At 35.0% G+C, this 72,089-nt stretch overlaps 1 protein-coding gene and 1 long non-coding RNA gene across 2 annotated transcripts; one reads left to right on the top strand and one right to left on the bottom strand.

Moving 5' to 3' along the window:
- Positions 1 to 19,347: 19,347 nt before the first annotated feature.
- Positions 19,348 to 21,152, bottom strand: LOC123239221. The gene is made up of 2 exons (XR_006505722.1): positions 21,020 to 21,152; positions 19,348 to 20,106 (listed from the first exon to the last, which is right to left on the bottom strand). It is a non-coding gene; the product is annotated as an uncharacterized LOC123239221 (long non-coding RNA).
- Positions 21,153 to 23,471: 2,319 nt separating this feature from the next.
- DNAJC10 (DnaJ heat shock protein family (Hsp40) member C10) lies at positions 23,472 to 57,944 on the top strand. The gene is made up of 22 exons (XM_044669731.1): positions 23,472 to 23,678; positions 24,611 to 24,776; positions 26,086 to 26,136; positions 29,399 to 29,481; positions 29,762 to 29,893; positions 30,771 to 30,864; positions 31,822 to 31,899; positions 32,969 to 33,012; positions 33,495 to 33,632; positions 35,489 to 35,578; positions 36,143 to 36,256; positions 36,981 to 37,095; positions 40,264 to 40,391; positions 41,036 to 41,152; positions 43,753 to 43,854; positions 45,183 to 45,338; positions 46,631 to 46,764; positions 48,128 to 48,181; positions 48,550 to 48,697; positions 49,482 to 49,601; positions 56,382 to 56,498; positions 57,817 to 57,944. The coding sequence occupies exons 1-22, from the start codon at positions 23,472 to 23,474 to the stop codon at positions 57,826 to 57,828; spliced, it is 2,400 nt and encodes a 799-aa protein (XP_044525666.1). The 3' UTR covers positions 57,829 to 57,944.
- Positions 57,945 to 72,089: the final 14,145 nt, after the last annotated feature.

Here is a 72,089-nt window from a genome sequence, read left to right as displayed (position 1 = left end):
TTTGGTTAGAATGGTCATTTTTATTATGTTAGCTCATCCTACCCATGAGCAATCAATATTTTCCCAATTGTTTAGATCTAATTTTGTTTGGAAAGTGTTTTGTAGATAGATTCCTAAGTATTTTATATTGTCTAGGGTGATTTCAAATGGTGTTTCTCTTTCTACCTCTTGCTGCTGTGATGTGTTGGAAATATATAAAAATGCTGATGATTTATGTGCATTTATTTTGTATCCTGCAACTTTGCTAAAGTTGTTGATTATTTCTACAAGCTTCTTAGTTGATTCTCTCTCCAGTCTCTTGAGGGAGGAGTTGAGAGGGCCCCTCCCTGCCAGTCAAACTGATGGCTGAAGGAAGTCCTTGAGGTAGGTACTTCCTGCCAAGATGGATGCCCCAGTTCTTTCAAGAAATAAAAGAAAAATGATTCCTTCCGCTTGAGCCCTTGTCTTAATTTTCGACACAATAACTCACCACAGGGTTTGAATAGGTAACAAGGATTTATTAATACCAGGATCAGTCAGAAGGGGGAGGGGTTCAGGATTTCTAACTGCTGCTAGGGAGAGGGGTGAGGGTGGGGGATGGGTCACGGAGAGATTTAGACAGAGAGAGTCCGGCTCTCCCAGTCAGGAAGATTTGACTGCCTTTTAAGTAAAGTCTTTATCAAATCATTAAAACTAGGGGTAACTTATTTGAGGATACTCTACTAGCCTAAAGAAACTAAACCCACTATGTTCAATCACCAAGCCCTCCCTTCCACCCAGGACCCAAAGGAAATTCAGGGAAGGGGAGGGATGGAGATGGGAGATCAGGGCGAGGTTCAGACAAATGAGATAGGTCCAAATTTCCCCAAAACAAAATAAGCACAGGCTAAGGCCGAAGCAATTAGGCCAAAGCCAACAGGTTAAGCCAAAGCAAAAGCCTCCAGCCACAGCGAAAGCCAGAAGGCAAAATCACTGTCAATTGGAACTTCACCTCTATTTATAGCTTTAAGTTCTAACTGACTTTCTAAAGATTCTAAGATGTTTAACTGACTTTTTGTGACCGTTAGAAATTACAGAAGCAAAAAGTTTCTGTTAGCCACCTTGTATTACACATCTTACATATGAACTTAAAATATATATATTTAATTACCATATATGTATTTTCTCACCTTCCTTCCTTCCTTCCTTCCTCCACTACTACCCCTCCCATTAAAACAAAAGGAGAAAAAAGCCTTTGTAACAAATATGTATAGGCAATTGAAGCAAATTCCCAAATGGATCAAAATATAGATATTTTAAATATATGTAGCTAACCGAGCTAACCCTTTCAAGAGGTTGCCCTATGAGCTCCTACATTCTGTCCCATCCCTCTCTTGTGAAACACTAATCTATTTTTCCTTCCACTGCCAATATACCATCAAAAATGCAAGAAAGACACTGCCTACTGGCATGCTGCAACTACTAATAGAGAGATAATGATGAGTGACTATTCTACCCTTTTATATGTAAGATATGTCAATCAATCAGTAAGTAAAGATTTGTTAAGTGCCTACTGTGTACCAGGCACTAGGCTATTGTTCTGGGGATACAAAGAAAAGCAAAAGGCCAAAAGCTCATGATCTAATGAAGGAGAAAGCATGTAGCTGATATAATACTTTCTAGATAGTCAAACCCCAGCATTATTTTCCAAAGTATTTTAAAAATTAATACAGTTAGAGGGAGAAGGTACAGGCTATATGAGAGGAGGGGAAAATACAGACCTGTGATTTTCATCAGTATAAGGAGCTCTCAGTGTACAACTCCTTCCACTGATGTAGATTAGAAATGCCTCTGTAATGTTTAGCCTTAAAGAGTTTTCTATGGCATTGAGATTAAAAAACTTGTCCATTGTCAACAGCCAGTATGTGTCAGAGGCAGAACTTGAACCTAGTTCTCCCTGAAATCAAGGAAGACCATAGGTCCATTATATCAGGAGGTCTCAACCTAATTTGATAATGATGTCAAATTAATTTTCCTAGATATCTTAGGCTATTGAATTCAGCCAATGCCATGGATCTAGAATTAATAGGAAGGAATATTATTCATAAATAGCCAAAGCATTGAGAGTCCAGTAATCATAACAGAGTCTCTATGCCCACCTTTATTTGTTTAAACAAATACAAGCAGGGTTCCTATTAATCAGGTGGAATGTTGGATGAATCCTTTTCTCCTTTGGACCACAGTAGTCTCTGTACCAGAGAGCATAGCTAGCCAGCAAGAATGGGCCTTTTTGTAACTAAATCTATGGCAGTTATATGTTCCATGTGTCTGTCTTCACAGTGCTAAAATCATTTTATAATTGTTGGTGCTGGAATAGTAAATTCCCTGTAATGTGGTAAGAGGATAGAAATTGCTAGCAGCCTGCTTCAACATCCAGAAATTCTAGCTCTACAGAGTAAAATACAACCTGTTTCTCATGACCCCATTTACCCCCAGAGATCCAAGCAATGTTAGAATTATGGCAAGCTAATCAGTCAATCCCTAAAATGGTCATTGTGGCACCAAATTATATAAAAGGCAAGAAGTTCATAGTATTTTCCCCACAGAGATTGGATCTCATGGATTCCAAGGCAATGGGCTTTTTACTGACAGTTACCACCACTGGTATGATGATATCTAATGTTACACAAGCATCTTTTTATGGCAGGGCTGGGTTCTGATATAAAATCCAAGAAGGAAACTAAGTCATAGGACCATTGAGTAGAGTTGGAAAAGACCTTCAGAATCAACTAATCCAGTACCATCTCTTTACAGATAAGAAGACTAAGGGCCAAAAAGGTGAAGGGGTTTATCTAAAATCACATAGGTGCTAAGAAGCAGAGATAGAATCCAAACCCAGGTCTTCTAGTTCCAAACCCAGAACTTTTTTCCACCGGAAACTAGGAAATAGCTTAGACGCTGTATTTTTCTAGATTACTAAATGAAATTCTAATAGATGAAATAACTGTTCATAGCTGCTTCCCTGGGCAATCATTCCCCTCCTTCAAGATGGCTGCCTGCCTCAGTAAAGATAAATTTTCCACTAAGGTTTGACTTACATTATTTTGGTTCAGGTTTGGAAAAGTCACTTAAATATGTTTGCCTTGTTTTCCTCAAATGTAAAAAGAGGATAAAATCACCTAGTTTACTGAGTTCTTGCAAGGATCAAATGAGATAATATTTGTAAAATGTGCTTAGCACAACCTAGTACATAGTAGATGCCATATAAATGCTTATTCTCTTCCCCTCTTCCTTTTAGGTATTGCAGCTTTGATTTCTAGGAGTGGATTTCTAATCACCTTTGATTCCCAGTAGCTACTGACTCCTCGCTGGTCTGGGGGCTTAAAGCAATGGAGAATGAAGCATTGGTATCTTGTTTCCTCTCCCTGCTGGATAAGAAATTTGGCTGCCTTCCATGACAAGTTTTAATTCAGAATGTGTGAGGGGAAGGACAAAAGCCATGGGTCAAAATAGCCAGATACCAACCAATGTCCCGAGAGTTGACAGAATATTCCATTGGCACAGCAGAGAGTCTTATGATGATGTAACAAATTACTTCAGAGAAGGGCTCAGGTTAAATTTGAGTTTGAGTCTAAACACAAATTGCCAGTTCAAAACACAAGTTTAAAGAGGGCGAGATGAAATGGCAAAGATTATTGAGGTCAGTAGCCTTAAGGCACTATGCTTTATTACATCCTTACTTCTATATACTTTCTTTTTAAGTTGAAGAATATGGCATCAATTATACCTCCTGACGCAACTAGTTCAGGGAATCTCAATTTGGGGTATGCAGAATCATGTCTTTCTACTGAAAAATTATCAAAATAGTAGTGTTATTAAAAAATGGTGGATCAAAGAGATAATGGTGAAGCATCAGAGAAGAGTTATAAAAAGGAGGGATATTATAATGTTTGAAATTTTCAAAAGACATTTGGAGGAATAAATCTTTTTTTACTAAATTAAACCAATAAAGTATATATGTGAAAACTTTTTTCACCTTGAGGTAGAAAGTCATCCATAATGATCCAGTGAACAATGAACTTATTGATTTCTTCTATAATCAAAAACTCTAATTTCCTACCAATTAAGTTATAAAATTATTAGTCATTATTAATAAATATATTTATAAGGGCTTTAATCTTCCATAACAATTTATCTCTGGGAATTGGAATTCACTGTCTTTTCCTCAATTACATCCAAAGCAAGAAACAAACTGAAGACTGAATGTAATATGAGGGTATCTTTTCAAAGACTCTTTTGAAGATAAAGCTTTTGGTTAACAAGAAAACAAGTCAAGGATTTCACTAGTTTAGTTTAATTTAGGTCCTTTAACAGATTTGTGTTCTGATACACATTTAACAATTTTAAGTCACATGTACCAAATGAAGGTTTTTTTTAAAGAAAATTTATCTTATTTTATTTCTTATATGCAGATTTATGGTAAACTCTAGAATTTATATCCTTTTATATTGAGTGGTATACAGGAAATTTTACTGAAAATAATGGAGTTAAGGGAACCAAAAAAGGTTAGGAACCCGTAATCTGATAATAACAGCAACTGACATTTATCTGGGTATTAAGAGCTTTATAAAGAGAGAAACCATGTTATCTTACCTTATATTTCCTCCTTTCCCCCTGCAAACACTGATACACAAAGAAAGCATGTGAGTATAGATCATAGCTATAAGGAGGGACAGAACTATTCAATTCCAAAAATATTTATTAAACACCTACTATGTAATGTGCACTGGGATTATAGGCACAATCAAGAGTCCCTATCTTCAAAGAGATCAGAAGGCTATAGAGGGATGAGAAGAGGACTACATTTCCTATTATATCTTGCACTTCAAACATGTTTGCTTGCATTTCCCAGAACTTAGTCCCACTGAGACTGCTTTGATTCAAGATGATTATATCATGAGATGTGGGTTCTGTTAAGTGTACTTAGACTTCTGGAAAAATGGGAGTAGAAAATAGATTTTTTTCTTCTGATATTCCAGAAAGAGGAAGAGACATAGAGCATCCAGCATTGTGTTGACAAGTGTCCAAGAAACCCAAAATTCTAGCACGTTATTGAGAATCCCTCAAACAGGGAGAAAAAGTACCTAATTACAGAGGAAATGAGATAGTCATCTGGAAATGTCTTTAAACAATGACCTTAAAGACTTCATTAGACCTTCACCCCAACTCCACTAGACTGAAGTCTAAAATCTTTCTACATGTAAACCTGAATTTTGAAAGCAATTATTTGTTCTAGAGATGCTCTAGAGAAAGGGGGAAAATAAGTATATACCATACCTCCAAAATGAGCCTAAACCCTTGAAATCTAAATTTGAATGGCACAAAGAATACCCATACTAAAGAATATAAAGATTCATTTGATCATCTGATCCTTCTGTTGGGCTTGATCATCTCTACTTTATAGATCAGGAACTGAGGTTAAATGACTTGTCCATGTATAGTTAGAAACATCTTGAATCCCTAAAACTACATTACCCAAACTTCCTTTCTTTATTACCTACAATTCTTTTCCCTTTGTCCACATTTGCATGGTCACATTTGTATATAGCTTGCTGTAACTCCTCCCTCTTTCTCTTTTGTTCTCCGGAACTGTTTGGGTTAGTACCTTTTTAGTTAGCTTTTTTATGTTAGTTTATAATTAATAAAAATTCACTAAACGTATTTAGTTCTTGTATATTAATTTTAATCTCCACATCCATCATCACACAGGTATTAAGTATCAAAAGGAGCAAGAAGAAAGAGTAAAAGATGATTTGTGATTTTTAGCTCTGGAAAACTGGGAAAATGAAGGGACCACTTGCAGACAAACGAAACTCAGAAGGGAGAAAAAAAAGTGAAATAACTTGTCCAATATAGCAAATTTAAGATTAGAAGAAAAGGAACAAGCATTTATTAAACACCTACTAGGTGTTAAACACTGGGCTAAATTTTTTACAAATATCAGCTCATTTGATCCTCAGAACAACTTTATGAAGTAGGTGCTATTATTCCCAAATTACAGTTGAAGAAATTGTGCCAGATGTTAAATGACTTGCCCAGGAACACACTTCTAATAAGTGCCTGAGGTCACATTTGAATTTAGGTCTTTCTGACACCAGGACACTCTATCCAACTGTGCCACCTAGCAATCCTTAGTTTCCCTGACTCCTCTATATTGGTTCAGTCAGCTATTCACACTGATGATGTAACCAGGTTCAGTTTAGAAATAAAAGAACTTCTGAATAAAAAGATATATTCCTAGCTTATTATAGATTTGCAAAGTAATGCATTTAAAAGCCTTTTTCTGAATGATTTGTATTTCTGTTGTCATTAGCTGAGTTCATCAAAACTTTCTTTCATATTTTCCTTATGCGTCAGTACAAATACAATATTAGCATAGTTACATTGGCAGGCCCACCCTCCAATGATGTCACTGTGTTAAACTGCAATCTTTTCCTGTTAACAAGGACATAAATAAATAGTTGGCAATTAAACTACAGTCATTCAGATTGATGTGCAATAGTCATTCTGTCTTATTTTTAAAAGCTTAATATTCTGGCTTGATCTTTCAGATAGAAAAATTACCTACACTAAGTAACATCTATAAAGCAGATAGAAATGAGGGTAATTTTTTTTCACTAAACATAAAATCAATTTTCAGGACTTCAAGAAATAATGATGAATCTCTTAGAGAGCAAAATCATCAATGTATAATCATTGTTACTCTAAGTTTCTGTCAAATGGTAATTAAGGAAGCTAATCTAGAGCTATTAAGGGAAATCATAAGATTATTTCTTCCTTTAAAAATGAATTGGTATCCTTAAAATAATTTGTGTAGAAGTGTATTTTACTTAATTTAATGATGGCATAAACCAAAGTTTTATGCAAATGAGATTTAATAAATTCAAGTACACTTTCCTATTTGTTTCCATTATATTTTCTGATATATTTTAGGTTTATTTTACATTGTTATTCATCCCTGTCTCTCTTGATGAGCTGATCTTACTTCTTACCAAGATTAACCTGTGCTTTTTCCAGCAACCCCATTCCATTCTCTTTTCCAACAGTTTGTCCCCCTATTATCCCCACTCTTTTCAATCTCTCCCTTTCTACAGGTTTATGCCCTACTGCCTCCAAACATATCCATGTTTTCTCCATCCTAAAAAAAATCCTCACTTGATCCTTCATACTCTATCAATAATCCTGTATATCTTCTGCCTTTTGTAGTTAAATGAAAACTCCTCTAAAGGACCATTTACAACAGGTGCTGTCACTTTCTCTCTTCCCACTTTCTTCTTAATCCTTTACAATCCAGCTTCTTCCCTCATCATTCCCAAAATTGTTCTCTTCAAAGCTACTAATGATCTCTTAGTTGCAAATTCAATAACCTTTCCTTAATCCTCATTCTTCTTGACTTCTTTTCAACCTGTAAAACTGCTGGTCCCTCTCTCTTCTGTAATACTCTCTTCTCTCTAGGTTTTTGGGACACTACTCTCTCCTACTTCTTTATCTCTTTTGCTGGATTTTCTTCTGGACCATGCCCTCTAACTGTAGGTATCCCTCAGAATTTTCTCTTGGACCCTTTTCTTGTCTCCCTCTATACTTTACTTGATGTCTCATCAACTCACATAGATTTGTTATTAAATCTCTATGTCTCTATTGTAATAAAAGAATAAAGAAAAAGGTAAATAGGGGTTTTGGTCCTTTGGTGGGAAAGGAGAGTGCAATAGTGGATTGAGGTCGTAAGGAGAGATGTAAGGGAATGGCTGAGTTTAGGGAAATAGAGGACAAGGAAGTATAATGAACGGTAAGGGAGATGGTGAGGTAATTAGGGGAGGCAGCTGCAACAGGGAGACCCTCAGACTAGAGCAGAGGTTACTGGGGAAGGAAGGCTGGACTCTTCCAGGGAAAGGGGTATTTCCACAGACACAAAGGTTAGGGCCAGTCAGAAGTGGTTTGAATCTGACTAGAGAGCTTTCTAGTCAGTTTCTCAAGTCCACAAAGAAGGAGTCCCAAGGCTCCTCCCTGTTAGTGAAACTGAAGGGTTTCCAGGAGGAAGTATAGAGACAACAACTTCCTCCCAAGATGGATGTTCCCAGCTTCCCTCAGAAAAATAAAGAGAAGTATTCCTTCCCTCCTTCAACCCTCAACTTATCGTCGAGCCAGTGATTTAGCAAAGGGTTTGATTAGGTGACATGGAGTTTATTAAAGTTTCAGGGTTGATTATAAAGGAGAGAGGAGTTCAGGGTTTCCCTAACAGCCACTAGGGAGAAGCTCAAGGTGAGGGAGGGTCACAGGAATGGCTTGGACTCTCTCTCAGCCAGGGAAGTTTGGCTGCCCTTGAGGTTAGGTAGTACTAAAACAATAAAGCAGGGGATAGTTTGTTTCAAGGGTAAGCCCTACTTGTCTATGGGGAACTAAATCCTCAAAGTCTAATTGCTACAACCCAAAAATCCACCCTTCTCCCAAAGCCCACAGGAAAATCAGGAAGGTATAGGGGAATGATATAGGGAAGATAAGGGAAGGTCCAGAGAAATTAGCTAAGCTCCAAATGTCCAAAGACAAAAGCACAGATTCAAGGCAAGGTTTCAGCCCGAAGGCAGAGCCCAGTTCACCCCTCCACTCTTCACAAGCTTCTGGGACCAACTGACCTTTGTCAGAGTTCTAAAGCTAGCTAACTACCAGAAGTTCTACAGTTAGGTTTTGCAAGGGTAAATGCCTTGATTGCATCTCTGCATTACACTATGTTGATAATTCTCAGATCTATCTATCCTGTCCCAACCTCTCTCCTGATCTCCAATCTCACATCTCCACTTTTCAGACTCTTAAACTGTATGTTCAGTACTCATCTTAAACTCAATATGTCCAAAACAGAACTTGTTATCTTTCCCAAAAGAGCCTCTGCCCTCCTACTTTCCCTAATATTACAGAGAACAACACCATCCTCCCAGTCTCATAGGCTTGGAACCAAGAACCATTCTGGATTCCTCACTATCTTTCACCCTTGCATGTTCAATCTTTTACCAAGGCCCATCTGTTTCACCTTTGCAACATCTCCTACATTTCCCCATCTCTTTTCTGATGCTCTAGTACAGACTTATCACTTCATGCCTGGATTATTGCAATAACCTGCTAGTAGGTCAGCCTGCCTCAAGTCTCTCCCCATTCCAATACAATCTCCATTCAGCCACTAAAGTGATTTTCCTAAAGCACAGGTCCAATCATTTTACCTCCTTATCCCAGTGACTCCCTCTAACCTCTAGGATCAAATCCAAAATACTCTGATATTCAAAGCCCTTCATAACCTAGCCCCCTCCTACCTTTCCAGTCTTCTTACATTTAACTCCTCAGCATGTACACTTCCATCCAGTGACAATGGCCTCCTGGTTATTCTACTGAGATACTGTATCTTTCACCTCCTGGCATTTTCTCTGGCTTCCCCTATATCTTGAATGCACTCTCTCTTCAATTTCAACTACTGACCTCTCTAGCTTCCTTTAAAATCTCTCATTCTTTATGAAGAATTTTCTAACCCCCTCTTAGTTCTAGTTCCTTACCTCTGATAATTAACTTCTATTTATCCTGTATAGAGTTTGCTTTGCATATATTTTTTTTTACTTATTGTCTCTCCCATAATATAAGTTCTTTTGAGGGCAAGGACTGCCTTTTGTCTCTTTTTTGCAATCCCGGCACTTACCAGAGTGCCTAGCACATGGTAGTTGCTTAATATATATTTATTGATTGAAAAGACAGTAACTCCTTTTAAACTTCTTTAACTCATACTAACTTGTAAGTAATATTCTGAAAGTAAATTTGTGAAACAAATTTCAGCTCTTTTTTTTTTAGGGTGGGATGCAATTTTGGAAAATATTCAGAAATGTCTAAAGGCCAGGGATTCAACTGCTGATATATTCTCATTAAAGTATCCATAACTTTGTGTCTTTTTTAACATTGGTAGATATAGCAGTTGATTTTTTTTTAATTTACTGATAGTGTGCTATCAAGATCTTTTTTTGACATGTGTTATGTTGATGTTGTTAGCTGATAAAGATAAGGCCCCAAGGTCCTCTGATGGTAAGAGGACCTGAGCTAAGTGAGAGTAAGAATTCCTAGGTGAACACCAAGTTGTGATAGTGAACCCCAAGACCCCACAGTAATATTTGAAACTAAACTAAACACCCAGCTCCAACACAACTGTGTCCCAGGAAAAAGTGATCAGATAAGAAGCTGCTGGGTTAGATCACCAACTTTTTGATGGCTTATACTGGCTTCAAAGCTGATGGATAATGCTATTGACTGCGATTTAACTTTCCTTTGACCAATCCCTTTCCCTCAGATTCTCAAGGATATAATCAATGATCCTTAGGGTAATGATGACATCCACCTAAGTAAGTTTTAGCATTCAATAATAACAAACTTAGGGAAAAGGAACAGGGTTAAAGGAAAGAGGTGTTAGGAAAGCTTGACTAAAACTACCAATGATCAGGTATTGTCAATTAAAGGTAATCAGATTTGATACTGTCAGCTGGAGAGGTTTGTCCTCTCTGTAGCGACCTGGCTAGGTCAGGCACCTTGGCCTGAACCAGATTGTTTGGGTATTGATGTTATTTCTTCCTTGATGTTCAGTTGATTTAATGTATAGCACAGTTTTATACAGAAGTTGAAGGTGTGGTAGCTATTAGAACAGGATGCAGGTATTCTAAGTTGATTTGTTTTGGCCTACCCAAATCCCAATCAACCTCCCCAAGTCCCTTTTCAGAATTGAGAGAGCTTCTTGTTCAAAATTCTCCTTTTTATAGTCTGCCAGTAACTGCTTCTCCTTGCAGTTCATGGCAATCTAGGTTGATTCCAAATTCCAAACTATTGAGTGTCACTCATCCTGCTTTCCATTTTGCATATCAGAAATGATATTATACACATCAAATGAATTAAGCTAAATAATGACTATTTATAAAACTAAAAATAAACTTCTTCCCCCAACATAGGAAAAAAATTAGAAAAAATCTTAGCAAAACACTATATGCAAAGAATTGTTCATTCCAGAATTACAGCAAATATTAAAATATGAGATAATTAGAAAAATCACACTTTTAGATCCCTCTATAACCTGTTGTATGTGTGTGTGGGGGGGGGTGTTCATATATAAGTACATGTATATACACACAAAGAGAGTAAACCTCTTAAAAGGAAAAACAAAGAGGAAAAGACAACAAAATAATCTGGGAAGACTTATATGAACAGATGCAAAGTGAAGTAGGCAAAACAAGGGAAATGTTTTAACAGTAACATCAATATTATAAAGATAATCAACTGTGAAACTTTGTAACAATGATCTGTTACAATTCCAAAGGACTTCTGATGGAAAATGCTATCCATCTCCAGATAGAGAACGATGAATCCAGAGTATACACTGAAGCAGAAATTTTTTTAGAGCATGGACAATGTAGAAATTTATTTTTCATGACTACATATTTCTTACCTTCTTAATAGGTAGGGGAGGGAAAGAATTTGGAACTAAAAATAAAATTAAAGTTAATAAAAAAATAGAAACACAGCAGGAAAGACAGCTAAAAAAGAGGTAAATAAAGTATAAAGAACATGTGGAAGAAGAGTTAGCTTCATCATTAGCAGGGAGGTTTAGTTGTCTTGGTGATCCTCTGAGCTGTGACATAGCACTATGTATATCAGTTATATCATTTTTAGTGAGGGGCTATCTGTCACCTTCTGTGTTGCCATACTGAATCACTATGAAACTCTAGTTTCTTGGTCATAGTTGCAACAAAAAATCTCGTTAAGAGGGCAGACCAAAGCCACTTCCCTATAACTTGGCCATGTCTAAAGAATTATAGAGATGAGATAGACTTTATAAAATGAAAATGATTTATCATAGTCATAAATGAGATTAAAGGATAACTGCAGGTTGTCCATTCATAGCTGGAATAAGATCTAAAAATTAGTAAAATATCTTTGTCATTGAGTTAGAGGTAGAAAGTGTCCAACTCAACCCTTTGGGTATTTCTAATAATATGTAAAGGTTAAATTATGAAAAAAATGTTGCTATCATTCATCTTTTCTTGAATCTATCAAAAGATATTGAAAGCTGCTTGTTAGTGGAATTGGTTTTCTTTCTTTTGTGACTAGAAAATTGACAATTAAAATCTTTTGGTAGTTTAGTTCTCATAATATATGCTAAACATAAGTTCTTCCTTAAACTTTCTGAAAGAACTCACATTCATAACAAATAAAAGCTACTAAGTTCTTTAAAAAGCAGTGATGCCTGATGGGTTTATACACCAAAGAGATAATAAGGGAAAATACATTTTAAAAATATTTATAACTGCACTCTTTGTAGTGGCAAAAAATTGGAAAATGAGGTGATGTCCATCGATTGGGGAATGGCTGAACAAATTGTGGCATCTGATGGTGATGGAATACTATTGTGCTGAAAGGAATAATGAACTGGAGGAATTCCATGCGAACTGGAAAGACCTTGTTATAAAGTAGGATAAGTTATAGTAAGAGATGATGGTTGTAGAAGATAAAGATTCTGGAATGCTAGAAGGAGGGGTTAGGCTGGAACCGAGGGGGTTGGCTATCTCTCTCTGGATGTACCCAGGGAGAGTGTCTGCCTGTCCTTAGGTTGCTGATCCTATCCTGCTTTCCTATCCTGCCTGTTGCTTTATTGTTATCCATTTATGGTATTTCCCTTGGAGAAGAACCTTGTGATCCAGCTGTCTGCACTGACTGTAAGATGAAGTCTGGATCCAATTGGATCTAGGACCCTCCCTGGGCCCTGCCAAGTTTGTCACAGACCATCAAATAGCCAAGAGAGGGTTTAGTGCAGGTTATCTAGAACATGGACTGGGGTTAAAACTTAGTGAGGAGAGAGTGAAAAGAGTAGACAAATTAAATATTTGAAGACCCTCCGTTAGGAGGTTTAGAACTGAAGTTTTGTAGCTAGCAGTTAATGACAGGAATTCCCCTTATCATTCAACCCTCTCTCTATCTCTGGAAATAAATTACATCTTTCACTAATTATATCCAGCTCTGTGACTTAGAAAATCTGTGTATTGGTCCCATGGCCTGACCAGGCTAACTGCTGGCCTTCAACCCAGAGTGTAATTGTTACTGGCCCAAAGTAATCCATCTCATCCCAGCCCCAAAAGTACCAGATTACAACCTCCAGGACTTGGTACAGAGCAAAAGGAGCAGAACCAGGAAAACATTGTACACAGAGACTGATACATTATGGCACAATTGAATGTAATAGACTTTTCTACTAACAGCAATGTAATGACCCAGGACAATCCAGAGGAATTTATGAGAAAGAACCCTATCCACATCCAGAGAAAGAACAGTGGGAACAGAAATGTAGAAGAAAAACATAAGATCGATCACATGGTTCAATGGGGATATAATTAGAGTTTTAATGTTAAAAGATCACTCTTCTACAAATATGAATAATATGGAAATAGACTTTGAACAATGATACATGTATAACCCAGTGAAATTGCTTGTTAGCTCCAGAAGGGAGGAGGAAGGGGGGGGTGGGGGCGGGGAGGAGGAATCATAAATCATGGAACCTTGGAAAAATACTCTAAAGAAAAAAAAAAGCAGTGATGCATGTGATTTTTTCAAAACATTTAATGAGGTACCTGACATATGAAACTCAGTGCTATCTTTTGTTGGATCCAAATATTAAATCATAAAAGAGGAATGGTAGGGATAAAATAGTTCTAGTAGTCTTCATTACATTTGTTTCTTTTAAATCTGATGGCATTCTTTGTCCTTTAGCTTTGAGTGAGAAAGACTCACTCAACCATTTAATATTGTTGAAAAATCATTGAGGAGCATACCATGGGGAAGAGTTGTTCTTTTTCAAAAGTTAGAACAGATGACCTTTCAGATATAAACTCACTTTTACTTAATGAGTTTTCTGTTATTGACTTCAAAGGAAAAGTAAATGAGGGCAGAATTAATGGTAATATTTGGTTCCAGAAAATTGTTTCATTTTATTGGAAGACAATAAAACCCAAACTTTTCTTTGAAATACGTTTACTAGTTCTAGTGTGGGCTTCAAGAAGATCTAACAAATAATAATCATTTATGGCACTGTTAATGGGAATTTAAGGGATTTCTGAAACTACCCAGACATTTCCAGAGTCAAACCTATTTGGAAGTTTGCATTTGAAAAGCTGTTGGTACTAGTGAGCTTGCCAGGGTGTTTGACTACTTGGCTGTGTAATCATTTGTTCTGACAAAATTGCTGGAGGCTATACATGACCTAGTTGGCAAATCTCTCTCCATGATATGGAAAATGTCCCATTTAAGAAACAAAAAGAGAAAAGGCCAATAGCAGACCACTGATCTTGACTATATGGGATAATAAGGATAAAAGTAATGTCAATTGGCCATTCACCTATAATATACGGATTATAAGCAGTGTAGCTTCATGGAACTTCACACTGAAAGGATCATCTACTTATTGTTAACATCTTGTTGCTAAAGCCACAACTCTTTAATTAAGGACAGAAATTATGCCTTTTCTTTTAAATCTATCTAGTGTCCTATTCAATGTAATAAACAATAAATAATAAAGTGTTGCTTTAATAGCTGAAGTCATCAGATGTTTAGTGGCATAGATAATCATCGGCATTAAATGTGTTGCCAAAAGTAAATGAGAACTCTTTCCATTTTTATTTAGTCTCAAAGAGTGATTTGCCCAAATTCAAAAGTGCTTTAAAATGTTCCAAGGAAAAGAGGCAATCTTTGAAAGAAGCTCTAAAAACTTTTATGAGTTTAATAAGTCTTTTCAGTGAAAATCAGGCATTCTTAAGATGAAATGGTTAGAAATTAGTCTGTGATATAGCAAGAATACTTATGGTGGACTTGTCTTTATTAGAAAACATCATTCACAGGGACTAATGATATGAAAGCACATTTCTGATCTTTCTCTGCTCTTATGTACTGACCATTAAAAAGGAAGCACAGAGTTTGCTAAAGCAAGCTATATAGAGCACATGCACTTCTTTTTCATTCAGTATACCTAATTAGGTAGGTAGAACTAAACTGGCTAATATAGTATGAGAAAAGTCTTGCTATGAAAAGATGCCAAATTTAATACTAGTAACAGCAGAGGATGGTAATACAATGCATAGTCGCATGATTATTAAATGGATGGGACCTCTAAACAAGTCCCAAAGTTCTAAAGTATCACATGTAATAGAAAGTCATTGATTTTCCTTAAAACATTTAAAAAAAAACAATTAAATTATAAAATGTTAGCTAACTAATGTTAGGAAAAAGTCACTAGGTATTTATACTTATTCAAATTTTGTTCTAAATTCTATCTCTTCCTATTTGTTTTGCAAATATTGGTAATGTGAAGAAAGGATTAACTCTCCCTTTGCCTATTTTTAGCTAATCAAATCAAGAACTTAAAGTACCCCTACTTATCATTAAGTATGAGAGTCCACAGGTCACATACTAGAGTAAGTGACAACTCCAAAGGCCACTGTACCCAACCCCACCTCCTGGGCAATGCTATGCAAATTGAAAGTCTGCCATTGGTTTCTGTGAAGGAATGACAGGAAGTGACAGGAAGTGATGTGGAAAGAGACCAATATAAAAAGAGACCAATATGGTTTGGGACACCATTCCCTTCCTGGTGTTTGGAGATATTCCGGGCATTCCTTTCCTGGCTTCTGGAGAGATTGGTTTCAGAAATTCCTGCTTTGGCTTTGGAGGAGGCTGCATTGGTGGAATCCTGGCTGAAGACACCATTGAGGCTTCTGGCTTGGAAAGATTCCTGCCTTGGTGGCTCTTCAAGGAGACTCTCTTTGCTTATTGGCACCTTGGTGGGACACTCCCTTCAGCATAAGTTCTATAGAGAGATTCTTTTCCTTAGATCCTGCAATAGTAGACTCGGACTTCCATATGGAGATTATAACTTTGTTGGGGAACAAGTTGAATTTCATCGGATCAGCACTTAGGGTAGGCTAGACAGTTCCTTACCTCTTTCCCTCCTACATTTCAATGCTTCAACTCTTTCTCTTCCTACTTATAAATAAAAGCTGCTAACAGTTTTTTTCAGGCTTAGGGATAATATTTTGAATTTGGTGACCATAACATTGAATATATAAGTCTCTTATTTTGTTAAAACCCCAATTTAACCCTTAGAGTACCAAGTATTAAATGTGTATATTAACATGTACTAAAGAAGCTTTTCAAGCATATTTGACTTAATGACATGACAAATATTCTGAACCTTAAAGTAGTATTTTAAATGTTTAAATTTATTAAGCATTTACTGGAATGTACCATTTAGTATACCCCTGTGGTCAAGTAGCTCTAAAACTCTTTTAGGGCAAAAAGCCACCAATATCCAGACAGGTAGTCAGAAAAGGCAGCATAGTGCTCCCAAGGTTAAAATTATCCATTTCTTTGACCCTTTTTTTTTTTTTTGCTGGTATTGACTTGTGGTCACTGTCCCTAGAAACTATCTGACTTGATGTTAGAAAATTCCTATTAAATTCCTTATTTCCAGACTTCTTCAATCTCCTTCCTGCTTAATCCTCTCCTTTATTCCCACTTAATTCTCTGTTAAGTTTGATGTATTTCTACATCATACTCTGTATAAATGTCCAGTCCTGCTTGGTTGGTTTCAGATAAGAGGGAAGTTCATCTAATGGCCCCTCCATCCCTTCTTGCTTGTGTACTCTTCATTTCACACACATCAGTTATGTGATATCGAGTTCTATCCTCTCTTCTTCCCTACATTATTGCCTTCCTTTTACCCTTCCCTCAAGTTTCTCTGTTAAAACCCTAGAATACTCAATCCACCAGCAGAGAAGGGCAGGGGGTTGAGGGGGGTGGGACTGATTAGAAGACTTCTGCAATAGTACAGGAATGAAGTGATGAAGGTATGAACTAAGGTGGTTGTGATGTGAGAACAAGAATGAGGAAATGTGAGAGAGATCTTGTGGAGGAAGAGTTAATAAGAACTGGCAACTAGAGGGGCAGCTGGGTGGCTCAGTGGATTGAGTATAAGGTGAAAAAGTATAGACATTGAGATGTAAACAATTTGTTGCAAGAGTTCAGTTGTTTTAAGAGATGTGACATGACAGCTTGTGGGGATGACATGATTATGAGTGTTTTTTAAGAATGGGAGAGATCTGAACATGTTTGCAGGTTTTAAGTATGAAGTTGGAGGATAAGGAGAGAGTAAAGATAAGCACAAATTATTGAAGGGGCAAAATGAAAGGTATATGGGAGCTGAGATAAATGACACAAAAAAGTTGTCATTGGCAATGTGACCATCTTGTCAGAGACTGGAGCAAAGAGTGAATGGAAGATGAGGGCAGTTGAGGTGTAAAATTGGAAAGAAAGGGAGCTTATGATGAATGACCTTTATTTTCTGGGTAAAGTATGAGGCAAAGTCCTGTTAAGGTAAGAGAGAATAAGAAGCTTGAAGAATAGATGTATAAAGTGTGATAGTTAACCAAAGTAAAAGAATTAGAATGCAGCAGTGAAAGCCAGGTTGCAACTGAAATAATCAATTCTCAACATTTGTGATGACTTTTATTAGTAACCTCATTCTCACTTTCACATTAGCAACTACTCACACTCATGGCTATCTATGCACAGTAGAGAAAAAAATGAGAAGCATGATGTGCAAGTTTATATCTGCAAAAAGAAGGTAAATATTCATAAATGTTCATGAACTAAAAAGTGTTAAAGTAACCTCTCAAGTGAATAGATGAGGAAACTGAAAAAAAACTGAAAAGTTGCTAAGTTGGTGTGTAAATGAGATGGTGGTCACCAACCTCTCAAGTATTGCTAAGTCTGCATCTCAACTCCACCGCAGCCCATACCACTGAGCTCCTGAGCTTCCTTGAGGAGCAGTGGATAAGCACAGAGCAGTGGGCCAGGCCAGTCTGAGGTGCCCCTAGTCACTCTGGGCTGTTAGACTTAATCTCAGAATGTGCTTTTCATTAGGGAACAGTATAACAACAGAGCCAAAAAGGAGATTAGAAATGGTAGGTGTTGACTCTTTTCCTGTTTTACCTCAGAGGTTCTTCTGACATGGCAGTCCTTGTCTCTCTCCATCCTAGTCCCCTGTTACTTCTCCTCTCCCCTACATTTTATGGATTACTTCATCTTTATTATGCTAGGAAAAATGTACATTACCAGAATTAATGTTTTGTTGTAAACAACTGTATACAGAAAAGTATATTTTCCATAGTCTCTAGTGAAAGATTACCATTTTGACTGTTCCCAGGAGTCTCACCCTCATTTCCCATAGGTTCATGGTATCAACATTTGCACTTTTTATTTTCACACAGTTTTCTAAGAACATTGGCCCCAAGAAAATTGAGGATTGACTGCAACATAAATTTCTGTTGAACTCAGACAATATAATTGTGCCCAGTGGCATCACGAAAGTTCAAAAGCAGGTAGGTAGAGGTGGATCATTCAAGACTGATATGTGGAGAAGGTTGGTAGGGATTAAACAATAAGGTTGGGGGTTCAAGTGGAGAGAGCTTTACAAAAATTAATAGATCAAGGTCTGAATGGGGAAAGGGAGGACTGATGAAACTGAATACAACAAATGGCAATTTGAAGTCACAATGAGGACAAAGAACAGTTATGTTGATGACAAGATAAAGTTGAGCAATCTTGGGGCCCAGGCCCACATGATCATTAAGCATCTGTGATAGGTTCCAAACTTATGTTTTCCTTACTGCAAGCCTAACACTCCATTCACTATATCACTTCCATGGTATGATAATCTTTGTAAGTGGCTGAAGTAGAAGAAAGGTACAAATTATGTGATATGACTTAGCCTGGGAATTTGAGGGGCGAATAACAGGTATAAAGAAGCCTTCAAATAAATAACAAGGCAGGGGTTATAATGGATAAGAAGACTGAAATTGATGAACTCCTTAAGAAAGAATAAGGGCACCAATATTTATAGCTATTTCACCACCAGTAACTATATAGAAATATTTAAACTCCAAATGAGAAGATAAAAAGTAAGACAACAGAAAATTCCAGTGAAGAGCAAGAAGCATCCCTGTTTCTCCTTCTGACCCAGTAGTATATCACAAGATATGAGAAGAGGTATAACTTGTCTTGAAGAGAGGGGCCAGTATGCACTTAAAAAAATTTTTTTTCAGTTAACAAGCATTTATTTTCTCTTCCACCTACTTTCTCATGGTGTGTGGGAGGGGTGGGGGCGGTGAGAGATTTGTAATAAATATTTTTAGTCAAGCAAAACAAATTCCCAAATTGCCCATGTACAAAAAAAGTCTCATTCTGTAACTTGAGTCTATCACCTCAGTCAAGAAATGGTAGTAATCTTCTTTATTGATCAAGTGAAATCACTAAACTTTCCACAGGTGTTTGTTCATTTTTACAATGTATTGTTTCAGCAATAAATGTTCTCTTGTACCTGCTCATTTCACTCTGCATCAGTTCTTACAAGTCTTCCTTAATTTCTCTAATATGTCTAATTTTGTCTAAATTTCTTATGTCTAAATATCTACATTTCTTATGACTCAAAAGAATTCCACTACATTCTGACAACCTTGTTTTATGAAACACTTAAGCATCCCAGGATCACCCAAGATGGGATTAGTAGATATAATCATTTTAGTACTTTTTTTTGTCTTCTTAGTTTCTTTTATTATATCTAGGCTGTTTTCAGGTATTCCCTAGCTTCTACTATGCTTCCTAAATTATATATAAGACCCTGAGTTCTGCAGTTCAGTGGAAATTCTCATTCTTGGTGTTTTCCCCTGAGATAGTGTTCCCAGAATCTAGGAATTGAGTGTCTCTGGGTGGCAGTGGGCCATAAGAGCATTGTCTCCCTTGTCCTGATTAAAGACGTGTTCTTTTGCAACTGCTTTGGTGGTTTTGTACTCTTTCAGGCAGACAATTCATATTATCATAATCTGCTCAGCAATTCAATCCATGAACATTGTTTTCAGGACTTTGTCACCAAGAAGAAGCTACAATATTTTTGTAGAGGTAAGTTCTTTTCCTTTCTTTGATTGCTTTTGGGCAGATCCATATCTTTCTGGAGGAAGTGGAGTTTCCCAGATAGCCCTACAAAGTGAAAGTTAAGAGGTTAACACAAAGGGCAGGGTTTTGTTTTCAACACAAGAGACTGGAGTAATTCCTTAGAACAAAAGGAAAAGGAGGGTGGAGTGGGGAAAAAACTTGGAAATGGAAGAATCAGTACATTTTTGAGGAATGAAAAGTGGTAACATGGGAAAGGAGCTGGACATCAGGAAACCTTATCATCCACAAAATGTTCAGTAAATTTGAGTTATAAATCAGTTCAATTCATTTTATGGATGATAAAACTAGGGTCCAGGGACCATGTGACTTCGCCAAAATTACATGGTTAGTTAGGCACAGAACATCATCTCCAAAGAATGATAAATGAACATTACACAGAGAGCAATAGTGATATATACAAAATAAATACTAAGTAATTTGGAGACCAGAAAAATGGGAGACCCTAACAGTGGAGGGTGGAGGAATGGCCAAGAAAGGTCAAGTTTGATGTGAGCCTTATAAGAAAGTAGGATTTGGGGGAAAGGGGAATATGAAGAGAGTAAAAGTAAATTGCAGATATGGAGTGCAGTCTATGCAAAGGTAGAGAGAATGTCCTTTTTATGTCCCTTCACAATTAGCATTGGGCAATGCCAGGGAATTCCTTCAAAACTATCAAAAGCTTCAGTAAGTTTCCTTTCAGCAGCAGTTCTTCCTAAGAAAAAGTCTCCTTCATCGTCTCAACCTCAGTTTCCCGAGAATGTGGCAGGTCAATGATTGGGGTCAGGAGGCAGAGAAGGCACATCATGCCTAGGCAGGTCACTCCTCCCCAATCCCCAGCTCCTGGGTCACCATGGAGATGAAGGTAGCGAGAGGCAGCACCATAGGCTCCACCTTCCTGACGCAGAGCTGCCCAGGCCGGCCTGCGGTTAACAATAGCCCACACCCTGGACACACTGACCTTGCCCTTCTTTCAGAGATCCAGGATGAAGCTGGAGCCGGAGCCAGAGCCGGAACCGGAGCCGGAATCAGCCACGTCAACTGTCGCGAGCCGGGAAGCGTCACTCTGACTAAGAGCCGGCCCCAGCCCCATCTTCTCCCCCACCCTAGCCCTTCTCCCACAATACTCCGCGCCGCATCTGCCCAGGCTCCGCCCCCTATTCGCCTCGCTCCGCCTAGCCGGTCCGGCCTCCAGGCCAGAGGAGCGGACGGGGCTGCTAGCTGGAGGCAACGTTTCCTCCTCCTCTTCCTCCTCCTCTGGTTTCCTCGCGCTGCCCCCTCGGCTCTGCTCCCGACCCCGGCCGGGAGCTGTCGGACTAGTACGTACTCTTCCCTTTCCCGCACCCGCAGCAAGCGCCTTCCCCAACTCGCTCCCCAGTCCTCTCGGTCTCTGGGCCATACCGGGCGGGTGGGCGGAGGGTCTGGGGCCTGTTTGGGAGGAGAGATTCGGGGGGCGGGGACAAAGGGCCGAAGCATTCGGCTCCTTCAGGGGAGGCCCGGGCCCCAGAGAAACAGCCCCCGGGGAGGAGCGGCGTGGTTTGGCGGGAGGAGGCCCGCATCCTTGGAAAGGGGATGTGAAAGAAATTGTAACCTCCTCCCTGCCGGCCTTCTTTCCTCTAAGTACCATGCCCGGGCCGCTGGTCTCCTCTTCTCCTTTCCAGCCAATCCCAAGTTATACCTCTCCCGGGTGGCTCCTCTCACGCTGTCCTCCTTGCCCAACTCCACTTTGTCCCCACCGTCCTCTGGCGGAGCCTGTCCAGCTCTTCCAGCATCTCCCATTCTCTTCACCACATGCCTGTACCCAGCCTGACTCTTCTTTGGCAGAGACATAGGGGTTCTCCACCCAGACACTGGAGAGGGATGTGAAGAAAGGAATGAGGCATGATCCATCCTTCCTGCTTCATGATAGAACTGAAACATGCTGCACTTAGGTTTACACAGTCCAGGGACTGAGATTTGGGCTGTAATGCTAACAGAGGCCACACTGTACCTGAGTCGATATTCTGTCAGTTTCAGTAATTAGTTTTGTTCTGCTTTGGGTTTTTTCCTGGCATTTTTCCAATCAACCTCAGTATTTATTCCTAGCTTGTTCGTGGGTGGGGGAGAGGGAAGGGAGGAAGTGGATTAGAGCTGAGGACCATTAACAGGTAAGGAACATAACACTTTTTAAATAAAACATAACACATTTTAAATAAATGAAACTTGAGTTAATAATAGCTAGCATTTGTATTGCCCTTTAAGGTTTGCAGAGACTTTACAAATTTTAATCTCATTTTTTTCTTACAACCCTGATACAATCACTAAAAAGAAACTAAGGAAGACAGGCTATGACTTGTCCAAAGTTAGTGAACTCAGATTTACTTTTGTCCACTGTACAGACTAAATAATGGAAAAGACAAGAAAAGGGACTGATTGACAATGCTTTTTTCTTTTTATAATGATGAGAACTACCATTTTAATAGCATTTTATGTTTTGTATTTTGATCTTCACTACAACACTGTGAGGTAGATGTTATTGCTTTGCCCATTATGTATCCTACCTTCTTCCAGTTAAAAAAAAACCCTCTTATGACAAATTTGCATAATGAAGGAAATCTATTAGTTTTTTAAAAGACTGTGACCAAAATATGTCTCTCTGAACATACTGTTATGGAAGTGAATTTGTTTTTGCTTTTACTAAATTGAAAATGCTTCCAGTTGTAATGTGAATTCGATTTTTTGTATGTTACACAGTAAAACCATTCAACTTATAGTTAGTAAACCCACTTCCTTTAGAAGTAAAAAAAAAAAGGAATCTTAACATGTAAATTATTATCAAAAGTCAATTGGGAATTTTATAAAATTAAAATATTAAAATCGATTTCTTGGGCAATTCAGTACCATGACAAACTACCTTTTTGAGCCTTTTGTTTCCAACTTCCTAAGAAATATCTTCATAGAATGAAACCTAGTATCAATGATCATCAACTGAACTCTATTGAAGGGGGAAAAAACTGGAGAACATTGGAACATTCAGCACTTCAATACATGTGCTCTTTTGAGCACTCGCCCTTCGTTTTTTGACTCCCTGAATTACTGCTTAAAACTCTACCATCTGGTTTCTGAAACAGAGCTATTCCCCTAAGTGAATCCCTGGGGGATAACTTTATTTGCCATGCAGATAGACATAGCCATGTAGCACAACTAAAAGATCTAATAACATTTGACTAACAAATAATTCTGTCATTTACTTTTGTGATTGAAATAGATTTTAAATTCTTCATTTCCTCTCTTTAGGTTGCAATTTTTATAGAAGACCATTTTTTAAAACTTCATCCATGGACTAGTATGGACTACATCTCTCAAAGTTCAGTACTGAACTGGCTGTATATCCTAATATTTATTTGAATTAGAACTTATGTAAGAAAAAAAGGATGGAAGACTGGTTCAAGAAAGGAGACTATGTTAGAGACAGGAAAAGAACTTTTCTCTGTTTCTTAATTTTAGTATATCTTACTGCATTAGTCTACACTGATAAGGATTTTTACAGTTTACTTGGAGTATCCAAAGAAGCAAATAGTAGAGAAATAAGACAGGCTTTCAAGAAGTTGGCATTGAAATTACATCCTGATAAAAACCCGGTAGGTAGAAATTATTTTTATTTATTTTTGATAGTTACTGAAATAGTAACATCTTTTAATGAAATTGCATTAACTTATTTTGAATGTTTTTATCCTATAATAAATTTAGAATTTTAAGTGATGCATATTGAAATACTAGCACTACAATATACATTTTCATTTGCTGTTAGAAAAAAAAAGATGCTGGATTTGATCATTGTAACAGCTAAAGGACTATTGTTAAATACATTAAAGGGTTTATACAAACCATCCCCCTTATTTATATTGATGTCTAGGAGTCCTATTCAACTATTACTATAAAAGCAGCAATTGTACAGCAATTGGAGGGAAGTTGATTGTCTTAAGCATTTTAGAAAATAAATTTGTTTCTCCTCCATGTTGAAATGTGTAAAAGAATGTGTGTGCATGTGAGTATGTGTGTGAGAGAGGGAAATATAAGAAGCTCTGACAATGATAAAGATGTAAATATTTGCTCTTTTTTTTCTGGGGGAAAGGAAGGAATGTGCTAGTGTTTTGATGTCCAGAAAAAAAAAATTAGAAGTCCTAAGTTCTTTTCTGCTTAATTTGCATTATTAACTGTTCTCCATTACTTTCTCATGCCTAGACAATTAAAAAACAATAACTCAAACCCTGATTTGTAATGGTAGCTGATTTCTTAGGTGCTCACACTGAAAGTTTAACAAACCAGTTTGAACTGGTTCCAGTACACCACTGGATAGCAGAGAAATTTCTCATTTTTCTATATCCTGATACTTTGCAATGGTTGTAAAAACCTAGAAAATAGATTTCAACCTTGGGCATTTATTCTTCCCATCTTTTTCTATAGCATTTATAGTTTTCTAGGACTTCTTGAATTAAATGTGTAGCTGAGTTATGAAGTGATAAACTTAAGCTCATAGCTTTGTAACCAGTCTACCATTTTTCTTTACTAGAATAACCCAAATGCTCATGAGGAGTTTTTGAAAATAAATAGAGCATATGAAGTATTGAAAGATGAAGATCTTCGGAAAAAGTATGATAAGTATGGAGAAAAAGGACTTGAGGATAATCAAGAAAGGGGCCAGTATGAAAGCTGGAATTATTACCGATATGATTTTGGTGAGACACTATAATAACTTCACAAATTTTATCATTCTTATTTAAGATTATATTGAAAAGGTTTTTTTGTATGATAACTTTTTTCATGATAATTATTAATTGATCTGCATTGTTACTATAGCATATTATTCCAAAAAAATGAAAATACCTCATTATATCATTTTCATAATTTTGAGGTGTTATATCTTCTAATTATTGTTTAAATCAATATTTTTAAAAATCCACACTAATTTGACCTTGTAATATCTTAATAATATATCTGTTGAGACATTCTGTGAAATTTGCAAAAAGTAATTCTTATAATAAAAGTCAGAGTTCGCCTTGAATTTAGTTGTAGGATAAAGCTTTACATCAGACACTCCATCTTTTATGTCTCCCCTAATAAGCATTTGGTTTGAGAAAGTAGCAAAAAGACAAAGATTGAGGTTAGGATAAGCAAGGACAGAAAAGGGAAATCAAGTCCAAAAGACAGCAAAATAGAAAGGAAAAAAGTGAGAATGAGTAGATATAAAACTTAGCCCTATCCTCTAGCCTTGATAGTTTTCAAATGCAATTTTAGTGTGCTTAAAAAGCTAGCCCTTGGAATTCTTGCCTTACCTCTAAATACAGCCTGGCTGTGTAGCCCTTGTTAAGTCACTTTGCCTTTTTTGTGCCCTCCCACAATGATGTAAATGGCATCTAGATGGTCCATTGGACTCAAGACCGGGCATCGTAAAGACCTGAATTCAGTACAGTCTAAGACACTAGCTATGTGATTTTGAGCAGTTTGTCTACCCCTGTTGGCTACATTTTCTTTTATCTGTAAAATGAAGATAATAGTAGCATCTGCCTCCCAGGGTTGTTACCTATACTAAAAAAATCTAATAAATATCTATTGGACTAATAAATATCCAGTTAAAAAAATTTTGTTATCGCGGAAACTTCTTAACATGGAAGAAAATTCTTCATTTATTATATTAAATGACCATATGTTTAACACTAGAAAAAATTAATAAAATACTTTTTTTTATTTGGATTAAACAGATGTTAAATGGAAAGTTCTTTCATGATTAATTTATACAAAAGCTAAAGTATTAAGCAGTCAGTTTCATGAAATCATGGTATTAAAGCTTTAATTTTCATTCATTAAATACGTCACTGATCATATTCATTTTGGACTTTTCCTTTAGCATTTCTGTGCATGTTCTCTTCAAGTGTAAGTAAAATGTACGGTACTCTAATTTTGAAGTATCAGTACTCAAACTTCACTCTTAAGTGCAGTTTATATTTTGTTTTATAATTTTGGTTGTCTATATCCTTTTATAACTAGGTATTTATGATGATGATCCTGAAATTATAACCTTGGACAGAAGAGAATTTGGTAAGGTTCTAAGAGCATACAACTTTTTCAAAGCAATGTGATGATGACATGGAGTCATTGAGCAAAACTAATGTTGTCCACATTATAGACAAAAGAGTTTTATTCAAATTTTTACTTTATGCATCTAAAGTGGTAAACAATTTTATTTACTGTCTATTTTAATTGGTAAAAGAATAAGACATGCGAAACATCCTTTTAAAAAAATATAGCATTTTTTAACAGAGCCTCATCCTTTGAATTATTATAAAGTATTTATATTTTATTATTTGCATTATCATTGAAATCACAGGTCTAGTCCCTATCTTTCTTTAATGGTACAATAAAAGTAAAATCTTTTCCTACCCATTTTATGGCACCAAATTATATTCATCAAATTTATAGTTCCATTTTGTACTTAAATTCTGCATTAGGGGACCTGTGCAGCTCAGTAACTTAGTAAGCTGTGTAGCTTTGAACATGTCACCTAATATCTTTAGGCCTTGATAGTCTCATCTCTAAAATGAAGGAAGTTAGAACCTTCAGATCTTTTGATTCAGTAAACTTCTTGACATCTCTTTATCTTTAGGAGAAATGTAATGCATTGTGATATTTATTGTTAGTATATGAATCAAAAATGTATGACTTCTGTAAACATTCATATATCAAAACCCTCAAAGCACTTTTTTTATTAGTGTTAAATTTGATTTACTGTCCTAAAACTGTACTTTTCTAACATTTTGATCTGGTTTGGAGATAGGAAGAGTAATTTATATATACTATGTCTCCACCTCCACACCCCCAGGCCCTCCCACCCCCTTATTGAAGTAACCAAAAGAAATTAAGGCTCAAGACCTGAGCTTTAAAAAGTGGCATAGTATCATGTAAACACTGGTTTGGGTGTCATAAGACATAAATACTGGCTCTAATGCTATAACAAGCTGCATAACCATGAGCAACTTATTTATAACTTATTATAGCTTTCTCAGTCTTAGATTCATCATCTGGGAAAAGAAAAAGAGTTAGACTAATATCTTGGGAAATTGATGCAGGTGAACACAAAAGAATGTCTTGCTGCTTTCTTATTAGTGTCTGTCCTAGACTAATCAATCAGTAAAAAAAAAAATCAAGTACTTGCTATGTGCCAGGAATTATATAGATACGATCACTACCATCCATGAATTTATATTCTAATAGAGGGAGATAGCATGTGTATTTATCAGCATATACAGAACATATATAAAATTATATACAAAGTTATCAGAGGGAAAGGTCACATAACCCTGGAGCAGATCTTCTCTATAATGTAGCATTTGAATGGAGTCTTACAGGAAACTAGGGGTTCCAAAAGGTAGAGATGAGAGAGGAGACTGTTTCAGAGAGAGAAACATCCCATTTCAGGGACAGGCAGCAGTTAGTACAAAGAGAGGAAATTAAGACTTGTGTATGAGGAATAGCAAGTAGGCTAGTGTAGCTGGACCATAGAGTATATGTTGGTAGGTAATATATAAGACAATTGGAAAGAAAGGAGGAAGATTGTAAAAAGCTTTAAATCTCGCATCGGAGTTTTATTTGATCCTAGAGGTAATATGGAGCCGGTGAAGTTAATTGAGTGTCTTGGTCAGTACCGCACAATTGTATGAATCCAAAAATCACTGGAGTGGAGAGAAACTTAAGACAGGGAGACCTTAAAAGACCTTATAATCCAGACAAGAGGTGAAGAGCATCTGAATTAAAATAAGAGAAATAGAAGTAGAGAGAAAGGCACATATGTGAGATTTTGTAGAGGTAGAATTGACAAGATTTGGCAACTGATCAAAGAGAGAATAAGGAATTAAGGATGATATTTTGAGGTTGCAAACTAAGGTTGACAGGATCATGGTGCCCTCAGCAGTAAGAGGGAAGTTCAGAATTGGAAGGTGGTTTTGAAAGGAAAGATAAGGAATTTTTTTTTTGGACAGCAATACTCTGAGACCTATTTCTAATACACTAGTATGTTGTAATTTTACACAAGTGATCCTCCATGTCTGGAATATACTCTCTAATTTTTGCTGCAGACAATCACTATCTTCCTTCAAAGATATGGGTATGTCCTATAGGAATCCCAGCCCCAGCATATATAAAATCATTTTTTCTCCCTAAACTTTTTCCATATTCTCAAATTTCTGTTGATGGTACCATGATTTTTTTCAGTCATTTGAGTTTGAAATTTGAGGTCATTCTTAGTTCTTCTCTCTCTCTCATCCCCTATGTCCAAACATTTGCCACATCTTGGTGATCCTACCTCCACAGCACTTGTTGGTCTCTCTTCTTTCCACTTTTTCTACACTGGTTTAAGACTTTATCATCTTTAACCTGGATTAATACAGCAGACTCCTAATTGACATCAACTTCTGGTATCTACCCTCTCTAATAAGTCCTTCACATGACTGCCAAATCAATATTCTAGAAGACTATATCATCTTTTATTCAGAAATCTTCAAAATCCTCAATCTGGAATTGAAAGCACTACACAATTTGGTTTTACCTGCCTTTCTAGACTTATTTCATAATATTCCCCTTCATAAACTCCCTATTTCAGTTAACATATGTGTCCCTCATTATGACACTCATCTTTCACCTCTGCCTTTATATGAGTGATTCTCCTATGTATGTGTAGAATGCACTCCGTCTCCCTCCTGCTTCATGGAATCCATAACTTTCTCCTACATAGGACTCTTCCAGTTCTCTTTGTTATTAGTTCTTCCTTGAAATTAAAGTTGCATTATTATTGTATCCCAATGGTAGCCTGTTATTTTCTTTGAGGGCAGGGACTTTTTATTTTTTGCCTTTATATCACCAACATCTAGCATAGTTCCTGGCACATTTAGTTCACTAAATATTTGCTGATCAATTGAGACCAAAAGGAGTATTTTGTGAGCCAAGCTTAGCTCATTCCCCCTTGTTCTGACTTTTGTAGTTCTATATCTGGAATTACACTTGGTTTAAAGCTACTATTTCTCACTTCATTGTATAGGAAAAGGAGGTCGAAAAGGATGGGAGGAAAAAGAAGACAGTATGTTTCTTTTTCCTCAGAAGTCCAACCAACCTGGGGTCTGTGCCTTACACAAAGAAAATCAGACAAGAAGTGTTGGCATATTGATTGATTTTTCAAATATAAAGAATCTTTCATTCATATTTCCTTGATTTTCTTTTTTGTGAGCAAGACAAATGTAACTAAACCAAAACATTCAAAAGTCTTTTTTTTATAAATCATTTTTAATTTTATTTTTCATGTGCTTTTTAGATGCTGCTGTTAATTCTGGAGAGCTATGGTTCATAAATTTCTACTCCCCAGGATGTTCACACTGCCATGATTTAGCTCCCACAGTATGTATTCATCTGGCATCTTAACATTAGGTTTTTCATTTTTCATTTCCAGCAAATCTATGTTCACATAATCATTTTTAAAAAAACCGTTTTCAGAAATGTTTTAATCAGAAGTAATTATTACTCTTAAAACATGATTTTGCTTCCATAAATGCAAACTTTTATTTGTTTTTTCATTTTCCCCTCTTACAATCCTTTTGAAGAAGGTAGTGATTTAAGTCTTCTGGGAAGTAAGTGAAATTGTTTCTTTTCTTTTTTTCCTTTTTTTTTTTTGCCTTAGTGGAGGGAATTTGCTAAAGAAATGGATGGTTTATTTCGCATTGGAGCTGTAAATTGTGGAGATGATAGAATGCTTTGCCGAATGAAAGGAATCAAGAGTTATCCAAGCCTCTACATTTTCAAATCTGAAATGGTAAGAAAAAAAAAATTAGTCTCTCATGAATGTTGAATGTAGAGTAGTAAACAATAAAATTTAAAAAGAACCCATAAATTTAGGATTTTGGTCATAAAAACTCTTGTTTTAAGCACCTTATCTAACTTTGTTAGCATGATTGCTTTTTACATTATCGTTAGACATTTTTAAGTCACTACTTTCATATATCATCATAATCAATTTCTAATTTGTGTTCTTTTTTTATAGACAATACATAATTGTCTTTAACACATGAATATTTTCTTGCAAATAAAATAAATCCTATTTTTCTCCAACTTTAAATGATAGCCTTACATGACAGGTTTTTTTTATTATTTCATGTCACCTTGAACATTAGTTTATTGGGTGCAGCTGAGTTCTTCAGTGGATTGAGAGCCAAGCCTAAAGTTGAGAGATCCTGACAGCTTCATAACTCTGGGTGCAAATCACTTAACTCCATTGCCTAGCCCTTACCACTCTTCTGTCTTAGAACCAATACACAGTACTGATTCTTAAGATAATAAGGGTAAAGGGTGCTTTTGTTTTGTTTTTTTAAAGAAAAAAAAGAAAATTTATATATTAAGACAGCCATTAAATAGTATATGAAAATTTACATGACTCTTAAGATGTGTTATAGTGGTACTTTTTTTCTAAAGTAGACACAGAATTCACAGTTCTTGGAATTAAGCTAAGAGATTTAAAGTTTTTCTTCTAGACCTGTGGAACAGCTTGTAGTTTCATCTTTTTAATGAAAATTAACTTTTATTATACTTACTAATCAAATATATGGAAGAAGCTGCAATATTTGGAGTTGATTATATATGAGGTAATATGTTTTAAATATGAAAAAAATTATTTTCACTCTTTTTAAAAATAGAATCCAATGAAATATTTTGGAGAGAGAACAAAGGACCACTTAGTGAATTTTGCCATGCGGTATGTCAGAAGCACAGTAACAGAATTATGGGCAGGTAATTTACTTCTCTAATTTAAAGCAATACCTGTTTATCCTTAAATTAATAATAAGTATAATTTGACAGTGGTGATATTAATGGACAATTTTTTTAAATAAACGCAATAGATTTTCAAAAGTGCCTTTGCCAGACTTCATACAAGGCCCTATCTTAGGGTAGGAGGTCTTTGTCCAAGAAATCATGAAACTAGTTAATCCCCCGCATAAATATAGGTTTTCAAAAATCACAATTCTTTTTGCAGAACTTACTATGATTATGAATATTAATGTGACCAGGAATGAAGACTGGGAAAGGGAATGGTTAGAGCTGGATTATACAAAGAGAAGAAACTTCTTTTTTGTTTAAATAAGTTGATTATGGGAGAAAAAAATTAAAGTAAATTATATAAGATCTATATTTGTTACTTTTGAATATGGTTTTATAACCTTAAGAAAACTGGCTTTTTTTCTGATTCTTCTCACTGACTCTAACATTGATCAAGTAATTTAACCATAGTAAATTCATTCTTATCCTCCTTCTTCTTATCCTAGGAGTAAGAACATAATGAAACCCTTTAAGAACTTTAGATGAAAGTACCTAACAAAGCATAATATTTCCTAAACTAACTTGATATTTCAATAGGTAACATTAAAATTGGGAATTAAATAAAATTAAGTGAATAATTAAAAATTATTTTAAAACATAATTTACAATTATGTAGTAATAAATTAAACAAAATTAAGTAAAGAATAATTATGTGTTTTAACTGAGAAAAAATTTTTATTCTTAAAGTTTACTAAGTGCAGGGAAGTATGGCTACATTTGAATATATTAAAATTAATTTGAAAATTTTTCATGGGATTTTGAATAAGTGGGGCACAGTCATGAAAGAAGATACTGAAATGTGCTTCTAATTATTTTTGATGTATCTATGTATGTGTGTGTGTGTGTTTTTTTTTGTTTTTTTTTTTTAAGGAAATTTTGTTAATGCCATCGAAACTGCATTTGCCTCTGGTATTGGCTGGCTCATCAGTTTTTGTTCTACGACAGGAGGTAAAAAAATATTTACTTTTTATTATGCTGAGGAGACAATAAAATTTTAGTTTAAGGTAATACTTCTAAGTTTGTAATCTAAAACATTCTTTCATAAAAAGAAAAAATCTAAACTTAGAGATCTTTCTTTTTATGATTTTATATGTAATTTGAATAATTTTTTTCATCATGATACCAAGCCAAAGAATCACCTTATTTTTAGGCCTATAAATATTAAATATACATAATAATAAATGTGAGATCTTTATCCAGTTACCAAACAAATTGACCTACTCTTGGAAGAACTGATGTACCCCAATATTGATCTCCTTGAATTATAAACAAAAGCAGAAAATAAAAAGAGGAATGACTTGGGTTCTTTTTGGAGAGGTTCATAATGATGCTTAACAAGTTGTTCATTTTACCACAAACTAAAGTTAATAAGAAACAATAACACATTACTAAATGTAATAAAAAAACATGATTTCATGGGTCACTTAGCCTTCCACATTTTGGTGCTCATGATGAACATAAAAAAAATCAAAATGAAGATAATTTCAGCCTATACAATATCAGTTATAGAAGGTGAAGGTGTAAAGAAATTCTGTGAAGAATGTGGCAAGATTCTCCAAGTTATTTCATTTGTGATTGACATTGATGCTGATATTGAATGTCTTAAATGAAGAAGTGGGCACAGAGCAGAATAGTGAAAAATGCATTAGAAAATATGTCTCAGGTAAAACAAGTTCACCACCTTCATACCTGATGTATTCAAACAATCTGTTGACACCACAAATTGAGAAATGGAAAAAAGATTAAGATGATGACATTTATTATCATCATGTCCTGCAAAATCTTAATAGATATAAAAGTTACTAAACTGTGATCCTGTGAATCTTAACAAAACTGTAAATTGAAAGTCAGTTGAGAGACCTACCAGATAAGACTTCAACAACTTTTAGTAAAGCCAAATCTATTGATTGAGGGCCCTGTATTAATAAATGTGATCTAACCATGGTGAGAATTAGGAGAAGGGATAGTGGTGATATATGTCTTATAAAACTGTGATAACTTTTTACATTTGTTTCAGATTGCTTAAGTTCACAGACACGTCTTAAACTGGCTGGCATGTTGGTAAGCAGGAATAAACTTTGTTAAAACTACACATTAAGTTAAATAGTATACCTTGCTATCTTTACCAAGAACTGAACTAAAAATTTCTGTGGAAATCGTTAAGTTGGCCATTGATTTCAAGTAAAAGCTAGAATGGTAGTTATTTCATATAGAATATCTATTTCATGGGGTTTTGTGATTGATTTTTTCCCCAACATTAAAAGATGGAACAAAATCAAGAAAATGGTAAGTACATTTTGATTCATTTAGAAATAAGCCAAGAAGACCCAAATGAAATATAATGTGATTAAAAAAAGCGAAAATGGGTTATTTCAGTGTCTAAAAAAATCTAAAATAAGTACCTTAATTTATAGTAGTATGATTTTACTCCTTGAATGGTCACTTTTAAAATATTTTCTGCATACTTTTTTTCAGAGTTTTCAGTTTACAGATTTCCAACTAAGTAATTTAGTCTACACTTTTTCTTTCTTTTTGCCTCCTAGGAAGGCCTTGTTAATATAGGCTGGATGGATTGTGGTACTCAGGGTAACCTGTGTAAAAGTCTAGACATCACATCAAGTATTACAGCTTATTTTCCACCTGGGGCCACATTAACTAACAAAGAAAAAGGAGGTGTTTTGGTATGTGTCACTTTTAAATAATTTCCATGCTTGTCATTTTGTCAGATGGTCAAGGAATGAAATTGGTTCTCATTTATTTATATGCTTGTTTATGTGTGGAGCATATTTAGAAAAAATAGCTACTTTCTGTAAATGAGGTCCAGTAAAGGCTAAATATAGAATGGCTCTCACTTCTTCATTCTTGGAACCAGTCCTCTTAATCCTAGAAATACCAAATGCATCAATTGATGCAAAAAAAAAATCATTACAATTTTACTTCAGAATAAACATTTTTATCCTATTTTTTTGGCTTCTTGGATTTAAAAAATGCATTATATCAATTTATGCAGCTTGGCTCTTGGAAATATTCTGAAATTCTGATCCTACTAGAATGCAGCCCCAAATTACATTTGCTTTTTTGGCTCATGTCACATTGCTAATTCACAACGATCTTGCAAGGACATTCTGCTGCCTAACTTTTCTTTCTGCATTCTTTATTTGTCATGTTGATTTTTTAAACCTAAGAATAAAACTTTATGCTTATTTTTGACTTCTTATTAATAGATTGACCTCAGTGGTCTAGCCTATCAAAATATTTTAAAATCCCAACTGTCATGCAGAGTGTTGGCTGTTGTCCTCAATTCAATATCATATCAAATTTGATATGCTTTTGTCCAAGTCATTGATAAAAATATTAAATAGCAACACAGGGCCAAACAAAGATCTCTGGGGCTCTCCACTAATGAGCTCTCACCACATTGATTTTAAGCCACTAATAATTATTATTTTTTTTACAGACTAAACTCTTCCTCTTTTTTTGAAATTGTAGACCATATTTGCCCTTCTCTAGTCTTGTGTTCCATCATCTTTTAGATATTGGTGATGTGACTCAGCATTCACATCTTCCAGTTTTTTCAGTACCTGAGAAAACATCATCTGAGCCTACTTGGTTTTTTAAAATTTCATAAAGGATAACTTGGTCATCTCTTATAAGCTTTTTATTTACCTTGGAAATCAGCTCCTTATTAACCATCCTTGTTCTGCCATTTCCTTTGAAAAGTTCATTCTCCTTGATAGAGAAAACAATTTAAATGAGAATTGAGCTGCTGTACCTTTTCTTTAGTGTCAGTTATTACATCCACACTTTCTAAAGGCCAGTTCCTTTTTCTACTAAACTTGCTTGAAAAAAAAAAACTTGCCCTTAACTTCCTTTTCTAGCTTCTGCTCATTTTGAGTTTTAATATGTCTGACATGATTTCTATTGGGCCATACCAAGTTCTATTACTTGCCTATACCTCCTCTATCCTTTCAGACAATTTCCATTATTCCTCCTCAGTTGAAATTGTTTTTTCTTTATATCTGCAGAATTTCATTCTTCAGTTTCTCCCATCCTTCCTCTGTTGACTTTCTCTAAAGAATTTCATCCTGTGAGATAGCCTCCCTCCCTTTATTCTGAGTGCATTTCAGACCGTGACTGAATTTCTTCATCTTCTGAATCACAAAGTCAGAATGAGTATTCATTTCTTCCTAGGGTTCTCATCATTTCCAGTTAAGCTTTTAGGACTAAAAGGGGTTCAAATCAGATCCAACCTGCAGTCTCTCTTTGTTATTCCCTCATGATTAAGGCAAATAAAGAAGTTATTACATGTTTTGCTTTTAACAAAGAGTACTAGGTTTTAACATGTGTGGTCAGTCAAGACATAGTTACATATTATTGATAGTTACATTGGTGTGGTCCTTTTGGTCTACATCCAAAGAACCACACCAATGTAACTATCAGTAATGGTGCCGGTATAACTGAAATCCCCAAACATTATTATATTATTTATCTCTTATGAACCTAATGGATATCTGAGCTGCTATTCCCTTGATTCTAGTTTCTCAAATCCTTGGATGCCAAAGAGATTTATGTTGAAATAATGCACCATCTTCCAGATTTTGAAATGCTCTCTGCAGATTCACTAAAGGTAATATTTAATATTTAATTACACCATCAGCTTACATTTCAAATAAGGTTAAACTGTTTTAAAATCACCAGTTTGTATATTCTCCCACTTTGGTGTATATAAAGGTTCACAAATTAAAAAACTTAAAGAATTGTTCATCAAATTATATAAGGAGTATTGGTGATTGTCCTAGTTACCAATGAAAGATTTATACTCATTTATTTCCATCTCTAACTCCACACTCCCAAACATCCTTCCTGTGAAAGCTAAACAAATTCATCTTCATTTCCGGTTCCTTAACCATATGCAGTTAAGTAATACTCGTCTCTTGGCAAAATGTTCACTAATAAGGGTTTCATTATATTTTCATAACTCAGTGACATTTAGCCTAATGTTCCCTTAATATTATGCAGGTAGTCTATTGCACATATATAAGAGAAAATGAAGTTATAAAATGAACATTTGAATGGGCCTACAGTTTGGAAAACATACTTGAAGTAAAAGAATAGATAATGTGAATCATTTAAGAGACAGAAATAGAGTTGACATCCAAGTTTCCCCATGTTGTTCTTTGTTATTTTTAAGGATCGATTGGCTCATCATAGATGGCTGCTTTTCTTTCAATTTGGAAAAAATGAAAACTCAAATGTTCATGACTTTAAAAAGTTAAAATTTCTTCTTAAAAAGGAACATATTCAGGTAAGAAAGTTGTTTCTGTTTTTCAAGTATAATTATGCTTTAAGTGATGTCAAGGATCCAAAATGTCAGTTTTGCTTGAAATTCTCTTTTCAGATTTCCTGGTTGGGTTTTCTTTTGTTTTTCCATTCCAGATTTTAGGAAACATAACTACTAGTAACTAAAATATATTTCCTTCAAGAATTGCTCTCTTAATCGGTCTGGCTTTATACTAGGTTTTCTTAATTATTTATAAGTATGTAAATGTTCTATTGGAGAGTAGATTGCTTAAACAGTTTTACAGAATTTACTCTGAAGCATCCTCCCAAATTGGTTTAACTCTAACAAAGAAACTTTTTTTTTCTTTTTTGAGATTAAATTAACTTTCAACATTATAGGTTAAATAAAAATTTCTAGACTGGACAGTGAAGATTTCTGATGTCAATAAGTTTTTCAGTTTGCCTGGTTTCTGTTTCGTTTGGCATCAGTTAAAAGGATGTTAGAGAGGAAGAGAGGAATACATTGGAAATGTAGATTATATGAAAAGAAAAAAATATCCATTTGGAAATGTATTTGAATCTATCAAATGAGAATAAAATGGGAGTTATTTAAAACTTTTTTAAAAGAAAGTAAATAGTTATGTATTAATAATACAACATTATCTTAGAACATTTTCATGATTTAAAATTTTTTACTAGATGCTAAAGTTTTTCATATTTGACTCAAATGAATTTTCTCCTTTTTTTAGGTTGGCAGGTTTGACTGTCTTTCTGAACCAGTCACCTGCCGTAAGTTTTATGTTCATCAACCATCTGTGGCAGTATTTAAAGGTAAAGGAACTGAAGATTATGAAATTCATCATGGTAAGAAGACAAAATATAAAACTTAACTTACTTTTATTTTATTTAAAAATCCTTACCTTTGGTCTTAGAATCAACACTGTGTATTGGTTGCAAGGCAGAAGAGTGATAAGGGCTAGGCAACGGGGATTAAGTGATTTGTCCAGGGTCACACAGTCAAGCATTGTCTGAGGTCAGATTTGAACCTAGGACCTCCCCTCTCTAGGCCTGGCTCTCAATCCACTGAGCCACCAGCTGCCCCACTTTATTTTAAATAGTACTATGGAATCGTCCTATTCTATTTCATAGCATCATAAATTTTTTTTTAAATTGACATAACTAATTCTTGTTTTGGTTGCCTTATAATTTCATGTTCTCAACACTATATCAAAAACTTCATTACTTAAGAGTTCCTTGCTTCATTAACAGCCTTTTAAAATACTTTTCTCAACTATTTCCTAAAATTTCACAATAATTAGAAAAATGCAAAATGTTGATTGGGATGCCTCTAGAGGTAATAAGAATCCCTCTCATTAGAGGTGAACATATAAAACATACTATATGACCTCTTTTTAGGGATATTGTGGAAATTATTTTCCTAAATCAGTATTGATTGAATTTAGTGGCCTTTGATGTAAATTCTAGCTCTAAGATTCCATATTTCCTATTGGGAAAATCTCTTGAATTCTCTAAAATTATTTCATCCTTCTCTCTTCTAGAAAACTAATTATTTTCCTTATACTTTTAATAGTTCTTAGCATTCAGCAAAAACTGGCAACATTTTAATATCTGACCTGTTTGGGGTTTTATTTTTATTAACCAAAGTATCCAAAAAAGACTTTCTTTCAGTTCTAGTATGATGAGTATAGGTTCTAGGTTATTATTGGCCATTGTTTTCTATTTTTTCTTCAGTATATCAGCAGATTTTGCATTTAAATGTCATCCTTACTATATTCTCTACCTTTTTGTATTTTTTTAAAATGCTTATTATTATTCATTTTTAACCTGTTTACATGCTTCATGCTCCTACTTTCCCCTTCACCCACCACTCTCCCTCCACCCATGGCCGACGCACATTTCCACTGGTTGTAACATGTGTCCTTGTTCAGGGCCTTTTTCCATATTGTTGTTAGTTGCATTGGTGTGGTCATTTCGAGTCCACATCCCCAATCATGTCCCCCTCAACCCATGCGTTCAAGCAATTGTTTATCTTCTATGTTTCCTCTCCTGCAGTCCTTCCTCTGAATGGGGGTAGCATTCTTTACCATAAATCCCTCAGAGCTGTCCTGTGTCATTGCATTGCTGCTGGTACAGAAGTCCATTACATTCGATTTTACCATAGTATATCAGTCTCTGTGTACAGTGTTCTTCTGGCTCTGCATCAGTTCTTGGAGGTCTTTCCAGTTTACCTGGAACTCCTCCAGTTTATTATTCCTTTTAGCACAATAGTATTCCATCACCAGCATATACCACAGTTTGTTCAGCCATTCCCCAATTGAAGGACATACCCTCATTTTCCAGTTCTTTGCCACTACCAAAAGCTCAGCTATAAATATTTTCGTACAAGTCTTTATATATGATCTCTTTGGGGTACAAACCCAGCAATGGTAAGGCTGGATCAAAGGGCAGGCATTTTTTTATAGCCCTTTGAGCATAGTTCCAAATTGCTAGCCAGAATGGTTGCGTCATTTCACAACTCCACCAACAATGCATTAATGTCCCAATTTTGCCACATCCCCTCCAGCATTCATTACTCTCCCCTTCTTTCATTTTAGCCAATCTGCTAGGTGTGAGGTGATACCTCAGAGTTGTTTTGATTTGCATTTCTCTAATTATCAGAGATTTAGAACACTTTCTCATGTGCTTATTGATACTTTTGATTTCTTTATCTGAAAATTGCCTATTCATGTCTCTTGCCCATTTTTCAATTGGGGAATGGCTTGATTTTTTACACAATTGGTTTAACTCCTTGTATATTTGAGTAATTAGACCCCTGTCAGAGTTTTTTGTTATAAAGATTTTTTCCCAATTTGTTGTTTCTCTTCTGATTTTGGCTACATTGTTGTTGTTCTATCATTTTGTCTGATTTATTGTGATCCTATTTGGAGTTTTCTTGGCAAAGATACTGAAGTGGTTTGCTATTTACTTCTCTAGTTCATATTACAGATGAAGAGGGGGCAGCTGGGTAGCCAGGTCCCAGGTTCAAACCCGGCCTCAGCCACTTCCCAGCTGTGTGACCCTGGGCAAGTCACTTGACCCCCCATTGCCCACCCTTACCAATCTTCCACCTATGAGACAATACACCGAAGTACAAGGATTTAAAAAAAAAACCATATTACAGATGAAGAAACTGAGACAAACAGGATTAAGTGACTTTCCCAGGTTCACACAGCTAGTATCTATGGCCAGATGAATCTTCCTGATTCCAGACCTGGAACTCTAACCTCCCAGGATTATTGGAAGAATCAAATGAGATAATAATTATAAAAGGTTTAGCACAATAGTGCCTAGTATATAGAAAGCCATATATAAATGCTTATTCTTTTCCCCTTCCTTATAGATATATACAACATCATGAAAAAGAGTATTGGATTGGAAATCAAAAGATCTATCTTTTAGGTCTTATTCTGCCACTAACTGGTTTGTAGTTTGGGGCAAATTACTTTTATAAGTTCTATATATCAGTTTCTCTGTCTATAAAATAAGGGGACACAAGATGTACATGCCAGTCAAAGCAGATAAAATGAGTAATTTATTTTTTTACAGTCTCATAATAGATAATTGGCAATGGAAAAAACACTGACTCTGGAATCAGATGACCTGCATACAAATCCTTCGTCTGACACTTAATATTTTAGTATCCTGGGCAACCCATTTAGTGTCCCTGGACCTTAGCTTTCACATCTGTAATATGAAAGGATGATGTCCAGTCCCTTCCATCTCCTAATATATGATACTATGATCTTCTTTAACTGGAACTCAGGTTATTAAGAATTCTATACAGAAAAAAGATTTTTTTAAAAATACATAATTGGGAATAAAATCACATTAAAATAGAATAAAAAAACTTAAATTTGTTTTTTATTAGATTGTCATCTTATAGTTAATATTTTGAATACAGAAAATATGAATATTTTCTATATATATGAAAGGTAGTTGTAATAGTGTCTTTCTTTTCATCTATTTTCAAAGGAAAGAAGATTCTATACCATATCCTTGCATTTGCTAAAGAAAGTGTTGATTCTCATGTTGTCACACTTGGACCTCAGAATTTTCCTGACAAAGAAAAAGAACCATGGCTTGTTGATTTCTTTACACCTGTAAGTAAGTTATATTTGTATCTTACTTTTTTCAAGATTAAAAATATTGGCATATTTAACATACTTTTTGGAATTGTTTCCTTTGTGACAAAAGCATCTTTATTTCTTTATTTGTATCCTCAGTATTTAGGAGATACTGAATAAATGCTTGTTGATTGATTTCAGTATGGAGTCCCATGATTATTACTCCAAACACTGTACTGTTTGATTCTGTCAACTGTTACACTTTTATCAACAAATGAAAATTGAGGGACATGCCATTTCAAGGAGTAATTGATTTGCATAATGTATATTGAGTAAGCAACATATAGTGGAAAGAGTGCTGGATTTGGAGTTTGAAAGACCTGATTCCAGCCCTGCCTCTGGCTCTTTGTGGCCCTTGAAAATTCATTTAATCCTGATAAGTTTCAGAAGTTCTCAGAAACTAAAATTATAGCCAGGTGGTACTCTTATATATGAAGATACACCACTGAAATAATGGGTATTTGGATTTACTGATATGCAGAAATCTCTACTTAATGCATTATGCAGAATGGGTATTGTAATGTGCATTAAAGGAATAATTGCTTAATTGACTTGTTACAGAAATTGTAGAGTTCTTTTGTTTTCTCTTTCCTGATGGTAACTAATCTTTTTCTATCAAGTGGTGTCCACCTTGTCGAGCTTTGTTGCCAGAATTACGGAAAGCATCAAAGCAGCTAAACGGGCAGCTTAAATTTGGCACTCTTGATTGTACAATCCATGAAGGCCTCTGCAACATGGTATGATATAAATATAAAAAGTTGTAATTTTTTCCTAATAGTTGTTTTCTAAGCAGAAAAGTTTATAGCAAAGAAACTTCTTTGAAAATTTTGTTAGTGGGGCAGCTAGGTGGCTCAGTGGGTAGATGGGAGATCCTGAGTTCAAATTTAGCCTCAGACGCTTCCTAGCTGTGTGACCTGAGCAAGTCACTTAACCTCCATTGCCTAGTCCTTACTATTCTTCTGCCTTGGAACCAATATATAGTATTGATTCTAAGGATTTCATCCAAGGTATGTAACATGATTCATTGAGAAACAAACCCCGTATTTTATGAGTTGATAATAATAGTCAGGAAATATATAATTAGACAAGCACCTAACTCAGGATAGCCCGATGAGGAAGAGTAATGGAAGTATTTTAATTTTCCAAATTTTATAGATAATATAAATCAAAACTGAGAATCTTAGCAACCTGCCCAGGATCACCCAGCTATTAAATTTGAGTCCAAATCTCTCTTCATCATATTGCTGTCTCTCAGACAGATTGTATCCACCTTGCTTTTTAGATTTCTTTTTGGATTACATGGCACCATCAAAGCCAATTTTAAAGGCCTTTCAAGACTGCACAGGAAATAATGAGGAAACAGAGATCCTTGATTTTGCCATAACTTTGCCATATACTATCCCTTTGAACCCTGTGACTTCTTTCAGTATCTCATCCACAAAAATGGCTCTGGAAGTTGTAAAAGTTTTATTATAAAGTGTTGGAAATGCCACAAAGGGAAATATTCATATAAATAAGGAAATTTAATCATTATTTCATTTAAGGATATGCTCTTTCTGCTTATTAATCTAATGGTTTTTTTTTAAAAGTTATGTCCTTAGCTTAAGTAATCTTGATATTACTTTCTCTCCATACTCAATTTCTCCATGTATAAAACTGTCTGTTAAACATTTGACGCTATCAAACTCACAAAACAAGATGGATTTTGCATAGGACTATTGCTACTGTTTGTGCAGTAGTGCTTTCTTTCATACATTTTCTACAAGTTTTTAAATATACTCATTATTAGTGACTTGAACAATTCCAGCAACATTAAAATCATAGATCCAGAAACCTAATATTCCAAAGCTGACTATTACCTGAAAGAATCTGAGACAAATCATTCTCATCCTACTCCTTCAAGTTACATATAGGAATCTCAAGAATGAAACTCCTTCATTTCTGTTTTATACCAGGATCTAGGATAAAATAAGCAATAAATAAGTGCTTGTTGAATTAAATTGGAAAAAAATGATCCAAACATATAGCTAGAATGAGTGGTAAGCTGGTATTCACAAACCATAAAAAGGACATAGGAAAAGATTTCTAGCAGTAAGCTTAGGGGCGTCATAAGGAATGAATATCCAAATCATTGAGATAATAGTCCCATTGACGGAGATAGTATATAAGTTTAAAGAAACCTCATATTTATTTTTTTAATTTTCCTTGACCCAAAATGTATGGTTTTCCCCCAAAACTCATTAAGTGTCCTATTGCTAATTTTGAATCTCTACTATATACATTCAAGTTCCAAAAATAGTTTTAACTTTTTGAATATGAAATTAGCCTTGAAAAATGAACAGGGGTTTTGCTATAAACTATTAAAAAGTTTTAACATATTATCTTTTCATATGTATATAACATTTCTTCAGAGTAGTCTAAAGATAAGAATGTTTTTTATACATTATTTTCATTCATCTTTCTTGACATCAAGAGATCACTGAGGAGTAATTTATATTCTTCCCTACTGTGTTTGCATTTGATGAAAAATGAGGACCTTGATTTGTTCATTGAAATCAAAATGACCCCTCAAAATCAGTCAACTGTTAATTCTGGTGGGTTAAATTAAATTAGGTTGAGGATAACCAATGGGCATCAAACTTCAGGTACCCCTGGGGTTGACATCATCCTACATTCAATGCCTACCCTAAGTGTCTTCCCCTAGGAGAATGGGCGAATGAGAACAATTTGTTCCAAAGGCCATGAAGGTGGCTGAAGCAGGTGCTGTGCAGTACATTTTGTTTTATTTGTAATATTGTCTTTCCATTAGATAAATAGACAGACAGATTAATGGATGGATATATAGATAGATCAGTCAATAGGAAGGATGCAGAAGAATGTTACTACAATTAAAAAGGAAAAGTGTGATTATTAGCTTTGAATAAAGATTATAAAGTAGTGCTAAGATGCAGAATTTGGCACCATCAACTACTCTTCCCATTGTTCTTAACTCAGTAACAGGAAGCCTTAAAGGTAAGGCAATATCCTGCCCTTTATAGCCTTCAACAACCTCTCACTAAGACAAGTGAAAATAGATATCAATCACACATCTCCTAGTCGAAGCATTTCCATAATTTAGCTACTGTATAAGCTATGGATATAGAAAGAGCCATATGTTCATAAGAGAGTTCATCGCAGTATTTCCAACCTTCTTAGCCTAGCTAAAATGTCTACTCACAAACAATAAATAGCCAACTACATATTTCAAACTCTTAATAAATCAGGCAGGTTCAAACTTATAATACATTGTGTTGAAAATTCTGACCATTATTTTTATTTCTCCTTTCTTTTCCAATAGTATAACATTCAAGCTTATCCAACAACAGTGGTGTTCAACCAGTCCAATATTCATGAATATGAGGGACATCATTCAGCTGAAGAGATTTTAGAATTTATAGAGGTATATTAAGCTACCTTTTATTACTGCTGTTCTATGTGTGTGTGTGTGTGTGTGTGTGTGTGTGTGTGTGTGTGTGTGTATGTGTACACTTAATTGGTAAATTCTGTATCAGTGTTAATGGTGATGAAAGAAAAAGAACTGGGCAAAGATCTGAGTAAGTGTGACTTTATTGTGAGAGCTATAGGTCACAAAAGTCAGGAACTACAGACTCCCCAATGTGGTTTGCAACCCCAAGTTCTAGGGATCATAGATATTCATAGCATAAGTATAAGTATAAGCAGTGCTGAAATGAGCAGGCCTTGAGCCCACCCTTGTAAGTTAGGGGGCCACTATGAGGATTTGCCCTTTCGGTGCCAGATGTTCAGCACACCATAGGGTGGATTCTCTATGCCTCCCCTGCCTTGTGACACAATTCTGAGAATTCAGGGTCAAAAGTGCACAGAGAATTAATCTTACTATAATAATTGGCACAGTACATTTTATCTATGATTGTTTCTTGATTATTTTTAAGATTATTATCTCTAATACACAGTTATTCAATCTACTAATAACTGGAACTATCTCTTAATATAAATCACACAGTTTCAATTTAACATTAACAAAATGATTATAAGCTAATTAATTACATTTTGCCTTACAATAGTTTTAAGGCCTCAAAAGCATGGTAACTCAAAGTTAATTCTAAACTTTAGAGCTATGTAAAATTTCATTGCATGTTTTCCTATAGAAGTTTTTTTTAATAATTTTTATTTTTTAGAAAAGTTATCATGGTTACATGATTCATGTTCTTACTTTCCCCTCATATAGAAGTTTTAATGGCAGCTACTGAAGGCAGAATAAAAGTAGTAAGCTTAAAAATTCTAAGATTAATGCAGTAAGGAGAGCCATAGGAAAAGGAACATCAATAATGATTATATTCTTGAATAGAGCCAGTTCATCTTTCCCTAATAAATTAGGTGTCCACAGTAAGTCCACTTCCGGCATGACAAACTCTGGAAGTGAAGAGGTCACAAAGCTGTTGTCTGAGGGGGGTACAAACCAATCTAGGTCAAAAATGAAGCTAGTCAAAATCCCTGAACTGACCAAGAGTACGATTGGGTCCATGAATGGCTACCACATTTCCAGAACCGTCTCTCCTTGTGTTTACCCCACCCTTCCAGAAAGCCTCCTATTGGTTTGGGGGGAGATGGATTGGAGTGGGGAGATATTATTTTGTTTTTGTATCCCCCACATAGTATTTGGCACATACATGCTTTATAAATGCTAGATGATTAATTGAATTTGATATATTGTTTAAAACTATATTCTCTTATTTCTGGTATATTTAGGATCTGAGGAACCCTTCTGTCATTTCTCTAACACCAGAGACATTCAATGAACTAGTTAAGAAGAGAAAACGTGATGAAATCTGGATGGTTGATTTTTATTCTCCTTGGTGCAGACCATGCCAAATGTTAATGCCAGAGTGGAAAAGGATGGCACGGGTAAAAGAGAATTTTTTTTCCCCTGAAGTCTTAATTATCCTCTTAACTCATAACTACATTTGATATGTCAGGCATAAAACTTAAATGAATAGCTGCAGATAAGGTGAGACAGTCTTTTATCTAACTTTTTGACAATGGCACTTGAACTTCTACCACATTTTGAACTACTCGGCCTATTTCTACAGTAGGTCAGGAGTATTTTTGTGTGTCGTGAACTCTTTTGACAATCTGGCGATGCTTATGTACCCTCCAAATAATGTTTTTAAATTCATAAAATATGTAAGATTGCAAAGAAAACAAATTAGGTCGAATATATATAATTTACCAACCAAGTTCACAGGCTCCCTGAAATCTATACACAAACTATACACAAACTGCAGGTTGAGAAATAGAGCAATCTGCCTATTTATGTTTCATTGATATTTGAATCTGAGTTGTTGCCAGTCTCTGTGATGTCAAAGACTGCTGTGTGTATATAGTTGATATATCATCCTGCCTTTTTGCAGTGTCTTATTTGAAATGAAAGTCTGCCTTGCCTTTGCAACTTAACTTCTTTCCAAACTATAGGATTTAAAATAAAAACAGATGTGACATATTGTATAAGGGATTCGATTTTTAAATTTCTTATTTATTAGATCTAAACAATGATAACCATTTGGATTAGCTTGGGAAAGGGGAGAGAGAAAAAGTAGGTTTAACTACAAATTTTAATTTAAAAAAAATGAGATTAGAAATTACCCATTTTGGTACAAGTACTGAGATTACATCCCCTATTACAGAGGTTTTAATTATAAATGTTTTTAATTTGTTTTCAAGAGATTGACATTAATACTTTGTCTTTTCAATACATTTTTACATTTAAAAATTTTAAGCAAGTATGACTTTGTGACAGCATTGAATGAATACACTATCATTATTTTAGGCTCTCTTATTTGTCACAAAGACCTTAATTTTTTTCTTACAAAAGATGAATTAAAACCACTTTATCTGAAGTAATTGTGAGAGATGAGCTCTTTAAAAATTCATACAGCATAATTTCTAAGAGCTTCCACTTTGACAATACTTATTTCTTTGGCTCGAAGGGCATAAGGCCCTTGTGAGAGCAAAATTTTTTATTTCTTTGTGGTATCACTTAAATTTATTATTAAGTCAAAGGGTTGTTTGTTTTCTGAATACTTGAATGATGGATTATTAGTTTTTTAGTTTAAAAATATTTAGAAATAAATTTATAGCAGATTTTTTCTAATCACTTTTCAATATTTTGTTTATGATGTCTTATTTTTCCCTTGTAGTTGTTAAATGGTCTGATCAGTGTTGGCAGTGTAGACTGCCAAAAGTATTATTCATTTTGTAGCCAGGAGCAAGTCAAGAAATTTCCTGATATAAGGCTTTACCCTCTAAAATCAAACTCAGCTCATCAATATTAGTAAGTATTTTTTAAACTTGAAGACATTTATGACATATATCTATATAGTTGGCATATAAATGCAATAGATTTTATATTTGCTGTTTTAGGTTAATGATGATATACATCAACAGTGTATAAAATTGTAATTATAGTATAAAATCTGTTTTATCTGCAATGACCTGAAAGCTCTAGAAACTTCTACCCTTTTATAGTAGTTTATTAGTCTGCTCCCAGGACAAGGGATCCTATAGGGGACAGGTAATTAACAGAAAAATCATAGGATGGTAGCTTTAGGCTATGTAGTCCAATGCTTTCATTTTATAGATAAATAACTGAAAGTATGTCAAACATACCCGTAGCAAAAAAAATTTAGAGGCCCTCAGTGAGCTGACCTATACTATTCTGTTTACCACCTCCTTAGATCTACTATGCGGATACATAAAATAACTAGAAGTGATAGATCATTTCAGAACATTTCGAGCTTCCAAATCAGCACCTCGTTGACTTAGTAAAGGGCCTTTAGGACTTACTACAAAAAAATTAATTGCCATTAAGCTCATCTGGAACATCCCTAAATAGCCAAGAGATATATAACATCAATTTAAGCCTTTCCAGCTTGATCTATGTATGACCTGGAGGAGATTATATGTTGCTACCATAGCCCTCTAGAACACAGGGTCACTGCTACATAACACCATCATAATATCTAGCTTTTACAAAATATTTTAAGGTTTGCAAGTAGGGTTAAAATAGTAAAAAATATCCTAGTACCTAAAAGTACTCTTAGAAATACAATATTTTAAAGTTTTAAATATACCTAGTCTTCTGGTTATTAAATACATCTAAAAATTTATGTTTATCCACAACTAAATGGCTACTATTTTGCAAAAAATGGCTGGGGCTAATTATGAGCAGAAATAATGGTCATTCTAAGACTGAAAAAAGGCAAATCTATAAATACAAGTGACACCATTAAAGCAATGGCTATTTTTTTCCAAGGATGGAATAGTAAGGTTGTAGGTGAAGGTAACTGGCAGTTATTTTTTTATTTTATTTAATTTTTTTAAACCCTTAACTTCTGTGTATTGGCTTATAGGTGGAAGAGTGGTAAGGGTGGGCAATGGGGGTCAAGTGACTTGCCCAGGATCACACAGCTGGGAAGTGGCTGAGGCCAGGTTTGAACCTAGGACCTCCCGTCTCTAGGCCTGACTCTCAATCCACTGAGCTACCCAGCTGCCCCTTGGCAGTTATTTTTAAAAATACATTATTTCCTAAGTAATAGCTCTCACTAGTTAACAATGAACTTTGATGGTGCTTTTGTATAATTTGTAAATATATATGGGATATCAGTAAATATGATACATTGTTTTATCTCTTATAGTACTTACAATGAATGGGACAGAGATGCATATTCTCTAAGAACCTGGGCTCTAGCGTGAGTAAAATCAGATGTTTAAGAATTGCATGCCTTTCTCTTATTTTTATAGTTTATTAATATTGCTTCATGTGTATTATCACTATCATATTCTGTCTTTAAGTTTATTAAAAGTGTGCAGTAAAATTTGATAGCATTTTTTGCTTTTGCAAATAAGGGAATGTTTAAATAGAGATAATTTCTGCTCTGCCTATGTCATAAGACTGTTAGACTAAAAATATGCATATGAAAATATTTTATAAATAGTACAATAGAAGGTAATATTACATTGAAGTATTTTGAAGATTATAAGATGTCTTACATTATTACCTTTTAAATGTTTTCCTTATTTTTATGTGGTGGAAAATGCTTTTGATGGCTTGCCACAGATATTTGCCTCAGGTGTCCATAGAGCTTACACCGCAGACTTTCAATGACAAAGTATTAGAAGGGAAAGATCATTGGGTAGTTGATTTCTATGCTCCTTGGTGTGGACCTTGCAGAAATTTTGCCCCAGAATTTGAGCTTTTGGCTAGGGTAAGTGTTATTCATCCTTTTCACTAATTTGTAATACCTATTTTAATCATTAAGTAAATATTTATAGATCTCTTCCTCTTTGGTTTAGTTTCTTAATGTTAAATGCTAAAAAACATTATTTGAAATTACTTTTCTGAAGTCTTCATTTGAATTCAGAAAAGCTATGTTTCTTACCTGTAATAGAAGTGTATTCATCTCTGTAATAAATACAAATAGTATATAGTTCCTTAATAATTTATGCCTATTTAAGGTTAATAGGACTCTATATATTATTTATATTACAATTTTTTAAAGTCATTGAATATGTAATCAAATTCTGAAGTTTAGCAGCCATTTTTTCTCCTGGGGAAAAAGGAAAATCCCTTGACTTTTGCTATTTTTCTTTTTTCTTAGTATACCTTTTCCTCCTATAGCTATAATCTTCCTCCACTTCTTAGCCAGCATCTTAAACAAATTAGTTCCCTTTCTTCATCCTCCCTCAGAAAGTAGCCATTTATATATATTTGGTGTAATTGCTTTTCTTGGTAATACTACATCATGATTATTCCAGACAAGTATAAAAAATAGGCATTTTTAGAATTTCCCTTCTAAGCTCTCTTTTTTAAATTAAGTGGTAGGTGTGGGAAGTAAAAGAAAGTTTGTAAAAATGTTTGGTTGTTGATCCTTTGATACAGAAAACTAACATTTTTACTCCTATTTCTATAGTAATAGCTACTCAGAGGAAACCTATCTAAATGGCTTCTGCCAATATAAAGCTTAGTAAACTTTTTTCTCCCTTCTTTAGACTATTAAAGGAAAAGTGAAAGCTGGAAAAGTAGATTGTCAAGCTCATGCTTATACTTGCCAGAATGCTGGCATCAGAGCTTATCCTACTGTCAAATTTTATCCCTATCAAGGAAACAAGGTAAGTATAATATATGCCAAGAGATGAGTATTATTTAACTGCATATGGTTAAGGAACTGGATATAGTGAGTTTAAGATGCTTTCTGTATATCCATTTCAAAATAACTGAAAGGGAGTTGGAGATACAACATTAGAGGTCAGCAAAGAAATTGGGGCAGGATAGGTAGATTTGAGAATTATCCCATGGGTGCTGATGAGATCAAGTGGAAAATTATAGAGGGAGAAGAAAAAAGGGTTTGAGGGACTCCTCTAATTAAATTGTGTGATCTGGAAGAAGATCCAACAAAAGAGGCAGAGAAGGAACAGTGAGATTATGGCAAAAATTATTGATCGGAAGAAATACCAATAAAGAAAACAAAGTCTCCAAGCTAAAAAGAAATAGGTTTGTTGAGAGGGAGCCAATCTCACAATAAAGCCGGACTCTAGTCAAGGCCAAAGACCTTGAGCATTGTGAACGGCCTCATTATATACACCTCTGGTGTGAGACCAGAATGAGCATACATCAAGTATAACTAGTATAACATCAGAATCTGACAGAGACAGTCCAGTAATAAAGGAACATTACAATAATAAATTATACTACATCAGCAGAAAAGGGAGTGTGCTATATACCCAAAGAGGTAATCATGGGTAGTAACTAATGTCTATTTTAGGGTTTTTCTTTGCAATAATGATACTTAGGTCAAATCTAATATTCACGTCAGAAAGAGCATACACTCGACCCAAATCCAGTGTTTGCATAATCCAAGTGACTGCTCATTCAGACTCAGAATATTGCTTAACGTCATTCTAGAATCATGTCTTGCACAATTGAGACAAGTGATAATAAGAAAACTGCTAATACTAAAATAATAATTAAGCTGCTACTAAAATAATCATAAAGAGGGTGGGGGGGGTTTCACATTCACAAATTGAGAGTAGTATTCTGAACAAGTAGAGAGTAGTGTTCTGAAAACCTAGAGAGTTTCAAGGAGAAGAGAGTGATCAACAGTGTCAGAGACAGCAAAGAAATCAAGGATAAGGAAAAAAGCCATAAGATTAAGATACTTTTGTAACTTTGAAGAGAGCAATTTAGGTAGAATAGTAAAGACAGAATCTGGATTATAAGGGGTTAAGAAGTGAGAGAAAGGAGAGAAAGTGATGGCTCCTATCAAAGGAAGGCTATTTCAAGAAGTTTTCAAGCACTTTCATTTGATTAGAATATGCCCTGATAACTAACTTCCATCTTTCATAGTTATCTCCTTTTACCAAAAATTCCTTTGCCTTCTATGTTAAAGGGGAAAAAGTTTCTCCACATTTCATATTCATTCTTACTTCCCCTCAGACCTGCTCATCTTTTGCCAGTACTTTTATCCATATGCCCATTCCAATGAACAAATTTAGTATCTAAAACTAATCTAAAATAAACATTTCCATTAAGCAAAATTTTAAAAATTGAAAAATAAACAATTATTTTTCTAGTAGAGTTTCCTTTCCTTAGAATGTTTACTCATTGAGAAAATAGGAAAACCATATTTTATGAGCCTTGTTGATTATACCTATTATACTCATTAAATAATGATTTTATTTTAGATCTTCAAGGTTTGATCTTAAGCCTTTAAGGAAGTAAACATTATAAAAATACTAGAATCTAGCCTTTCACAATCTGATCTCAGCTGCATTCACTAACTAGATAAATGATCTTGGACTTTGCTATGTGCTATTGGATTTAGCATCTCTGGATTGGTTCATTTTTTCTCATCTTCCATGAAAAGATTAAATTTTAGCTTTGAACAGATTACTTTTGATAAGCCCAAGACTTGTAATCTAGCTAAATAGGTACTCTATAAGAATTTTTTCTGACAAAATGTTTTACTATTTAGAAAACATAATTCTTTAAAGAAAGAAGAGCAGGCTGAAATTGCACATTTCTCAGTAATACTTTTCTAGGCAAAACTTGAATCTTAACATTAGAATCATAGGAGTTGTGTTCTCAAATTAATGTACATTTTATCTATGAATATATAAAATATTTTTGTTTTCATAGAAATGTTATTAGAAATTCAATTTTTGAAAACCTTAAGATAAAATATACAAAACCTGGTTTTATTTCATCTAGACCTGAAAAAATCTAGGTTTTCTAATGAAATAATGTTCTGATGTAGAGTTCCTAACTTATAAATACCTTTTACATCCTCTTCCCTACCCTACCCCCAGCTAAATACACACTCATACACTTTGTTAAAAATAAGTGACAAAGGGACAGGATGGCTCAGTGATAGGCAGGGGGACAGGATGTGTCCTGGGTTCAGATGTGACCTTAATACTTCCTAGCTGTTTGACCTTGGACAAATCACTTAATCCCAATTGCCTAATAACCTTTACTGCTCTTTTGCTTTGGAACTGGTTGTCACTTGAAAGACAGAAGGTAAGGGTTGTTTTTTTTTAATTACTGATAAGAATATATGAATGCTTAATTGGAGTAGTCCAACTGATCTTTCATTCAATCTTTGTTTAAACCAACCTTGCATATAGAATGAATTCTGTCCTCTGCAGAAAATTTAATGATTTTTTTCTATTTGGCACAATTGGAAACTCTTCCTTTGCCCACCTCTTTCCTCTCTCCCCACCTCAAAAAAAAATCTCTTCCTAACTATGTTGACTCTAATAATTCTTAGGGGTATGGAAATATGGAAATAAGTCTAGAGGTTCCACCACAGTTCATTGATTATGACCTTTAATCAGCCTGCCTGTATCAATTCCACTTGTTAGCCTAATCTATCAACTCTAACCTATTGGCATTAACTCTTCTGTGGCCATTGATAACCCCAAACTGACATCTTTCTGTTCTTTTGTATCTTTTTAATAAGAGCAATAACTCTAGATTCAGAGACCTTGTCTTCAGCTCCTGTCCCTTATATTAACTACTCTTAGTGACCTGTTCTAATACTTACATAGTAAATAATATTAGTTTTAAATATTTTTTATTCTCAACTGAAATGCTCAAAAAAGAACATTTCTGCACATACCGTAGAATACAGAAAGAATGCTCTTAAAACCATGAATCTTCACTTCCTTTTTTTAAAAAAACAATTCACATTACTTTTGAAACTGCTGCTAGATATACTTCCTTCTGAATTTCCTTTGTTCTGTGCATTTTAAAAAATATTTCAGTAACCCTCTTTTTTTGGCATCAGTGTTGCTAGTCTTCTTCCTCTAACAAATCCAAAAATATCTGACTGTACTTTATGACTGTTTCCTCTCTTTTAGAAGGTGGGTAACTTGCTTCACCATAGTTACTCTGGAAATTCTTGATTTTTGCATTGATCAAAATTTTTCATAATTATTTTTCCTTATGGTGTTGTTATCCTTATAAAAATTGTTCTGGTTTTCTCTGCCCACTTAATTCTGCATTAGTTTCTACTGCCCAGGATTTTCTGAAATTGTCCCTTTTTCTCATTTCTTATGGTGTAATCACATTCCATTTTATTCATACATATGTATGAATTTGTTAAACCATTCCCCAATTCATCAATAGATTGGTGCCACTTTTTTTTACCCCGACTTGTGATTTCATCACTATAAGAAACACTTGTTTCATTCATTAGACTCTATGGAATCTTTTCCCTCTCTTTAGTCTCCCCTTAAGAAACAAAGTGTGTTTTGCTTATAGCTATAGTATTGTCCTCCTTAAACTCCTCCCCTATCTCCATCTCTTTTTTTTCCCCATAAGTTTGGTGTTTCTGTCAAGAGAGAAAGAGAGAGAGAGAGAGAGAGAGAGAGAGAGAGTGAGTGTGTGTGCGTGCGCGTGTGTGTGCGTGCATGTGTATATGTGTATATATGTTCAGGCCTTCTTTGTCCAGTTCAGATAAGAGAGAGGTTCATCTGATGCCCACTTCCTCCACTTCTTTTTCTTTGTATACTCTTATATCCCAATTATAAGAAAGAGCAAATTTTGCTCCTTTCTTCTCCCTTTCTGTAATAGTTATTACTTTTGTCCTTCCTTACACCCTTCACACTCTCAAAACAGAATCAGTATATCCTCAGGTCTTCAGTTTTTTTTTTTTATTTAACTCAATACCCTTTTAAGACATTAATGTTCTGAAACAACACTTGCTTCTTCGCTTCCTATTAAAATGTTTATGTACAACCATTTCCAGTGGTGTTTGTGTTTCAAACTTTTTCTCCTGTGTTTATATTTCATACTCTTTTGAACTTTAGTCTTTTCATTAGAAATGCTTGAAAATCTTCATTTCCATTAAAGATCCATTTTTCCCCCATAGGATTATACTTTGCAGGATACATAATTCTCATTTAAAGCACATTTCTTGCCTTTCAGGATATAGTACTCCAAGCCACTCCACTAATGGTAGAAGCTGTTAGATCTTATATATAGTTCCTTGAACTCCTTTCTAGATGCTTGCAGTATTTTTTTTCTTTGACATAGAAACTCAGGATTTTGGCTACGCCATCCTGGTCACTTTTTGAGATTCTTTTCAAGAGGCAATCGATGGATTGTATCTTGGCTTTGATTTATGATTCTAAGATCTGGGCAATTTTCATTCATTATTTCTTGAAATATAGCATCCAGGCTTTTCCTTTTTTTAATCATGATTTTCAGGAAGTCCAATTAAATTTAATTGATTATCTCTCCTTGACCTGTTTTCCAAGGCATTGGTTTTTGATATTAGCTTGCATTTTAAACAATTTTTTAATCTTGTTATTACTTACCTTCAAATAAAGTCATTGATTTCTTTTCAATCTATTCTCATTTTTAGAGAGTCCTTTTCTTGGCTTAAGATTTACCATTTACTCTTTTAAGTAAGTATTCACCTTCTAGTTCTTTCCTCAGATATTTTTACTTCATTTATATCTTTATTTCTTTTAGATACTCATATAATATTTGGGGAAATCAGTTTTTTTTTTCTCTTTGAGTTTCTGCTTACATTTAAAGCAATAATTTTTTTTAATTGGGGGATGTTTGGTGTTTTCCTCACTGATCTGAGCTTTCTAGTTTTAGTTGCTAAACCTGGGCTTATTGTACCAGGCCAGAATTTTCATACCCCTCTCCCTCATTTATACACATTATATTTTTGAGTGTGGTAGCCATCCCTGCTTAATCTTATCTTGGGACCTCTGGGTCTTCACACTGATCTCCACTTCCCAGAAAGAGTTACCCCAGATTTTTGCAATTCACAGTACTGGTTTTTCTCTCTGCCATATCCAAGCTAAAGATTAAGGACCTCAAAATCTCTGAGCCTGGGCATTGACCTTCTGGGTCTGAACACTGAGATACATTGTTTGTTGCTGTTCCTTAGGGCTTCCAAAGGTCCCCACTATGAGGTTTTCTGACCACTGGAGGACTTTCTCAAAGAAGCCCTCTTGTTGCCTCTGGACACAGAAGCCTTGTATATCACATGGATTTTTATATTTGCCTATGTTTCTGCTCTTCTTGCTGGAAAACCTTCCTTTCCTAGAGGGGCCTCCCTTTCCTATTCTTTCTGACTTTTTGTTCAGTTATGTGATTTTCCTAAAACACAGATCTAATCACATCACTCCCTTAACAAATTCCAATAGCCTTTTATTGCTATTCTAAATATAAAATACTCTTTTTGGTATTGTAATAACTAAAATTATGAGGCTCATAGTAGCTTAATAACTTCATTAAATCAAAGTAATAGTAGTAGTAAAGAGAGGGAAAGGTAGGAAAGAGGTAGAGAGCTTGTGGTTAAACTCCTACAAGGGTTCCTTCCACTCTCCACACTCCAGCCAGAAGACCCCAAAAACTACCTGGTTTCCCCTTATAAGCAGTTTTCTCCACCCACTAGCTCTCATATGTCACATCTTGGGAACCAACCATAGTTTCTTAATTTGCCTGGGCTGCCCAGGGGGCCAGTGTCTGTGGAATCAGTTTCCTGTCTCGTTGGTTCCTTGGTTCTTTAACTTCCTTTCTCTGAGGGCTTATCTATACCTAAATTTACTCAGTGGTCTTTGACCTCCAGGTCACTGAAAGATGATGTTAAAAAAAGTGACAATGGAGAGAGAAATTTGCTTCCAACAGTATTCAAAGCACTTCATAATCTAGCCACTTCTTAACTTTCCAGTCTTCTTACATCTTTCTACCTAACATGTACTCTTCATTCCAGTGAAATTGGCCTCCTACCTGTTCCCTGAATAAGACACCCCATCTCTCAGCTCTAACATTTTCTCTGTGTCCTCCATGCCTATAATGCTCTCATTCTGACCACTGACCTCCCTGGCTTCCTCTTTAAGTCTCAACTAAAATTCCCAGAAAGTTTTCCCCAACTCCTTAATTCCAGTGCCTTCCCTCTAATAATTATTTCCCAAATATAGCTTATTTTCTTTTTTTGTAGTAGGTGTTTTTATGTTGTCTCTCCTGTTAGGTTATAAGCCCCCTGCCTTTTGCCTCTTTTTATATCCCCAGGACTTAACCATAGTACTTGGCGCTTAGTAGGTGCTTATTAAATGTTTATAGAGATGAATTTAATTGATGGAAGAAATAGCTTGTTCTAGTTTTTCATTGTATGTCTTAATCATTATTTGATCTGATGTGAACTTCAGAGCAAATAATTTCGCTGGTCAATCACCTTTAGGAAGCCAACTTGACGGGAAATCTATTTTAAATACTTTCTTATTTCTGAACAGTTAACTAAGAAACAAATTTTTCAAATACAGCTTATTCATATTTTGGCCACTATTCTACCTTTTGGCCCTGAATGTCCCATTTTCATTAAGTAGTTAAGAAAAGATAATAATTAAGTAATTTTCTTCCAATTTTAGAAAAATATTCTTGGCAAGCAGATAGATATCAGAGATGCAAAAAGTATTGCTGATTTATTAGATGAAAAATTGAAAGCTCTACAGAGTAAAACACAGAGGGAGAAATCTAAAAGCAAGGTAAGAAATAAATATAATTACCTAATATGATAAAAGTTGTCATATGTAAGAAATTTTTCTAAAATTGTTATACAAGATCAATAGTAAAATTAGCAAAACTATCTGAAATTCCAAATTACTGTAGAATTTCCATTTGAGAAATATTCCATAATCAAAATAGTTTACATTCTAAAATACTAAGAAAGCTCTCTTAATTACATAATGCACAAAAGCAACCATTTGTAATTCTCAACCATTAATACTTCATTCTTTGTTTATATGTGAAAAACTAGTTTACCTGGTGAATTAAATGTGCCAAAATTTTATTGTAAAGTATATACTTTATAATTTTTCAAATTACAAAATTTTGTCATAGGTCTTTGTTACATATCTCACCGCCCCCTATCTTTTTTTCTTTTCATCAAGCATTGCAACTTCTAGTTTTTGTTTCCTTCGTGGGGCAGTTCACTTTTTTCCTATTAAGAATGTTGCATCATTCTAGGAATATTTGAAATAGGAAAGAGAATTCATAGAATCTTTGGCATAAATTTTATGACCAAGTAGCAATGTTATATAGTATTCTAAATCTGAAAGATGAGGTGGTGGTTATGATTTTAAATTTTATGGTTTTAGTGGTCAAGAAAATACTTTCCTTCCATCTTGATAATGTCACTCATTTTTTTTAGGGGCTTGTGTTTGTGATAACTAGATTAAATCTAAAGATGGGCAGTGTAGGTTTATTCATCATTGTGAATTTTTCATTTTTTTACAGTTCACTAATTTATAATTATTTCAATGTTAATAATGTAATTTATAATAACTAAATTAGTAGATATGGGGTTTTTTAGTTATTATAGCCAAAAAAAGTCATCCTGGAACCAAGATGGTCATGTGCTTCTCAGAACTTAACTAAGCTCTTCCATGAATAATGGAAAAGGTAGCTTCCCATACCCTCAGCCTTCCCAGTTTTATAGCACTTGCTTCAGTTTATTCTCTGGTAGAATCCAAGTTCATCTTCATGCCATTCTAGGCATAAGAATAGGACTTCAGTGGAAACTTCATTATACTGCCTCAAAATGTATTGCAAGACCTTACATATCCCATATTAAATACATTTAAATGAATTTACTCAAGTATAAGCCAATACAAGGGCTTGCTGTTAACATTAAGGGGGAAATAATGGTTCCATTAGCAATTTGATATTCTGTAATTTCACAAATTATGATGTATTTCTATTTAGTGAAGAGGTTGTATTGGAGAATAATTTCGAAAGCTTAAATGTTAAATTGTTTATACTATCCTAATTGGTTTTTACACTTGTTTGTCTTTGTTTTGATAGGATGAACTTTAAGGGAACTTGAAGATGGAAAGATGGAAGATAGAGAAATCAGAATCTGTCACTCCAGAAGGTTTCATACTTAGAATGTTATTACATTCATAGTAGGAATAAAAGAACATTATTTTGGATTCATGATTGTGCTGCCTGAATTCTGTACATATTTGGTGCAGAAGGCTTCAGTTTTTATGGTAGGGGACCTCCAAAAATGAGATTGGATTCTACTCCACCTGCATTATTTCAGAAATACACAAAAGAGTTTTTTATCTTAAGATCAAAATTTTAGAACTGGGATCATACGGAGTTTAGGGATTATCAAGAACTCTCTGTTCTTCAGAACTCTAGCCCTACCTATAAACTCCATATAAAAAACTACTCAGCATGACTGTAAACATGCAGAAATGCCATTTTCACGAGATCATGCTGTTTAATAACTAGACCCTTTAAAATGAAGAAATCTGAATTATTTCATCTCCATCCTTCTAAAGGATAAGGAATTTTTTTTTCTCACGTGGGAAAAATAGTTTGCATGAAAGATTCACTCATCTCCCAAAGGCAAAATGTTGTCATGGATTGTTTTGTGATACAGAACTTCTAAGAAAAATTGTATTACTGGTTTGGCCATTGTAGTGTTGCTACACAATTTTCTTAATCGTGTTCAGAATATATATGCATTTTAAAGTTTATTTTTTTGATGTTACCTCCAAAAAATCTTTGTGATTAAAAGTTGAATTTGAAGCATTTCCTTAGATTTCTACATTTACCCATTAAATATTTTACAACAGAGTATTTCCAGTACTCTGTAGTCTCATTTTGTCAGACACTTTTTTTTAATTGTTCAGGTTGCAAAAACACTTTCCAAGTTTGTTTTCCTTCTCATTACAACTAATTTGACTTTGGCTATTAACTCTCTACCAGAAAATAATGGGTGTTTTTTCAGATTAATATTACTGATAACAACAATTGAGATTATTTTTATAAGAAAATTAAATGGCTATAAAAGGAGGAAAGGATGTGACCATTGAACTATCTGGGATCAAAAACACTTTAAAAAAACAATTAAGCCAAATACAGTGTGGATTTTTGTCTCTTATATAAGATTATATGGAATGCTAAAACTAGTTTTATCAAAGGAAAATCTCTCTCAGTTATTCTGACCTATCAGGAGAAATGTCAGAATAGTTTCAGGATCAGTATAATGGAAAATCTTGAACTTGAAGTCAGGAAGACTTGGGTTCAAATATTACCTATGACACCAGCATATCACTTAACCTCTATGAGGTTATTCTTACCTTCCTCCTCTATAAAATACTTTGCTACCTAAAGTACAGAGTTGTGATACTTAAATGAGATCACAAATATAAAAATATTTTCAAATCCCAAAGTATTATATACATGTTACTTATTATTATTAAGCTTTTCCTTTCCTATTTGAGCCCTGTCCTATTCTTACTCCCTAATTCCAAAGGTGATTTCCTCAGTAATAATAATACATTTATGCTTAAAAGTTGTCAAAGTGTTTGACATACATTTCTCATTTGATAATCAGAAAAACCCTATGACCTATTTTACAGAAAATGAAGCTTAGAGAGGTTAACTTGCTCATACTAACATTTGTAATAAGTGGAAAAGGGGACAAGACTCAAAGAAATTCTCTCATAGCTGTAATAACCCAAAGAATTATACCTGCTTTATTTTTTTCTGATTCTTTATTAGAATTTTTTATCTTTAATTATGACCTCATTCTATGCCTTCCAGTCATGATTTCTAAATTACATACTCCATAAACCAACCACATATGTAAACATATAGCTGTTTAATAACTTTGGGATAGTCATCACTATTAATATTCATTTAAATAGTGACAATTTAAACAGATGATCACTCTACTGTGGGTAACTTTCATTTATGAGACTGAGGTAGAAATTTGCACAACTGACTATTGCAGTACTTCTGAATCTGGAATGTCTAAAGAATTTATTCATTTTGTATTTATTGAATCTTATTAATAATAAGCCTTTAGCCCTGATCAGGGTTACAGAAAAAAATTTTTTAATTGGATTGTACCTTCTATAAGCCCTAATGGGGTTATAGACATAGGAAATTTATAACCACCATAGGTATGATGATGAACTTTTTTACTCAGATTTGTTGCTAGATCATCACAAATGCATTTATCTTCTGTTCCAGTAATTTATGGGAAGCTAATAGAAAAGAAAGTAATAACTATCATTAATTGGCCTATTAGCATTTCAGTAGAACTATCCCTAAAATTCTATAAGGCTACAAATTCTTAAAAGTTATTTCATTTTCATCTCAGGATTGCATGTTAATATCAAAAATGAGCAATGATCACCTATATTATAATAGTCACTCCAAGAATTAACAGAACTGAGGATTTTCATGGTCAGAAATGTGTATTTATGTACTCTCTCATGGTAGCAGCATCAGTCATTAGCTATTTCTGTGGTCAACATCTTAAGTTCTACTAAAAGTACTTGAAATTATACTTATTCTTATAAAACAGACTTAATTCTGTTATGATGGCTGTGAAAATTGAGTGATTGCTAATAAATTCTATAGCTCAAATTGTTTCCTAGGTTATTAATAATTATCTACAAACTGAATTTGAAACAATGCATCTAGATAAAATTAAATAATTGTCTTTTTTCATTACAGCTGCTATTAACTCATTCCCAATTTCCCAAAATTTTCTGGTCTTTTTATGTGCTTTTGTTTTTAAAATGTGTAAGCTAAAAGTAAAATTATGTTTTTATGTAAATAAGTTTTTGCATTTTATTATACTGTATTTTGTTAAACATTTCCCAGTTACATTTTTATTCAATTTTATTTCCAAATTATCTCCCTCCTCTTGAGAAATCCAGAAATACAAAACCCATTAAATATGGCATTATGCGAAACAAATTTCTGCATTAGCCATGTTATGGGGGGAAAAAATTTATACTTGTACACTTTGAGTCCATCAGTTGTCTCTTTGAAGGTGGATAGTATTTTTCATCATAAGTCCTTTGGAATTGAGTTACATCATTGCATTGATCAGAGTTAGTCAGTCTTTCACAATTGATTATAAAGCTTTTAACTGTGTAAATTTTTCTGGTCCTCATTTCATTGCATCAGTTCATTGAAGTCTTCCCAGGTTTTTCTGAAACCATCCCCTTTATCATTTTTTAGAACATAGTAGTGTCCCATGATAGTCATATACCATAACCTATTCAGCCATTCCCATTCCCCAGATAATGAGTATCCCCTCAGTTCTAATTCTTTGCCACCACAAAAAGAGCTGCTAAAAATAGTGTTGTAGTCCTTTTTCTTTGTTCTCTTTGGGTTATAGACATAATAGTAATATTGCTAAGGAAAGGGATGTGTATGCAGTTTAGTAGCTTTTGTGACATGGTTCCAAATTGGTTTTCAGAATGGTCGGACTAGTTTACAGCTTCACTAACTACACTTTAGTTCACAGTGCATTAGTGTATCCATTTCCATACATCTCTATTATTTGTCATTTTTCTTTCATTATAGCCAGTCTGATAGGTGTGAAGTAGTACTTACCCAAGGTCACACTGCTAATTAGTTGCAATCTAGGACTTGGGCAACTTTCAGATCACAAAATCCATGAAGTCTTTCTTGACTTCCCCATCCTTCATATATTTCCATCTCTTCTGTATTACCATACTTGTAATCTTTATATACTTCATTCCTTGGCTATGATAACTGCATGGTATTGTTTGCTCTTATTTCATATCTTAGCTCCCCAACTAAATTGTAAACTCTTTGAAGGACAGAATCATGCCATATTTCTTTTCTATTCTCTACAATGCTTTGCACTATGCTGAGCACACAGAAAACAGTTATTTAAATATATTTTGATGACTTAGAAATGCTTTTGAACAGCTAGATGACTTTTTTTTTTTTAGTATATGAGAACATAATCCCCAAAACTTTATGCGACCAATCAATTTTGGCAAAGAGAGCAGTTAACCAGAAATTTGGTCAATGGGAGAAGCATTTTGCCAATAATAATAATAATAATGATAATCTTGTTATTTCATGGTTCTTAGATTAATAAGTAATGACCAAAGGTCTAATGACCTTATAGCACAGATTCTCTTTTTTAAATTAACTTTGGCTCTAAAAGGCATATTGATAAAAATTTCACCTCATTTTCAAATGTATAATTCTATGCTCAACTGATTATAAATGCCTTTGTTTGAACATACCTTGTGAAGGGTGGTTTTTTTATTCTTTATTTATATATCATTAATTTCTAGCACATTACATGACATATAGCAGACAGTTAATTAATGCTCAGTGATAATTGCTAAAAATAAAAAAAGTAAAATGAACTTGGAAAAATTTCATCACATGACTTCTCAGAGAACTCTACAGAGTAAAATTATTACATTATTTTTAAAAGTACCAAATCCAAACTCTCTTAAATTATCTTCATCATGCCTTTTTCATATAATAAAACTCATATTGTACCCAGTTCTCCTGTTTGCATGTAGGACTTTTGAGCAATGTCAGGCACAGTAGGCTGCCAGTAGATGGCATTAAAGTTCAAGGTTTTATTTTGATGGGTTTTTTTTTCTTTCTTTCTCTTTTTTCTATACGTAGCCTTCAAGTTGGTTGTTGAGGGTACAAAAACATCTTAGAAGTAAAGATTGCCAGAGTTTGTATTTCTTGATGCTTTGAAAATGATAGAATTAATTTTTAACACAATATTTTTATTGGAAAAATCATGTTCCATAGCTATTTGAACTTGCTATAATATACTTTTTTTAAAACTCTTATCTTGCGAATTAATATTGTAAATTGGTTCCAAGAAGAGCAGTAGGGGCTAGGCAATTGGTGTTAAATGAGTTGCCTAGGGCCACACAGCTGGGAAGTGCCTGAGGTCAGATTTGAACCCAGGACCTCCCATCTCTAGGTCTGCATCCACTAAGCCACCTAGACATCCCCTATAATATACTGTCAAATTAATATGTAATATGAGACTGTGTGATACAATTAATTTTGTATCTGGGCCAACTCCATTTCCTGAACCTGAACTGCTCACTGCCTGAAAGAACTTTTGTTTTCCTTTATTCTGAGAGTCAAGTACCAACATTAGAGCAGCCACTATGGAAGTTACAAAGGAAGTAGGGAGATATGGAAATTACCTTCAAGGAGCAGTCTATGGCCTAATCATAGGAATAGGACAAAAGAAATAAGTACATATAAACATAAGTGATAGATACACATTCACAAGGGCTTCTTCCTTCATGTATGGGGAAATTGGCATTGCAACTCTGCACAGATATGTACATATTTCAGCATTTGTTAAATGCTGCCATGTTTTCTAGAAACCTTAAGTGTTCTCCAGAGCATACAACTTAGTGGGATATCACACATAAATAACTATAATATTTTTAATAGGTGCATTGAAGTGGTTCAAATAAAGCACTACAAAAGATCCCAAGAGTGATTATAGGTATAGGCGAGGGAGACAGAAACATGTCATTGAACACTTAATCTTCCTTTTAGAGAAAGCAGCTAAACTGGGGTTTGTAAAATGGCCTAGATTTCAAGATCTCAAGAGGTGGAGGTAGTCAGGTGACCCCCAGAAGGCTTGAAGGATCAGAGACAAAGAACAATATAAGCAAATACATGTTTGTGGTTCAGTCATGTCTGACTGTCCCAACCCCTTTTGGGATTTTCTTGGAAAAGATACTAGAGTGGTTTGTCATTTCCTCATCCAGCTTATTTTACAGATGAGGAAATTGGGGCAAATACGGTGAAGTGACTTGCCCAGGAACTTATCACGCAACTAGAAAGTGTCTGAGGGCAGATTTTAATTCAGGAGTCTTCCTGACTCCAGTCCCAATGCTCTATCCACAGTGCAGCCCAGCTGTTTATATGAGCAAATATGCAGAAGCAGGGAAGAGAATAATGAGATTGGAAAATATACACTATGACAGGAGCAAAGAGTATGCAAAGAGGTTAGGCTATAAAGGGAATGTGGAGTAAGATTTTGAAAAGCCTCAAATGCCCAAATAAGGAGTTTGAACTTTATGTGGTGGAAAATACGAGGAGGGGTGAGGGTCAGTGAAACTTTTTTAAAACTATGCTTTAGAAAGATGATGAAGGCAGTGGTGGGTAGAATGAGAAAAATGTGTTCCAAGTGGCATAAATACCCATTTATCCAAAATAATTTGGGAGTTTTCTGAATAATTGGGCATTTTAGCAGATAAATATATAAATATAGATGTGAAAAGGTCTTAGAAGTGGGTTTGGCCACTCACAGGTCACGCCTTGAGGACAAAGATCATTGCTGATGCTCTACCACAGAATGGTACTACATAGGTTGGTTGTTATCCTTCATCTCTCTGAAGAACTTTGGTATGAGTTGTGAGACAAAGGAGGCACAGGACCACCCAACATGGCAAGCCTGCATCATCCCTTGCTCAACTGGCCAAATAATAGATTATTTTCTCAACTGTAGAATGAGGATCACAATAGCTGCTTTTGAGCCTGATGTGATAATCAATGAGAATGTGTACTTAAAAGTACTTTGGGGGGCAGCTGGGTAGCTCAGTGGAGTGAGAGTCAGGCCTAGAGACAGGAGGTCCTAGGTTCAAATCCAGCCTCAGCCACTTCCCAGCTGTGTGACCCTGGGCAAGTCACTTGACCCCCATTGCCCACCCTTACCAATCTTCCACCTATGAGACAATACACCGAAGTACAAGGGTTTTAAAAAAAAAGTACTTTGAAAAGTTAAAATCTCCTATACAAATATTTTAAAAAACATTATTATTGTATATATACTACTTGGGGAAGAGGGTGCCTCTTTGTGATTGTTGGGAATCAGGGTTAAGAGGAGTTTATCAAAATTTAAAGAGTCAGGAAGGACAATAATTACTTACATTTGCTCACCCCCACCTTCGTGAGGTAGTTTGTAGGAGTATTACTGTCTCACTTTTATGGATAAAAAAAAATATCTTCATAAAATCTCTCCTAAAGTCTCCTTCTGTCTTCTGACACTGCCATTTCCCATGGATAGCACCCATGATATCTCTCCTTGAACTGCTGAAATAGGTTTCTGATCAATGTTCTTGCTTCAAGTCCTTCCCCACTCCAATTCATCCTCTACTTAGCCACCAAATTGATTTCCTTTCTGCTCCAAATTCTCAAATCTCAACTTTAGTCACAAAAAACTAAAGAAAAGTTGTGAGCAATCATAAGAAGATGAAATGGGGCTATAAGACTGCCAAAACCCAGAACTGAATGTTCCCAGAGTCAGAAATAGAAGAAATGCTCATTTCACAGCACAAATACACAAGAGATTATTCAGAATTCCGTGTGCATTTAACACTAAATATGCATTTGTAGTTTTAAAGTACATCAAAATGTTATTATAGTCTGTTCTTCATATATGATTAGTAGATTATTTGTTGATGAGAGTATATATTATATGTATAGGGGATACACCTAATAGATCACTAGGGTAAAAAGATAGTCATATCAGAAAGAGGAAACGACTTGTATAAAATCTTATTTTCCATTTCTTGTAGAGTAAAATCATCTGTCCTGTTTCTGATCTGCATTGTTATCTTGAGAACATACAGAACTAGATTTCCTTTACTCATGTTAGCAGAGACTAGAAACAAGCAGTTATCTAAGGTTACCTGGGAAAATTCTGAGTAGGAACAGAACAAATAGGTACAATTTAGGAGGAAAATTCCCAAGGCTGAATGCAGCTATGGGTTACACTTACAGAGTTGCCCAAGACTCAGGTTAAGTGCTTTGCCCATATTATGCCCATTTGCCCAATAGGCATCAGAGGCCAGCCTTGAACCCAGAACCTTTACTCATTACAACTCCAGCACAATATTTATACACACACATATACATACCTATGTGCATTGGTATATATATACATATTGCACCAATGTGTATTGCGCAACCCTCTATCTCCACAAATTTTTATTGATATACTATAAATATATATACTGTTGTGAGGAAGATTAGTAGTAATTAATTAAGAATTAAGGTTCATCTAGCAGGAAGGGCTGGAGCTAACTGATCTTCCTCACAACAATACATATATATTTTATATATATAGCATATGTAATCCTTGGCTAAAGGCTATTTGCTTATAAGATCCTTCTCATTAGAGGAGGACACTTACTGAATGCTCTATGCATTCAGTATGGGGAGATATTCACTGGGGAGAGCTGAAGAGGAGGAAGATTCTAGTCTTCTAACTTCCATCTGCAAAAAAAGAGTCATAGCATTCTAGAGTCCTTTTAAGTTCCTGGAGGGAGAAAGATTCCAGGAAGAAGCCAACATGTAGAGGGGGCAGGTCTTTGACTATGTCCCTATTCTCAGTCTAAGAGTGGGTTTCTCTTTTGGAGAAATCTAAGGCTTTCTCTTATGGTTAAACTGAACTTTCTTGTTCCCAATAGGAGAGCTCATTCACTGTGTATTGACTGGTATGTAGTCTCCTGTGTCACCTTTCTCTGATTTTTCTTTGTTATTTTGGATAAATGGGTTTGTTTATTTTGTGAGTTCATTGTGGAAATGGCAGCTGGTGAGAAGGAGATCAAGCCTTGGATATATAGCTTAGGGCCCTCTGTCCCTATTAAGAAATAGTGATTAGGGACTCAACATAAACCTTAAACTTATTCCTACCCACCAGACAAACAATATTTAAGACAACTGATAAGAATAATTCTAGCCCAGGATACACTTTCTCTCTTTAGGAGAGTAGGGTAGCCAGTCTCTGGAACCAACCTTTTGATTTCCCTCTTGAGGAATCGAAGTCTCCTTTACAGAAAGATTGGAGGAGACTATTGTTGTGAGGATTATTTAGGTATTAGTTTATATATAGTTAATGTGGACCTAGCAGGAAGGGCTGGAGAATTCCACATGGAATGGGGAAGCAGGAAGTGACTTGCACTCTCTGAGAAGGACTCCATGGTGGTTGGGACAGGCAGTAACTGATTCCCTGGGAGATCTCAGAGCTAGGGGAGTTGTATCCAGATTCCCTGGGATCCTGGAGAGTGGTGAAGGCTTACAGCAGAGGACATCAGACCTGCAGAGCTGCACCGAGTAGGGAGTGGTTTGTGATCTGGTGGTCAGCATGCAAACTTTCTCTCCCTACCTGGATACCTTGGATCATCTGTTCTGGTGGAGTTGACTCCTGGCATCCTGAAACCATCCCTGGATTAGCTGTGAGATCCCAAGTAAAGCCATCCTAAGGTCCTTAACTAAGCCAACCAAACCTGGCTCGAACCATTTTGGGAGGAACTTTCCCCTTGTGACTCCAGTACAGCTTTCTTTGGGCCCTGACTTGCTTAGATCTTTGAAGAGTGTAGTTAAGTCCCTTTCCCTTGACCCTGTGGTTTGCCCGTAGTCTGTTAGTGTAGAAAAACCCTATTCCCATCCTTTACCTTAGTTTGTCCCTGATTAAAATGTGTTATTAAACTCTTGCCTTATCAGCTTCCATAGGTTCTATCTTGTTGATGCTGGGTGGCAGTTGAAGGCCAACAGCCATTTCTGTTACAGACATCCAAACAGCCATTATAACCCAGTTTCCCTACTTGTTGGGCCCCTTCCTGTCATTCCTGTCTCCCACACATCCACCTCGGCCCATATTTACTGTTTAAGGCACCTTTCCCTGGTTTCTCTCTTAACACTATAGGTCGGTGGTTCCCAAACTTTTTTGGCCTACTGCCCCCTTTCCAGAAAAAAATATTAGTTAGTACCCACTGGAAATTAATTTTTAAAATAATTTAATAGCAATTAATAGGAAAGATATATGTATTAATGTTTCTACCTTTTTCGTAAAACATAGTAAAGAAAGGTGTAAATTAGAAACATTGAACTTTGAAATCATGAAACTATTGAATTCAGAATAGAATGTAATACAAAAAAGTTAAAACATTTGAAATCATCTTAATGAGAAGGATGAACCTGGTGTGTTGCTACCAATTTAGTAATCCTCGGCTCTATTTTCATCAGCAGTAATCTTAAATCACAGCGATTGACTATTGGCAATTAGTTTCTTTTTTTTGTTAATAATTTGGTTACCACACTGAATCCTAGTTCCAAAATGCACCTGTGGCCATCACCGCACTCCTGGATTGCTGCAGCATCCACCAGGGGGCAGTGGTGCCCACTTTGGGAATCACTGCTCTAAATTATCTATTTGTAACCCTGAAAGACACCACTAAACAAAACCATATGGACATACATAACCTTCATGCGGAAAACATAGTCCTCCCTCTTTATACACCTTTTAATAAAACATTTAAAATATATATTACTATATCATTTAAAAATATATTTATAAAGAGGACATTGAGTTAAATTATCTTTAAAATCCTTTACAGCACTAACACTCCATGATTACATGAATGTGTTTTCTGATTTATTAAATGTTTTTCAGCACTACTGTCTTGTAGTTGAGGAACTGCCAAAAGTTTTAGCAAGTTTAATTACTCATTGAATATTCATTCACATGCAAAAATATTTGTTGTTGACATACCAACTGGCTAAACCTCAATGGGGACTAGCAAAATGTCTAACTGATCAGAATCAGCAATTGCTGCTTTCAAAAAAGTTTTCATTTTGAAAATGTTTCTTAGATCAGAAGGGAAGAAAATGCAGGAGAAAATGTAAGCAATGATTTTTTTTTTCCTGCAAGAAGAATAGTTGGCAAGCTTTCCAATCTTCTGTTAATCAGGCTGGATCAATGGGAAAGCAATGAGATTTGAAGCTTTCTTTTATTTCATGTAAACCAACTATTTTTTTTTAATGACAGGAGAATAGTTCATTCCTCTAAGTCATATTCTTTGGGCCAGTGTCCGATAGGATATTTCAGATAGGAAACATGCACTGGCAAGTCTCTCAAAAGACCACCAATGGATGGGAGCCCCAGATGTGTGTCTGTGTGCAACACACATCTGGGGCTCCCATTCATATGGACAGATTAAAGATACTGATTGCACAACTGGTGAACTTTCCTCCTTTTCCTTTATCATTCATTTCCCTTCTCTGAAACTCTCTTCTGAACTCCCTCAGTAGGGAAACTAACCTGGCTACAATGAAATCAGTTCTGAAGAGCAGGAACAGAAATATTCATCCCCTTACACTAAGAAGATTTTTGCTAAAAATCTTAATTTTCTTTCATTTGTAAAGCTGTGGATTTAGAATGATACCTCTCAGAAAAACAAACAGTTTAATATATCAGTGTCCCAAGATTCTGTATTCCTATCGCTTTTATCAGACTCAAAGTAGAACTTCCATAATTTTAATTGCTGGGTGCCTTGGCCCACATCATCCAGGAACTTACATAGTAGAACGTTGCTTGTTCAGTTCCCAGCATCCCTTTCTTTTTTGTAATTATTGTTCAATTCAGATTTGGTCTACTTGCACAATCATTCATTCTATTAATGAGCACTGGAATTTTCCTGCTCGAAGTGATGACCAAATACTTTTCTAGCTTCCAAATATTATGGACATTCTCATTTATATTTAATTTCTGTCTCTGTGCATTACTCTGTCTCTCTTCTTCTCTCTATGTGTGTATATATCTGTGTAAGCATATGTGTCTTATTTATCTTTTCATTTCTTCCACTGCCCAACACAGTGCCATGTACAATGAAGGTTCCTAATTGAGTCATGTAATCGGCATGGGAGAGCACAATTTTTGCCTCAGTTTACTAATATCTGGGCATGCCTCTCCTACTCCCTCTGTATTCACTACCACTTAAGCAATTCATCTCTTGGCACTCCAGTTACTTCCTCCTGGCATCATGGTTTCTAGGATCAGATTGTCTTTTGCATGATTTCAATTCCTGCTGCACCTTCATCCCTCCACCTCTCAACTGTTCTTGCTGTTCTACCACAAATGAAAATATTCCTAGTTATCTGATGTCTAATAAATGTTTGCTGAATTAATAAACAAATGAAAATGAATGAATTTTCCGAACAAATAAGTGAAAGAAAAAGCAATTTATTTTCAGACACATGATGGTTCCAGCCCTCAAAGAACTTACCTTCTTAATTGGGATAGGCAACAAATATAGGGTAAAAGTAGTTAAGGAAATCTGTTTTAGTCTGGAAGTCACAAAGATGGTGAGTTGAACAATAGGATAATGATTTGATACACCGTAAAATAGCAGTATTGATCTGATTATTTTCCCCAACATCAACAAGAGGTGAAAAGCAAAGAGAGACGAGTATAGAGAAGTCTGGGTGTGTCTAGCTTAGAAGGTGCAGTAGTAGATTAGAATATGAATGAATAGACTAAATTATTTTCAGAACCCTTAGTAATTTCTTGTTTTGCAAAATGAGAGACAGAGCTCCCAATGAAGCCAATGTGGTTAGGGGTAAAGAGGAAGGGAAGAAGCCAAAGTTTTACTCCATAGAAGGCTTTGAAAGGATCAAAGGACTAAATCAGAGACCTAGAGTACCTTCATAACTAGTTATTCTTGTTTCATTGTGCAAATAGGTGCCAAAAGATGCAAAGATAATCACAAAACAAGTTTCAATAAGAAAATGGTTCAATTCAAGTCAATAAGCATTCATTAAACACTACTATGTTCTAAACACTATGCTAGATGCAAATAATACAAAGACAAAAATGAAAATTCTTTCAGAAATTCTTATTCTAGTATGGAAATGGGTATTGAATGACAATACATGAATAACCTAGTGGAATTGTTTGTTGGCTCCAGGAGGGGGGAGGTAAAAGGGGAGGAAAAGAACATGAATCATGTAACCATGGAAAAATACTTAAAAATAAATAAATAAATAAATGAAATTGTAAATTCTTATTCTACTGGAGAAAAACAACATGTACTCAGATTAAGTAAATATAAAATATAAAGGAAAGTATTGAGTGGCACAGCAACAACTGGGGAGGATCAGGAAAAGTTTTGTAAACCTTTCATACATTCTGAGAGGAAAGAGACCAGACTCAGTCAGAGACCCTGTGTATCAAAGTACCTGTCTTGGTCCTGGCCCTGCATCCACCTCCTCCCCATGTCAGTCCTAAAGCCCAAAATCTGCTCTTTAGATCAACAGGTCCAGACCCAATTCAACTGAAGTCAACCAATCAAGCCATCAAGCAAGAGTTCTTAACCTTTTTGTGTTTGTGTCATGGACCTCTTTGTCGGCATGGTGAAGCCTACAGACCTCTTTCCTGAATAATGATTAAATCACAAAATAAAATACAAAGAAAACCATTATATTGAAATTCATTTATTGATTTTTTTTAATTCACAGACCCCAGGTAAAAACCCCTGATCTAATGATAGTTTTGCCAAAATTTCTCCCTAATTTTAACATTATAAATCCTAGTGACACTCACTTAAAAGTCATCCCAATTGTAATTTTTTCACTTTAATTTCAACCTCACTTGATTATAACCTGAGAAGGAAGTCCAGAAAATAAAATAGGCCTGAATGCGTAGTCTGAATCATGAATCCTAGCTCAGCTTTTTATTACATGTGCAAATTGAGAGAAGTCACAACCCATCTGAGATTCAATTTCCTTATCTATAAATGAGAAGATTGGACAAGATGACCTCTGAGGCCCCTTCCAACTCTACACCTGCAATTATGGTGTCCTAGTTAACAACAACAAAGGACCTATAAAGAACAGAAAGAAGGCATTATCACAACTATCCAGCCTTATCACTAGAATCAATTTCAAATTTGAAAGAGCCTCAGAATCCATCAAATCCAAGCATTACCCAAAAAAGAATTCACCATATTATATTCAAAAAGAAGTTAATCCATAGTTTGAAGACCTCCACTGAGGCTAAAACCTATCTCCCAAGTCAGCCTATTTCATGTTTTGTTCTAATTGTTAAAAAGTTTTTCCTTACATCTGGCCTAAATGGGAAATTTACTTATAACTTAATGGGCAATGGCTTAAATATCTCCGTCCACTAACTACTGGATCTAAGATTCTTAGTTTAATTATACATAGTGTTAGACTTGGAATCAAGAAGTGCTGAGTTTAAATCCCCCTCCTCAAATACTTATTAGTTGTATAACCCTGGATAAGTCACAACTTAATCAGCATCAGTTTCCTCATCTGTAAAATAATGAAAATAAAAATTGTACCTACCTCCCAGAATTGTTGTGAACATCAGATGAAATAACACATGTAGAATGCAGGTTGAAAAAAACCACTTTTTACTTTATTTCCTTCATGAATTTTTTCTTCCATAAGCAACATGTGTCTTCTTTCACAACATATCA

The sequence above is a fragment of the Gracilinanus agilis genome, chromosome 3 (assembly GCF_016433145.1).
Source record: "Gracilinanus agilis isolate LMUSP501 chromosome 3, AgileGrace, whole genome shotgun sequence".
Lineage (NCBI taxonomy): Eukaryota > Metazoa > Chordata > Mammalia > Didelphimorphia > Didelphidae > Gracilinanus > Gracilinanus agilis.
The sequence above is the reverse complement of the archived record's forward strand: the minus strand, read 5'-3'. Positions and strand labels throughout refer to the sequence as shown.

Excerpts from the sequence above, each read along its gene's own strand:
- DNAJC10 (XM_044669731.1), top strand. The coding sequence starts at position 23,472 with ATGGAAGACTGGTTCAAGAAAGGAGACTATGTTAGAGACAGGAAAAGA. Across the intron at positions 37,096-40,263 it reads AGATTATGAAATTCATCATG|GAAAGAAGATTCTATACCAT; the intron begins GTAAGAAGACAA and ends CTATTTTCAAAG. Across the intron at positions 48,698-49,481 it reads AATTTGAGCTTTTGGCTAGG|ACTATTAAAGGAAAAGTGAA; the intron begins GTAAGTGTTATT and ends TCCCTTCTTTAG.